The sequence below is a fragment of the Pinus tabuliformis genome, chromosome 4_2 (assembly GCF_031772625.1).
Source record: "Pinus tabuliformis cultivar Carrire ecotype Pingquan chromosome 4_2, CPIR1, whole genome shotgun sequence".
In the NCBI taxonomy this organism is placed as follows: domain Eukaryota; kingdom Viridiplantae; phylum Streptophyta; class Pinopsida; order Pinales; family Pinaceae; genus Pinus; species Pinus tabuliformis.
The window spans coordinates 987,646,167-987,718,255 of record NC_142304.1 but is presented as its reverse complement, the minus strand read 5'-3'; the positions used below and the strand labels follow the sequence as shown (position 1 = coordinate 987,718,255).

General features: G+C 38.3%; 2 protein-coding genes across 2 annotated transcripts; one reads left to right on the top strand and one right to left on the bottom strand.

Moving 5' to 3' along the window:
- Positions 1 to 20,365: 20,365 nt before the first annotated feature.
- On the bottom strand, positions 20,366 to 70,212 carry LOC149172986 (uncharacterized). The gene is made up of 10 exons (XM_089424476.1): positions 69,865 to 70,212; positions 69,482 to 69,566; positions 66,948 to 67,478; positions 66,426 to 66,665; positions 65,989 to 66,170; positions 65,532 to 65,706; positions 65,232 to 65,434; positions 21,223 to 21,348; positions 21,003 to 21,127; positions 20,366 to 20,902 (listed from the first exon to the last, which is right to left on the bottom strand). Exons 3-10 carry the CDS (start codon positions 67,280 to 67,282, stop codon positions 20,729 to 20,731), a joined length of 1,560 nt encoding a protein of 519 aa, XP_089280602.1. The 5' UTR covers positions 67,283 to 67,478; positions 69,482 to 69,566; positions 69,865 to 70,212; the 3' UTR covers positions 20,366 to 20,728.
- On the top strand, positions 50,797 to 52,167 carry LOC149172987 (putative methyltransferase At1g29790). Its single transcript, XM_089428085.1, has one exon. It carries the CDS (start codon positions 50,797 to 50,799, stop codon positions 52,165 to 52,167), a length of 1,371 nt encoding a protein of 456 aa, XP_089284211.1.
- Positions 70,213 to 72,089: the final 1,877 nt, after the last annotated feature.

Below are 72,089 nucleotides of genomic sequence, written 5' to 3'. Positions count from 1 at the left end.
TTCTACAACAACTCCTAAATTTGCCTCTTAATTTCACTTTCTCCAGAACAGAACATCGATAGATAGATCCATTGGGTAGCGGTGCACCTGGGGTTAGATCGATGGAGTGCTTGACTTGACAGTGTAGAGGTACCATTGTGGGTGAGGTGAAAATATCCATGTACTCCTCCATGACCTTGTCCATCTGCTGTTGTCGCGTGGAGGAGCCCTGTTTGGAGGCTGTGGCCACAATCTTCTTCTTGCCCTGAGGGAGAATCATAAGGAAAACAAATTTCCTAGTCTGGGAAATGATCTTACTGCATTGCTTCGCAGTGATCAAAGATAGGGTGGTAGACGGTGCTACCTCCGATATCCTATACAACTTCTTGCCCAAAGTAATAGCAGTGTGAGGCCTAGACTCATACACATCATGTCGCTTCCACAATTATGGTTGTCATAATAATACATCATAAACTTCAATAGGAGAAACATCACACATTACCTCATCCACGAAGGGCTTAATGTTGTAGGGAAGGCAAAACTGATGGCTGACGCAGAGATCTTGTCCTTGGTGAAGCCACCTGATGGTGTATGGTTATGGGTGTATTGTGGTCGATAGGCCCAACCGCTTCACGACCTCTGCTGAAATGAGGTTCTTCTGGATCCCATTGTCGACAATGAATTGCAGTGGAGAACCCTTCACCCACATTTGTGATTGGAAGAGGCACTCCCCCTCCTCTAGATCTTCAAGCTCATTCTTCTAGATCTTGGTCGTGGCAACAGTGGCATTGGGTTGTGCATCAATAATCTACTTCCCTTTTTCATTCCCATTGTTAAGTTTTGACTCAAAGTCGGAAGATGCATTTGATTCGGAAGCCTTCAACTCAGCCACCAGTCACTACTTGGCCCGACGCTCACTTGTGTTATGAATGCGACTCTTATCGAACTCACACCATTTTCTTGTGTCCTTCTTTGTCTCTATGGTATTGTTCTTTGCTAGCGACTTCGAAGAGTTGTCTCAATCGCCTTACCTTGGCTTTGTCTTTTCTTCTGTGGTTTGGGGGCACCTTTCCCTTGCTTCTGATTCGCAGATCCAAAGTCCCGCTTCTTCTATTTAAATCTATGCTCGATCTTAACAGTGTATCGATAGGTCACACCAAGCGAGGAGATGTCTAGGAACACCATATTGTCCTAGATGTACTTGTGTAAGCAGCCATGATACTTGAGTACAAAATTTCGCTCAAAATTCTTGATACCCAACTTTGTGCGAAGAGTATGAAAAATATTTGTGAAATCCGGCATGTCTTGGTCCCTTCCTTGCCGCAGCGTGGTCCACTTTATGTATTTATCCTCACAGCTCCCAACTGGGTAATACTGCTCCTTGATGGCATCTCGAAAAGAATTCCAAGTGGGTGTGGCTGAAAATAGTGAGGGTGCACTCACATCCCTCTTCTCACAATAGGTTTCCCACTAGTGCTTGACGTGGGAGCGGCTTTGAGGAGTGCAAAAGTAATCTTTTTCCGGTTGGAAAAATCATGAATCGAAGAAAAATATCATTCTACAGATTTAACCATTTATCTACGGCATTCGCATCTATCTGACCTTCAATTATGGGGATTTCAAAGTTAACTTGTACCTTAAAGGATGTAGCACTTCCAAAGTGTTGAGAATGCAACAAGATGATGGAGCTTAGTGGAAATAATTCGCCTTCACTAAGTGGTCCCGCAGGCTATTTTTGGCGCAAAGTCTATTTTTAGACTATGTCTATTTTTAGACATATGGATCATGGTCTATGAGTTGCAGGGAGCTATTTGTGGATGATTGGTCATGTTGGTAAAAATAGATGGACTTCTATTTTTAGACATATGGGCGGTTTCCATTTTTAGACTGCCAGGCTAAAAATAGAACAGTCGAATATTATTGTCTCATAATAATATTTGGACTATAAAGATTATCGTATCCTCTTGGAGCACTTCAGTTTGAGCTACAGATGTGGCACATGCAACTGTCAGAAGGAAATACGCTTTCCTTGTGGGTCAGTTGAGCTATTGCATGTAGGACTTCAGTTAGAACTCATGTGGTTGAGTTTGGTGGAGTTGATTGTGGAGTTGATGGAGTTGTGTTCAGTTTGACTTGGTTGAACTAGTTGTATTTTAGTCTAACTCAATAATACACTGGTGATGAGTTGTTTGAATTAAATTATTAATTAATTGACTAATTATTAACTCATAAAGCAACTGAAGAATACATCAGTTAACTCAGTGCATGTACAGTTCAATGGAGACAGGTGTTAGAGGTTGAGATTGCTATCAGTTATGACTATAGTTGTGCATGAGATTTTCACATGCATGGATGGAGATTGCCCATGAGGCTTGCATATTATAACCAAAGGAATTCGATTTCACAGAGTGATTGATTCTCTTGCAGGATTGCGCAGTGGAGGCAGGCAAAGCAGTGGAGGAGATTTGAGCAGTGATTGATCAGATCTGAGCTAGTTTTGTGTGTAATAAGGGGAGATAGTACTGAGTACTTGTGAGGAGTATTGTACTATGTATTGTTACATGTTCTCTATCATTATAATATACAGATAGTGTGGGTTTTTCAGCTATATGCTTTCCCCGGGTTACATATTGTGTTAATGTGTGCATGTGATTGATGTTTCATTGTTTTTAATGCTGCTAAATTGATGATCAACATAGAGAAGGTTATGTATTGTGCATGTATTCCGCAATAGTGCATAATCGGGATAATCTCTGTGAATAAGTGATTAATTATTCAAAATTTCTACACAGAGTGGTTGCTGGAAGGAGATGTGTCGCTTGTGGGTAGTCATTGAAGGATCTGGGAAAAGTTGTCTGTCATTGTGTTATTTTGTCACTCAAGGGATTCTTCGAGCAATATTTTGAAAGGATCTCTTGCCCCCTCATCTTTTCTATTTTTCGGTCATGGAAGGCCAACAGGATTTGCCGGGTTGGTCTTGCAAAGGTTCAACCAGTTCGAGCCTTAACTCATTATACCCTGACCTTGTTGGGGACATGCAAAGAAAAATGGAGAAAGAGCAGACTGCTTTGATACCACTAATCTGAACTTAAACAAGAACAAAACAGAATACGTATATAACCATAAATACAAGTTGCAGCAAAAATAACACTTCATTTCATTAATATCAAAGAACTGAAATATGCTTACATACATAATGGAAATAAACTAGTTCGGGCAATAGTAGCTTATCTTTGAGAAGAGATGTGGCAACTACATGTCTCTAAATTGTGTTACAATGAGGTTCAAATGCCTATTTATTACTGAGAAATAATGGAAAACCATAAACATCCAAAAACCTAACCCTAGGAGATGAAGCGTCAAAATTATGGGCGTCATTTGGGTAAATTGGTACATCAACTTCCCAGAGTTGTAACTTTGGCATACGATCTTCGTTTGACTATCATAATATTTTGTTTAGAATATTTCGAAGAGGAGGCCAAAAACGAATAGTTAAACTAATTCGGGACTTTTTTGGTCCGTTTGTTTTCCCTAAAAATGTCGTTTAGTCCCTCAAAACGGCTCCGGAAGTTTAGGACCTGAAAAATTGCCAAAAATAGTAAGTTGTGCTACAATTCAAGAAACTGAAAAGAAACATTGGTGCGGGTCGAAGTGGAATAGGTGTGTGGCCACCAATATCCACCTGGATCATAATCATAGGTGTGATTGTACAAATTAAAAATTGAATTGTTGTAATAGAGGATTGGAGTCCTCACCATTTGTTAGTAATAAAATTATTTATTTCATGATTGTTGATTTTGTGTTTTGTCTAAGTGATCTTAACTGACATAAAATAACAATTGTAAAAGAAACATTGATTCATCCCCCGCTTAATTTTGTTATTATTGCACCGAGAGACACTCTACAATCCACTATAAGAGAGATGTGTAGGTGTAATGTATGAAAGTACGTAAACATTTTTATATGTCAACTCAATATGTTAAATTTATATTAACATATTCAATTTATAAGACCTAAACTATTTGTGAACATTTACATGTTGGGTCAATTAAATAATAATAAAAGGTCAAAAGTAATATAGACTCTAGTAAGTTAGAAGTAATAAAAATAATAAAATTCAATTTGTTATATTGTAATTTTGTTTTTCTTAATAAATTTACAAATAGCTTTTTATATAAAAGAAAATCATAATATACATATCACATTAAAATATATACGTATTAATAACTATAAGCTAATCCATTTTACCTTATAAATAAATAAAATGATTTTGTAACCATATTTAAATTTAATTAATAAGCACATAAAACTATGATACTTGCAATATAACAATATTTTTAACCATGGATATTCCCCTTCACCATAGATATCATTAACTTGTAAAGATACGTTGTTACAATACCATGGCTCAATACCTTAGTTCATCAATACCACATGTCCAAAAACCATCTCTCATTTTGCAATCAAAATATTTTACAGATATTAAATTTTATAACTTTTAATCTAAAGCCAAAATATTATCATTACTTTTGAGATATATCTAAACCCTTTATCACATTAAAATATATAAGGTACTATGAAGTAAGATCCATTTTACCATCTAAATCAAAATAATCAAGTTGTAAGCTTATTTAAATCTCATTAGTAATCACATAAAAACTTATACTTACAATATAACAAGATTTTTAACCATAGATATTCACCCCACTTTACCATACATGTTGGGTGTTCTACAACAATATAGGGTAATGTGTAGATGTAATGTAAAAAAGTTTGTAAATGTTTTTACATGTTGGCTTAATATGTTGAATTTATATTATTATGTCCAATTTATAATACGTAAATTGGTAAACATTGTTGGTTAAAACTAATATAGAGCCCAAGGGAGATGTTGTAGTGTCGTAAAAAGTTAAAAGTAATCAAAATAATAAAATTCAAATTTTTTACATTGTAATTTTGTTTTTATTAATAAAATTACAAATAGCTTTTTAGATTAAAAAAAATCATAATATACATATTACATTAAAATATATAAGTAGCAACAATAAGTTAAGATCCATTTTACCCCTTATAAAATAGAATAATGATTATGTAACCATATTTAACTTTCATTAATAAGCGCAAAAAAAACTTAACACTTACAATATAACAAGATTTTTAATCATGGATATTCACCACCACTTTACCATGGATATTATTAACCATACCATACCATGGGCCAATACAATGGCTCTTCAATACCACATGCCCAAAAACCCTCTTTCATTTCACAATCAAAATAATACTTACAATTAACCATGGATTCTCACCCCACTTTATTATGGTTATTAATAACCATACCATACCATGGGCCAATACCATGGCTCATCAATACCACATTCCCAAAATCCATTCTCATTTCACAATCAAAATATTTTATGCTTTTTTTTTAATTTAAATTTATTACATTTTTGCGCCAAGAGACACTCTCCATCCATGGAATCCAGTGATATTATGTTATTTAAACATTTTGACCCAATCAAATTACATAAAAATAAAAAATAAAATTATTAATTAAAACATTTTGACTCAGTGAAATTATATAAAAATAAAAATTAAACTAAAAAATAAAATTAATAATTAAATCAGTCTACATCCATCTTAACTCCAGATCTATCAAGCTTCGAGAGGGATCAAATTTGTTTTGCACTCAGAAAAGAGGTTTACACCTTGAAAGATTTGATCTTCTTCAAGTTTTGCACTTTGAGAGATCTGATCTTTGAGGTTTGCACCTTGAGAGATTTGATCCCTCTCAAGAACTCCAGATCTATCAAGCTTCGAGAGGGATCAAATTTGTTTTGCACTCAGAAAAGAGGTTTACACCTTGAAAGATTTGATCTTCTTCAAGTTTTGCACTTTGAGAGATCTGATCTTTGAGGTTTGCACCTTGAGAGATTTGATCCCTCTCAAGGCTTGATAGATACGGGGTTAAGATGGATCTAGGTTAACTTGTAAATAGGCTTTGTTACAATATCATGGCTCATCAATACCACATGCTCAGAAAACATCTCTCATTTCAAAATCAAACTATTTATACCAAAAAAAAAAAAAAATCTAATTTTATTACATGTTTGCATCTATAAACTTGGCCCAATATGGAATAGATGTTGTAATGTCCTATTATGTCATGTTATCTAAACATTTTGATTCAATCAAATTACATAAAAATAGAAAATAGAAAATAAAACTATTAATTAAAACATTTTGACTCGGAGTGATTAAAGGATAGTTAAATTTTCTGTCTATAGAGATTCTTAGATCGTTGATGGTAATCTCAAGGCCATTTTTGAAGCCCAAGGTGTATTCAAACAAGGAGTATCACGTCACCAACGGAGGGTCACAACTCTGAAGCCCTCGTTGGTAACAAAATGGAGGATCATCTTCTCAGCCAAAGGTATGGTTCGGAGCAAAAAGACCCTCAACCTTTTTGGGTTAGGCTTTGGACAATGTCGTTCGTAGTCAGATCTTTGTGAAGTAAATCAATGGTGGAGAAAGCATTGAAATTGAAAGATGCCACAAGGGTTTGTTAATTTGTAGAGATTCAAAGGTATGGATCAGCCCATATGAGTCGTGTTTGGATGACCATGACTTCTTGGGTGCAACTCAATGACATAGCTCTACATATTTGGCTAAGGAATACTGGAAAACACCAAATCCATATAATATTCTAATGGATCTGGTAGATCATCCTACAGACCTGGTAGATTTTTCTCATACCCCTGCTAAAGTGCGAAAACTGGGAGTGGTATCTATTAACACCCAGGTTGTTCCCTATGACTCCCAAGGGAATACGGCCGGGGTAACCACTAACCAATCTTTGGATCACAGCTTCTAGCCAAACTGTGATCAGAGAGGGCTCTCTCTTTATGATTTGTCTCCGTTATGATGGTGTTTTAGGCTAGCTATTGTGCTCAGGTTTTGGTTTGTGTTTTTTGGTTGAAGGATTTCCTTTAGGTCTTATGATATAGTGTGTAGATAGTATAATACCATTGGGCAATGGAGTCTGGAGTTGTGAAGTGATCTGATACGCTGGTTTGGTGGTGCTCAAACTGTAGGGCCTATTGTGTATTTTAAGCAGACAAACTAGATCAAATGGTGATGTGTGTCAACCAACAGAAAGCAATTAAGGATTTTCTATTAAGTTGGTGGGATGAAAGTGAGCGCACTGCACAGGAGCAAAAGTCGAATTCCTGAGACAAAGGGCACTATGAAAGATGTATTCCGTAAGCGCAGCATTTAAGAATTACACTTAACTAGATTACAGCTGAAGAAAACATTGATAAACAACGCAGATTGAACTCAGGTTACTCAATGAATAAATCCTGAAAGCTATTCTTTTTCCTTGTTGCTTAGTATTGAAAATGGATAACATATATGGATTTTAACAAACAACTAGATAACAAAGAGAGATACGGAGACTTATTGTATGATGAAATACACAGGGATCCAGTAGTTATCAACAGACACCAGAACGCATCCAACACCTCAGAAATCCGAGAAATTCCATTGCTTTGCTCTATTAACTTCCAAAAAGGATTACAGCATAAGAACTTCTTCAGGAGAAATCAACAACAACCCTTGCAAACTCATGCGAAGGGGATTTTATAGTAGTGCTTATACAAAATATCTCAGGCATTGAGTCATCTGAGAGAGAAAATATCTTCATAAATGCGTACAGAAAGTAGGAAAAGAAGTTATTGCAACTTTGAATGCAGCATAAATGCTCTTTATGCCTGTCAGAGGATGATTTGACCTTTGGAGGTCACTGAGTCGGTTGAGCAGCTCTGTTTTAATGCTGAATAGTGTGTCTTCATTTCTTGCTGCGCTGTATCTTTTCGGCCTTGCTACCTGTGGTTTGCAATTTCTGCTTTGTTGGCCGATATCTTTGCTGAGTTGGCTCAGCCCTTCCATCTTTGCTCTGTATGCTTATCTATCAAAATTCTGCCTGTGTATGATTTTTTGTAAACTGAAAATTAATATTACAGGTTTTGGCTTGACAATATTATGTGTGTCAAGTTCTTCCAGACTTCTGGTGGGGGCAATTGGTGCTTCACAATTGCCTCTATGGTTTCATCTGCTTCTGTATACTTGAAAAAATTTGGAGGTGCATCAAACAGATGGTTGATCTCATTCATAATGAAAAACAGGTTATCCACCCTGTCATATAAAGTTTGCCCTGATGCTGGTCCTGTTTCTGTTGAAGTACTGGGCTGTCTTGCAATTTGTGCTGCAGCATAGGCATCAACCCTCTTGGTGTAGTTTTCGAGGGTAAGCAGTCTACCTACACTGCTTAATATGCTGGGGAGGCCTCTGTTCTCTAATGCCTGAAATCTGTCCATGAACTTGTTGATTTCAGTCTGCATATCCTGGGTTCTTCTTTCCAATGTTCCAATCAGGTTTCGCAGTGTCAGGACCCTTTTAACCATTGAAATGGTCTCAGTTCTGTGAACAATCCCCATTGTAGCCAGCTGAGAGCTTGTCTTGTTATTTAAAATATTTATCATCCTAGTAGCAGCATCAGGAATGTTGCCAAGGCTAGCTCTAGCTCTGTGTATTTCCTTGTTTGCCTTTACAATGAGTACTGATTGTTCATCCATAGTCTCAATAAACTGCCACTGATTTGTGATGGACCGGCCAATATTGCCCCAAAGGACTGCTTTTAGCTCTGTTGTCACCTTTTCTAATGTGAGCTCCTTCTCAAGCTCAGTTATCCTCTTCTTTAGAGCTTTTATTTCTCGTTCCTTTGCAGCTTCATTCTGCTTGCTCTTATCATATCTCTCATTTACTTTAGTCAAGGATTCTTTGGCTGAATTGAGCTCTAACATTTGAGCTTCTAGGACTTGGATTTCATTTCGGAGCTTCTGCATATCCAGACTATGAGTCTCCTCTGTTGTTGGTGCAGTTGTCGATGTAGTTGGTGCTGTAGGCCCTGTTTGCAGAGGAGGAGGGACAGTTGTCGGAGGAGTTTCCTCAAGATTGATGATTTCAGGAGGAGGCTGGGAGGTTTGCCCTTCTTCTCTTTGCTTCAATGCTGCCTGTAGTGCTGCCTTTGCAGCCTCTGACTCTCCTAGTTGTTCTTGCGTTTGGATAAGCTGCTTATAGAGAGATATCATCAGATCTGTGGCATCTTTTTCAAGCCTTTGTTGAGCAATCTCATCTGTTTGAGGGTGGATTGTGGCTGGGAGTTTGATTTTCCTCCTCAATGCTGTCAGGTCTGCATCTCTCAACTTCAATATTTGTTGGATACCCTTAATATCCTTGGGATCATGTCCCATCTCAATAATGATATCTTCTAAGGACCTGATTCTGTTGTCCTTTGCCTGGGATGATGCCCTTTCCAACTCCAGTTGAGAGGCTGTATTATTAAGGCTGCTTTTTAGTTTGTAATTTTCTAACGTTTCATCTGCCAAGGAGGCATACACCATCTCACCAGTCTGTTTGTGCAGTTCAATTTTGTCCATTGGGTGTATGTCTTTGGCCATGACCTCCAGGTTGGTCCTGAGGTAATCTGAGGAAGATTGAGGCTGCAGTGTTGTGGGCATAAAGTGACTCATTATCATTTTGCCTTCACTTACATCAAAGGCAGACATGAGTCTTTGCTGATTGGAAGGAGCCATATTTAACAGATGATTGTACAGCTGTACTTTGATGGGGTCACTCCTCCTTTTGATGTCTATAAATTGTTGTTTGATGCTTACTTGTCCTTCTCTTTGCTGGCTGGAGGAGCTAACCTCTCCTCCTATAGCTCTGTCCTGTTCATGCTGGAAGGAACTAGCTGAAACTTCTCTGCTGGGTGGGCCCATGCCCATTGCTTGCCTTATTGCTATGTCATCCTCTGGAAAGTCATTCAATCTTTGTCTTTTCTCTCCCTGGTCGATGGATGAAGTCAGGGGAGTATCTCTGTCCCTTTTTCTGGTTAAGTCCTCTTTTTGTGGGGTTTGGAGGACCGAGGCATCAAAGGTGGTCTCTGGCCTAGGAGGCACTATATTTTGAGCCTGTTGCTCAGTGGAACTTGGAGCATCAATCCCTTTTTCTTGCTGCAAGGGCTGCTGTTTGTTTTGTTGCTCCTCTTCTTGCTGCTGCCCTTCTCCCTGCTGCTCCATCTCTTCTTGTTGCTGCAGCAATGTTTCCACTTGCTCTTCTGTCAAAGGAGGTGGTTGTTCCACCTGCTTTTCTTTGCCTTTGTTGGCTGTCTGTACCGTGTTCCCGGCAGCTTGCTGCTGTGTTGTTGATGATGAAGTGACTGCTCCTGGGTGCTTTCTATATGCGGAGGGAACTTGTACACAAGTTTCCAAGTCAGCTTCCTTCTGTATATTTCTAGCCTCTCTTTCTAGCAGTTCTTCCTCAGTAAATTCCTCTTCTAATGTGCCCTCTTTCCAGCTCAGTGTGTTGGCATACTGCTCAATTTCAGGTTGCCTCACATGTGAATAGCTACCCAATTTGTACCTTATTCTTCTGAAGGAAACAAAGTGATTGGGGTCATATGGTGTCCACTCAAAGCTAGTTTGCAGCCAGAGTGTCTGTAGGATCTGATTTGCTTCTTTCCATCCCTCTTTTGTGTTATATAAGAATGGGCCCAGCTGGTTCCTTATCTTCAATTGAGACCTCTTGTTGTTACTCTAGAAGTGAAGATAGTCGGCATTCCCAAATTGCCTGAAGTATTCTAGGGCAAACAGTCTCATAGGGACATACCTTGGCAGCCTATAAGGTCTCAACTGACAGCCATAAACTCTGATCACTGTGTGGTGTTGGTAAAAGTACCAATCACCAATGCTGTAGGATTTGCTCAAATGGAGAATTCTCCTCATGTCATCAGTTAGTCTTGGAGGAGGAACACCATATAATACTGTCATAGCTGGATGAATGAACATGTCTATGAACTCACAGTATGTGTATGGTGACACTGAGACATGATGGAACACAGGTGTCCAGAACACAACTGACCTTGGATTTCCCTGGGCATTGACTTGTTTCAAAGGAATGGAGAAGCTGCCTGGTTGATAAAACAGAAAGAGATGGTAGATGTATGAAGTATATCTGAACAATCTCTCCCTTTGCAGATCCATTAGCTGCTCATGGATCTTGTCTGCAATATATGTGGCATAGTCATAATGCACGGTTGGAGGCTTTCCAGGAGAGAATATGGACAGCACTGCCATTATAGTTTCATCCACATCCTCAACTCCCTTGAAGCCCAGGACATCGCTGATCAAGTCCACCAGCATTTTGCCCAAGTCATTTAAGTATGGGTATCCAATAGGAGGAGCTCTGATGGCTTCAGACCCTGATTTTATAAACAGCTGGTTGATTTTGACAATCTGATCATTTGTCAAGTTTCTTCCCTTCTTTATCAAGTTCTGCATATAGAGGGGAGTCAATGGCTTTGCTGTGTGGAAATGCAGCATCTCATTTATGCTTTCTGGGGTGATATGGAATAGAACTGAGCCTGTAGGGCTGAGAACAGCTCTTTGGCCTGGATCATAGCACTCTTGGCATCTGAAGATCAACTCTGGCATAGGATTTACCTGAGGGAGGTTATAAATAGGTAAGTTTGAGTCCCAAATCCCCAGGATGTCAGCTCCACTAAGGTGCTGGGCTTTCAACTCCTTCAGCATCTGAATATTATATTTGGAGCCCAATGGAAACCAGTCTAACATCTAGTATTCCATATCTCCCAGGGCTTTCCATTCCAATTCCTGGTGAGGGGCATTGAGTGGCTTGACGTTTAGTGCAGTTGGAGCATCCATTGTAATTGAACTGTTTGCAGCAGGCAAACCAGTTCAGGAGTGATTTGCCACAATGCAAGTGGGTTACAGGTATCAGAGGGGAATTAGCCCAAAAGTAAGTGAAATATGGTATGAATTGGGGACTGTAACACTGTCAGGCCTTAGTTTGTCTCCCTTAGTAGATGAATTCAATGTAAATGAGTTTTTCGCGAGAGCGCGAACAGAATACTGCTTATTTGTGATAATGAGGGCAAACAAGGCTCAGCTGGTGTTTTTCAAGGTGTTGATTGAAAACAGAGGTCTGTAGAGGAAATTCACTGGTGAATTATGAGTTTTGATGTCCTTTTAAGCTTCTTGTGCGATTTTATAGACAACTGCAGGGGTACAGAGGAAAATGATGAAGAATACCTGGTAAACAGCGAGCGAAAGACGCGTATGCGTGCCGGACAGGTACTCTGGAGGTCTCCTTGGCCGATTGAGCAGGTTGGCGGAGTTCAGAACGAAAATAGCATGCAACGGAAATAGTAGCAGAATGAGCGAAAAGTACAAAAAATTGCGTTTTTTGGCTAAATATGGTCTTTTTGCAAATTCGGCGCTATTTTGTGATGACGTCAGCGTGACGTCATTGGCGGGGTCAAGGTCGGATGACGTCAGCTGACGTCATCAGGTGACGTGGCGGGATACTGTTGGTCCATGGGGGATGGTGCGGTGGCAGCCACGTCGGCGGAGGGGCGGACAAAGGACTGATGCGATGGCGGGGTGGAAGTGACGTGGACATGACGTGGGACAATAACTTGGCGGTTAGGGCCGTGACCGTTACGGTTGTGGATAGCCGCCACGGTCTCTCGGGGCGGTTAGGGTACGGCCCCGCTATTGTCAGAGCTTGCTCCGAGAGTCCTCAACGAGCGACGCGTGGCCGCGCCGTGACGTGACGCAACGTCACTTTCTCGGGCGCTAAAAGTCCGCCGCGGGGGCTGCTCCGATATTGATATGGACCGTCGGATCTCTTGGATCTGATCCGACGATGGGCGGGGTATTGATATGCTCGGGGGATATGCGTACGGGCGGAAACCTTCGATTGTGGGTTTTTACAAGGTTTTCAATGTATTTTAACCAATCAAAATCGCGCGCTGACACTTAGGATAAATGCCAACGGTGGGTTTTGGACTTTGGTAATTTGCGAAGGGGTTTATGGATAAAGGGGATTAAAACAAAGGTTTTCCATGCGCAGCAATGCAAGCCCGATACTTTGGATAAGAACAAAGTGGGTATTTAGGGGTTAGCTTTGCAAATGAAGGGGTATAGGTAAAACAAGGTGAGTTATGAGGCTTCTTTTGGCAGATGAAGTTTTCCAAGGGGCTAAATGACTTCAGAAGAGGGGAGGGGTTTAGGGCTAGGTTCATCAAAGTGGCCAGATGCCATTTGATTCCTGACACAGAATTTATTGGCTATAATACCAAGGGGAGGGATATTTATACAAAATTTGGGGTTTATACACCATGGTGTTAGATACTAGTAGGGGAAAGGTAATATAGGGGATTTACATAGTAGAATTAGAGTTAATATGGATGAGAGGGTAAGTGGAGGGAAAACCATTAAGTTTATGTGAAACAAACTTGGTTTTAAGAGTAGATCAAAATGAAAAGATTTTTAGACAAGAAATGTGGCTTCTAAAGATTAAGAACCACCATGAAACCATAGTTCTTAGCTGATGAGGGGATGTTAGAAATGAAATTGAAGGGGAAATGAGGGAAATTAGTCATGGTCCTTGCTGCCACTTGATGAGTATGCACACCTTGTCACTTGATAGACTGTACCTTGGTAATCATAGTCACCATGCCTGCAATGGTGAAGGAAGCCTTTTTCTGCAACCACCACTACCTACCCAACTATTTTGCCTAGCATTTTTTATTTCTTCTTGGAGGGTGCATTTGGACTTGCAGACCCTTACTTTGCCTTTTCTTTTCTTTGGCTTTTTTTCTTTGTTATTTCTATCTACTTCTACCCTTATTTCTTCCAAGGTCCCAGATTAAGCTGTTGGGAGCCTTTTCTTCTCTACCTGAACTACTTGTCTGCCAAGATTGAACAGTTTGGACAGACTCCTTTCTCTATTCTACAACTGCAAATTTAAACCATGGAATGATCCAGATTAAACTGTTGAATCATCCATCAAAATTTTGAGTCCATACCAAGCTATTAGCACCGATCAAAAATTCCTAGGAAATATGTGATCTTTGAATCATCAAAGCAGAGCATATTTGGACCTTCCATAGCCAATCATGAAATATGAAACCTATTGGTATAGGTAGCTAACAGTGGCTCCACATGGGGATGGTTTTTCTCCTGAAAGACCAAGAACAGCAGGTCAGATTGCCTTGCTCCTTGACTGCTCTTGCCAGTCTTGAAATTAGCTGCTTTGAGATGCCAAAATTGTGTGCTTTCGCTTCTTAATATACCTTTGATTCTAGGTGCCTTTTGCTGATAGTCAATAACCTTCAAAAACTGCCTTTTTACACTCTAAGCAGAAAAACAATATATACATCCTCATATATACAAGGGAACCTCGGGCTCCACTCATGGGTGATATTCAAAATAGTGTTTCAGCATCCTGCCATTGACAGGACCTTCATCCAAATCAGTTTCATTGAGGCTCTTAAGGAAATAAGTGTTGTTTCCTTGTACTGCTTGGACAGCATATGGTCCTCTCCATAGAGAATCAAATTTTCCATGTTTCCCTTTATCCTCTCTCCTTGCATCCCACTTAAGGACTTTGTCTCCTATGTTGAAATCTTCTGCTTTGGTTCTCCTGTCAAAAGCCTTCTTTAATTTTTCTTGCAAGATCTGAACTCTGCTGAAAACTTGATCTCTGGTTTGCTGTAGACATATGATCTGATTAATCCTTCTTTGCATATCATTTGGTTCAGCTTGGCTTTCTTGAAGAAGCTTCATGACAGGCACCCCTAGAGATGAGGGGAATTTGGCTTCTAGTCCATAAACCAACTCATAAGGGCTGGTCCCAATTGATCTTTTGGTTGTTAGTCTGTCTGCCCATAAGGCATTGACTAGTTTCTTATGCCAATTCTTTTTGTTTTCTTCTAGCACTTTCTTTATGATGTTTACCAAACTTTTGTTTGATGACTCAGCAAGACCATTTCCTTGGGGATAGTATGCAGTAGAATGGCCCAAAGTAATATGAAATTTATGACAGAAGTTCACCATTTTCTTGGATTTGAAAGCTGCAGCATTGTCTGTGATTATTTTGTCTGGACAGCCAAACCTAGCCAGTATGTTATTTTCCAAAAACTGAATGATTACTGAGTCATTTGCTTGTCTGCATGGGGCAGCTTCGATCCATTTGGTGAAGTAGTCTGTGGCTGTCAAAATCCATCTATGTTGGCCTGAAGATGAGGGATGAATTTCCCCAATGAAGTCCAAGCCCCATTGTTGAAAAGGTCTCTCTGTTGCAATAGGTCTTAGGGGGAGTGGCAGCAACTGTCTTTTGCCCTCAAACAGTTGGCATTTGTGACATGAGATGGTGAATCTCTTGATGTCAGAGAACATGGTGGGCCAGTAATAGCCAGCCCTCAGTATTTTGTCCACAGTGGACTTCCAGTACAAATGTCCGCCGCAATGACCTGCATGAAATTCTTCCATGATTTTGTTAGTTTCATTTTCAATTAAACAATGCAGCAATATACCTTCATGGTTTTTCCAAAGCAGATTTCCATCCATCACACAAAATCTTGATGTTTTCATTTTTAAGAACCTACACTTAGTCCTGGACAGTCCTGGGGGAGCACACAGGTTTTGTAATACATAACAGATGTCAGAGTACCAAGGAGATTGTTCAAAGGCTACATTGATCTTTGGAGTCGCCAGCTCTATTTCACTGTCCAGCTGATTGATATCTAGGGCTTGGAAATTTGTTTATGTCATTAATTTGGCCAAGCCTTGCCCTTTTATTAGCTTTGTAGGTTTTATTTCAATGTCAAATTCTAGTATGTCGGCAATCCATTTTCCTCTTCTGCCCTCTAAGTTTTCTTGGGTGAGAATGTCTTTGACAATAGGGCTTGGTACATAAGCCACAACATGGGAATAAAGGATGTAAATCCTAAAGTCTTTAATGGCCTTAACCAAAGCATATGCTTGTTTCTCCATAATTTGATATTTTAGAGGTGCATCTCTAAGAGCCCTGCTGAAGAAGGCAATAGGCTTCTCATTTCCTTGGTCATCTTTCTGTAATAAAACAGCAGCAATAGTATGCTGGGAGGCAAAAGAGAAGATAATGAACTCTCTGTCAAACTGAGGATTGGTTAACACCGGGGTTTGAGTGAGGGCCAGCTTTATGCCTTCAAAGGCTTGCTTTGCTTCAACTGTCCATTTCACCTTTGAATCTTTCTTTAACATATTGTTAAGTAATCTGATCAACTCAGCCAAATTTGGGATAAATCTCCTTAAAAAATTGATTTTTCCCAAAAACCCTTGTAATTCTTTTATATTTCTTGGGTGGGGCATTTGTAGGATAGCTTGTATCCTATCTGGATCAATTCTTATGCCATCTTTAGAGATGATGTGGCCCAATAGTTTACCTTCCTCTAGGCCAAACAGGGATTTTTTGGGATTCAACGAAATTCCATATTTCCTACATGTAAGGAAGATCTGTCTCAAATGTCTCAAATGTTCTTGGTCAGACTTGGAAAAAGGTGTGAGGTCATCCAAATAAATGACAAGGAAATCATGAATCTCCTTCGCAAAAGCAATGTCCATTGCTCTTTGAAATGTTGCCCCAGCATTCTTCAACCCAAAAGGCATTTTAACATACTTGAAAGTTCCCCATGGGGTTGTAAATGCCGTTTTGTCTTGATCATCAGGGTGTACTAGGATTTGATTGAAACCCGAGAATCCATCAAGTAATGAGATCCTTGAGGCCCCTACCACTCTTTCGAGAATATGATCCATCTTAGGTAAGGGATAATTGTCTTTGAGGGATACTTGGTTCAGATTTCTTAAGTCCACACACAGCCTAATTTCACCGGTCTTCTTTCTTGTGGGGACTAAATTGGATATCCATTCAGAGAATCTAATTGGTGCTATGATGCCTGCCTTAAACATTTTTTGTACTTCTTGTTCCATTGCTGGGAGAAGCATAGGATTGATTCTCCTCAATTTTTGTTTAAAGGGCTTTTGATCAGGTTTGAGAGGGATGGTATGCTGGATAACAGAGGTGTCATAGGACTTTAGGTCCTCATAACTCCATGCGAAGACATCTTGGAACTCTTTAAAGAGATCAATGTATTTAGGCTTTTGGTGAGGGGGTAGAGATGCAGATAATTTGATTATTTTGGGTTTGTCAGATGTACCTATGTTGCATTCTTCAATGGCTGCATTCAAGGGCTGCATTTTTGGTTTTCTGGGGATATCATTTGAATCAAAGATGTCTTCTAATGGAGTAAGGCCTGTTGGGAGAAAATTGTCTTTTAATTCAATGATTTCCTCTTCAACATTAGTTACCTCTTCACCACTGATTTGGTGAATTCGCTGAATGGTTTCCTTGTTGAAGATAGTTGGATTTAACATTTGCTTTGCTGTTCTAGGTGATATTGGATGATTGGTTTCCTGAAACAGTATTTGTGATTGACTTGCTGTTTCAAGTATTTGTGATTGACTTGCTGTTTCAATGTCAATATTTAATCCTGCAAATTCATGTTGCAGGGTCAAGAAATGGTTTATTTGCTTGTCATTCTCAAATACTTGCCAATCCTTAACATTGTTTGGAATGGAGGGTCTGTGTTTCACCTCAGCTGTAAAACAATGATGAGCCTCAAAAGGCAGTTTACAGGTACTTGCAAAGGTGGCCAGACTGTGAGCATGCAGATTCTGGGATCTAGGAATCTTAGTGATTTGAAATTCGGAAAAAAGGTTTAGCTCCTCAGCTACAGCAGACCTATAAGTCCTTAGTCTTTTGTCATTTGTAACAAAGTTTCCCTTTACTTGTTGAATAACTAAATCTGAATCACCCATGACTGAGACTTTCATGGCTTGTAGGGATTTTATTAACTTGAGGCCTAGTAGAAGAGCCTCATATTCAGCCACGTTATTAGTACATCTGAAATTCAATCTGTAGGCTCTGCCTTCTGCATAGCTATTTCCTTTATTGTGTACCCAAACTCCAGCTCCTGCCCCTAATTTGTTGACTGAGCCATCAAATTCTAGGAACCACAGTATGTCTTCTTGTGGGGGAGGTTTGGTGATCTGTTCATGGGCTGGTAGTGTGAGTAGCAATTGTGGTTTTTTCTTTATCTTGTCTTCCGGGACTATCTTTGCTTCTGATTGGTTGATCTTCGCAGTTAGGGCAGCAGCAACATCTTGTGTTTGCTTGACTTTTGTTTCATGGGTGGTAAGGCTTTTATTTGAGTCTTCCTCTTGTATGAACATCTTGGTTTCAACTTCATGCTCTGAGGGGATTGTAGTGTCGTTGAAGAGAATGTATGAGTCTATGTCTGAGTGGATAGCATATATGGGAAAGTTTTGAGGCTTTTCCTCACTACTGACCATGTATTTCATCAATGTTTCTCTATATAGTCTTTTTGGTTGCCCAAAAACAGAGATGGTGGCATATGACATGTCTAATTGTAAGGAACCTTGGAGTTTAGCTCCCCATGATCTTGATAACAGCATCCCATACTTGGGTGGGATGTCAGCGACTACCACATCCATTAGGATTGTCTTGTTTGGGTATTGAACTAAAGACACACATAAATCTTTAATGAGACCTAGACATTTGACTTGGCTGGAGTCAAAGGAAAATAGGTCCTTATATGGTCTTGTTATGTCTAGGTTCAGTCTTTCCATGACAGCCTTTGGCATAAGATTGTGAGATGCACCTGAGTCAAACATTTCTCACATGGATCGACTTGTACTTAGAGTGAATATCGGACGAGATTGAAGACCCCGGATCTAGTTTCATCCATCCGGGCTGCGATATATATTCAGGAAAAATAAAGACATTGACATGTACAGCATTGCAGCACAGATAATCATCCTACCAAAAGGATGATGATTTCTTCAAAATCATCAGTCTACCATCAGACGATTGTCTGTTCTATGTACAGAAAAACGAATTTATAAAGCTGAGCATGGGAATGCCTGCCTCAGCTAGATCATGAAAACAGTATGAAAAATAATGTATTGTATTGTATCTTATTACAGGTCTCCTCCCAGCATTGGAAGAACTTCGGATCCTCCTAATAAAACATTTCACCCGATAAACGGCCTCATACTTTAGGGGGCAACTGTTATAGACATTTTTGTGCCTTACAGCATTGAGCATGAAATGTCCATAATCCAAGGGATCCAAAGTCCCTAAAAGAGTTGTTCCTGCCCCTAAAGGAACAAGGTCAACCAATGACAGCTTCTCCCAGAAGTTCTCCACCAAAAACCACTCAGAAACAGTCAATTCAGGATCAATTCAGAAGCTCTTCTAGCTGGTGGTATAGGAACCAGTTTTTTTGGTCTAACATGACCAAATGCCTTTGGGCATATACAAAATGTAATTTTGTTTTTATAAACATTTTGACTCAGTGAAATTATATAAAAATGAAAATTAAATTAAAAATAAAATTATTAATTATTCATAATTATAATTATTAAACCAACCTAGATTCATCTTGACTCTGATTTTATCAAACTCATAAATCAAATCTCTTGGGATGCAAACTTTTTTTCAAATTATTCTTCTCTACGCTTGATAACTTTGGAGTTAAGATGAATCTAGACCAGTTTATAGTAATTATGATTAGAACCCACTTAAAACAATGATCTTATAAAAATTACTTAAACACAACCTTTTATATATATATATATATATATATATATATAATACCCTTTATGTCCCCTGGCTATTTTTCAGCCTAGTTAAAGGAAGCAATATACAGACAAATAAATTAAAAAACACTGTAAATAAATATACCCGTTTTTCTAATTCTTGAAGGAAGCAGTTTAATCATATATAAATAAAAAAAATCAACTAGATTTTGTAACGCGAGTGCTAAAAATAACCTGGTGCGAAAAGAGTCTAATAAAAACAGGCGAAGTTTATCTAGATGGCGAAGTTTACACATCTAGATATTATAAACAGTTGAGTACCGCCGTTATTAGAGCTCAAAACTCAAAAATCAGATAGGCGAAATCAATTGATTTCAAAAATGGGATCATTCCTATTAAAAGTTCAACAGAAAATCTCAGTATTAAAGCATTTTGCGCTTTATGTCAGCTTCGGTGACCACTTAAAAAACAAATGCAATTTGCTCATAAGTAATTTCAATTGAAGCAGAACTTTCCTCTTATCTGCTATATGAGAGAACTTTCCTCTTATCTGTTATGTGGGAGAAGGGCGAGAGTCAAATAATTTTTAGGTTTATTTTATTAACAAGTAAACTAGCAATGCCTAAACCCAAGGACAATTTTTAGGATATTTACTTCATTAACAAGCAAACTAGCAAGGCCTAAGGCCTAAATCTAAGGACATCAAGAAGATTTGATCACGTGACCTCCCAATAAACAAGTACTCAACAACAAAAAATCAACAACAAAAAATCAACCAACGTAGCTATAAACATCAGTTACTTAAAATAAGTTCAAACAATAATATTGAAATCTTTAATCCAACCCTTTTTACATAATATGTTAGAACTTACATATATTTGTTTTTGTATATACATCATTGCAAATTTGCATAACAAACATCAAATAAAATAAAATGTATTTGACATATGGCCGCTCCCTGCATGCTTGGGAGCATGATTATTCAATCTTTGTCCTTTTTGGCTCAGATTGTTTTTGTGTTTCGAACAGCAACCTCACTATAATTTCTGATCAAATGTTCATATAAGATACCAATCTTATGCCAGGAAAAGAAAATATTCTTACCCGAAATGTCTATAGTGTTTAGAGATCTCCACATGCGAAAAAAAACCATGCATGATTCAGCCAAGCCATAAATGGCGGATACGATGCCAATCAAATTTATCTTGTTTTCGATGATTTAAGGTTCTGAAGTGAAGCCACACTAGGATGGCTAGCACCACTAGAATCACAAAAGACACGACCTCCTCCAATTTGACATTCTTTAAGGTCCATTTGGCAGCTGTGCTGAGTTCCTGTCATGTTAACCAACTTACACATGTAATGTAGTCTGTCAAAATAAATGTACATTTACAAGAGTACAAGCCAAAATAATAAATCCAGACAAAAGCCAACCTTTAGTATGAAATCAAAATGATCTGCCATGCCCCTTTTCCTGTATGGAAGATTTTTTTCTGATCGCTGCAAGGAATGCTCTAGCATATCTAGCAGCGCAATGTCTTCTGCTGGGTTCCCGACATCTGTATAGAACAATGCCCCTTTGGTAAGAATACAGAAAATCAGATTACATAGACAAGGACGACCACTTTCCTTGAGATGCTTCCTTCAAACTAACCTGAAATGTCGAAAATTTGATCGACGGCTGACACACCTAATAACTCTCCAAGAAAAACATGGGCTCTGATACGATCAGAATCATCAAGTTCATCACCATGTGTCATGACAACCACAGGTTTATCATCTGCACAATAACATCTATCCCAATTATTTTTTACATCAAATATCAATCAATTCTGATTGGATTCCTCTAGCATTTCAAAGTTATTATCCAATAAAAATGAACAACATATCGTATCAGTATGTATGAACATAAGAACACAATCTTCATGTAAGGAAATTTATCATTTTATACTCTTTTCACTCATTGACCAACAATGTTAGACCAGGATTCAGTGCACAATGAATACAATTAATAATGAGAAGCAACTAAAATTGTGTTAAGAGTTTAAATGAGGTTTATTTTGAAGAAACGTATTATCAGTTCGAAGTTAGTGCTCATTAACTTCAGGGGTTATCCCTAAGTGATCCAAGGAGTCAAATATAAATCGCAAAATGATTAATACCAGCTCAAATTGAAATAAAAGCTCACTGTTATGTTTGAAATCTGAAATAAAACAGAGAAAACAGCAAGCTGGAAACTGCCTAACGGAAAATGACGCAGAATTTGTAGTACATCTTGGGCACTGTTATCCTCCAGATTTGCCCCTTGCAAACTGGAGGGTTGAGAGCCAGCCAATCTTCATCAGGCTGGTGTTTGGAGTTAGCTTTCAGGGTCTACTATCAGAGTCAGCTTCCATGTAGGTCAGAAATGGTTCTCCTGGAGGTCAGATACAGTATTTTTCAGTGATTTGAATCCATTTCAGAGTCAGACATTTCACAGGCATTTTCATCTGTTTTGAGGAGATTACTAATTTTAATAGTCTTCCTACTTTTTAGAAGGAAGATTTGGAGGCTTGCCTGTCAGAGGTGATTACATATTTGGGATCCTTGTGTGCTCATGATTCCGATGACCTTTTTCTAGGCAACATGTGAGACACTGGCTTTTTGCAGTCAGGGTTCTGGGGCTTGCATGGTGATTCTAAGCACATACTCAGATTCCTCGCAGAAAATCAAATCCAATAAGCCTGATTTAATTAACATGCCAGAAATTGCTATTTTAGCAGTGCATATTTTTAGGGGTGCTATATTTAGCAGGGTTCTCTTAGCAGTGTTCGATATTTTTCTCCTTTTCCTATTTTCATGGGGGACTACTATTTTTGGCATGCCTATTTATGGTAGGTCTAGTTAACAAGTGTGGTTGCCATGCAGGATGGCTAGTGACAGCAACCAAAGGCACCATGTCGCAGTGATGTGGTAGTAGGCATCACTTCATCTTAGGGCACCTTCTTGGACTTGAGTTCACTTGACCTCTATTGTGTCAATTCATCTCTGGTTCACTCGTCTTCAGTTCAGCCAGACTAGGCAACCTCACTAGTGTTCACTCGTCTTCAGTTGAGTCAGACAAGGCAACCTCTCTAGAGTTCTTGTCTTTAGTTGAGTCATCATCAAAAGTCATCTTTAGTTCACTTAAAGCTGCAGAAGCTTGCATGAGGAGGGTGCCTTGTTGGACTTGAGTGAGTTATCCTTAATTGAGTGGAGAGGGTGCATGGCTCTTATTCACTTCATTTCACTCAAGGCACACGAGTTAACTAGAACCCCACATGGCCTTTCCTTTCTCTTCACTCCACTCCACTAGAGAGAGCGAATGAAGAACTTGAGGAGAATGCATGGGTTTAGCTCCATATTACCTCTCTCCATTACACTCCACTCAAGGCGCATAGGAGAGTTCAACTTGGACATGCTTGAGATCACTTCACTCTACATCACTCCTAATAGGTTGTATGGGTTGAGTGCATGGCATTTTCCTTCTCTTCTCTTCACTCCATCATAAGAAAAGGAAGGCACATCGCATGAAAGTAGCTCCTCCTTTACAAGGGATCAAAGTTTTCTGAACAAAGGTCAAATGGCATTTAAGGGCTTCATCTCAATCACTTTTCTTCTTCTTTCCTCATTATCTATATTGGGTATGTGTTATATATTATATTCTTTGCACAACTGCCACCACACATACATTGCATCGGGCACAGTGGGGGGCAGCCCCCCATTTGGAGGGATCGCCCCCTACTCAAGGGGTTTGAGGGTAGCACCTCTGAAAAAAAAATTGGGCTGTTTTTTGCATCCGTTTTTGGTGGTTTTCAGCACATGGCTTTCACCATTAGCAGTTTTGCAGTTAGGGTGGTTTAGCCCATGGTGTTATTGTTTCAGTTAAGGAACTGTGGTTGTATTCTAATCCAAGGTAAATAGATTGGCAGTTTATGGATGTTGTGGGATATATATATATATATATATATATATATTGTATGCAACACTGTAAAGCAGAATATATTGAAAAATCTTTCTGGTTTTCCTGGTTTGGGCTTCTAGGGTAAAATATATTTGTTAATGTGTGTGTTTGCCATTGCATTTTTTCTGTTTTATTAAGAATTTGTTTGTCACAATCAATTGTACAGGGTTAAAACCTACAATCTATACTCTATGCAAGGCATATTATTGCGATCTATCTTGTATATCATCTCCATAACACAGCCGGTCTCTTGACCAAACGAAGACAAAGTTTGACCATGCTCTTCTCATAGCTTCTCAACTTCTGGATGTGATATTTCATGTTCATTGTGGTGATATAGATAGTTTTGCCTCTATTTTAAATTTTTTATTTTATCAATCACTTAGAGAGCATATTTTGTTCTCTCTTTCTTTCATATTTTGCTGATTACAGATTGAAATTCTTGCATTTATTCCCAATTATCAATCATCTTTTAGGTGTCTAATTGCATGCCAAGGATCCATATTATGTGCTGATTCCTTGTACTAACATGCAGACTTTTAGATGATTTTCAGCACATGATAAACTAGGGACACCCTCCTCAGATTGGAAAAGCACTAATCTGAATGGAGAGGCAATTAGCTAGTGACCTTTGAACTGATTGCTTATTAGTTATCACTTCACTTGTGTGCTACAGGTCTTAAGTCAGCACTTTCCTGTGGTGGATATTTGTGTGCTAACAAGCACGGAACCCGATGCAACTCTAAGCTCAAATATGCCTAAATAAAGTGCCGAAAACAAGTACAGCACTGTAATGGTAGTTTTGAAGGCTGTAAATGCTAATTAAAATTGTTGTCTTTGTAGTTTTTATGTTCTGTATACATTTGAAATGCATGTAAATCAGGAAATATGTATGGTTCATCCTGCATAAAAGTCAATAAAAATCAAGCTAATTTTGCTGTTTTATGACAGAAAATTTAACTAATAGAAAACTGAAATGCCTAATCTATGTGCCGTGTGTGCCTAGGATGCATGAAAACCAAGGAAATCAAATAGTTTTGGTTTTTTGTAAATGATTAAATACTAAATAGCTTTAGTAAATTAACCAATTCCTGATGGAGCTGCACTGTGAATGAAAACAAAAGGAATAGGGTAAATGAAATTACTCAAGTCCAACTACTTAGATCCTGTCAAGAACGTTAACAACAGCAGGTGAAAGTTTAAGAAGTTATCATGCACAAAACACAAGTATAGTCACCAAGAAAATTGTTGAATGTCTTTATTACCAAGTGTATTCTGAAGAACAAAATCCTTGACAAGTAGGAACATACCAACGAATATGCAAGATCTTTGGGAAAGCAGAATTTTACAACTCTTTCACTTCAGTATGGATAGGTACAATCACGATGTTGCAATGAAGAAGTCCAACCGCCACAATGTGCTCTATCCCATCTCTCAACCATACACTCTCAAGAAAGAATAGTAGAAGCAATGAAAGAAAGAGGAACACACCAGTTAACCCCTTTTCAACTGCTTGTACAATGATATATAGAATGCAAGAGATTAAGAATGGATAAGAATAGGATAGATGAGGTCTAAAGCTAGATCAAGCTCTCTCAGTAGAGAACTCCAAAAATGGCAATCTTCTGTCCCAAAAACTGCTCAAACCCATTGTCATAAGGCTGCCCTATCTGCTGCAGTAGAGCTTCCCTCTTCCAAGAAAGTAGTTTCCTTCCAAACCCACAAAGAAAATGCCAAAAGTAGCTTAAACTATAGTGCACCCTCCATCAAATCGTAGTCTCTCTTGCAAATAATAACCACCGTACAAAACATAAGGTCCAAATAGCGTAGGCTTGGATTGAGGTGATAATAAATCCCTACCCTATGTATATCACCTCAACTCAAGCCCAAGCTATCTAGACCCAACGCCCCCTACATAGTCAAGGGAGGAGTCTCTAAATATCCCCCAACAACACCGATTTATGTCCAGTGCCTTATATGGAGTCAATGGAGTGGAGGTGTTCTTGATCTGTCTATTGTCCTATGTAAAACAGTGCAAAAAGTAGTGCATAGTTTTAACAGTAGATGTTGGTAGTCAAAATAACTCAAAGATATGGGTCCCCACATTGTGTATATCACCTCAACCCAAGTCCCCGCTATTTAGGCCCAACGCCCCCTAAATAGTCAAGGGAGGAGTCTCTAAATATCCCCCAACAACTCCTATTTATGTCCAGTGCCTTATATGGAGTCAATGGAGTGAAGGTGTTCTCGGTCTGTCTATTGTCCTATGCAAAAACAGTGCAAAATGTAGTGCATAGTTTTAACAGTAGATACTAGTAGTCAAAATAACTTAAAGATATGGCATGTGACCTATGAATTTTGCTCTACTAAATGTATCCTATCAAAATATATAATTATTTATTAGTTCGGGATGTCTGGTTAAAGATCTATGGGTGAAAACAACTCCATGTCATGTATGACAGACTGTAAAGTCTGGGTAAAAACACAGGGATAGCAACCTATTTTACTTTATTAGCCAATCCACTGTGTAAAAAATCTCTAAGGAATTACCCTAAAATGTGGAATGGTTAAAGGGTGATTATAGGCTTTAGAACCTCCCTTCTACTGAATTTTGACTTAAAATACAATTTCCAGCTAAATGGAAATTGATTTCCAGATTTCTAGGTTATGTTTATTTACCCATAAAGTTCCAGAAAATTATTTAATGATTTTAATAGCTGGAAAATGAAAGAAAATCAACTCAATCTGAGAAAAATAACAATAAATCAATATGGACCTGATGATATCAAGTTCTAGTATAAAATACTAAACTTAAGACCTCTAGAACTTGTTTCTTGTGGCTGGAAAATGCAGGTCCAGCAACGAAAACCCCCTCTTAACCTGCAGATCTGCAATCAAATGGCTAAATACAAGTGCAAAATGGAGGAAATAAGAACTTGTATCAATATGGGGTTCAGATCTAACAATTTTGCTAATCTTCCCCAATAAATAACTTCTTGTAAATTGATATGAAGATAAGAACTTGTCAGTAAATCCTACCCTAACTATAGAAAATAAAAAAGAGATTTTGAGAATTTTTGGACTTTTTGGTTGTTGAAATTATCCCTGTGCCTTGGAGTCTCACCTCTTGCACAAGTGTAAAGTAGATATCCCTCTAAATTGCTATGCCTATAGTTCTCGTCAAGGGAGTGGGCTTGGTCTTTCCGGAAATTGCCCCCACTATTGCTTAATTCACCCTGCAAACTTTCAACCTTCCCTAGGAGTGACCTTCTCTTTGTGGCGTCTCCAACCTTTTTCTTCTATGTGACAAAATACAAAACCTTCGAAGCAGTAAAACCCCCTTTCAAAGTGGCTTAAAACCCTTGGATCAGCTCACTTACAAAAACAAAACAAACAAGTGGGAAGGCTACATAGCGTATTAGCTCGTCAATGGTAGAAAACATTAGTCTTGAATGAATTTAATTATTGGAATTAGATTTAACAAATAATGATCAATAACAATAGCAATAAAAGAAACATTTTTTTTGCAGATGAAAGAAATCAACCTCCATCTCAACCCAAGGGCTAGAGTGAGGTTGTTGGTACTAGGCTAGCCCATAGGTATCACAGGCATACTCACTTAAGAGTTCACAAGGTTAGAAGCCAATACAACAATATTCATAGGCATGAAGTCATTATGACAATATTTATCAAGGCAATATAGCTCATCATGTCACTAGCAGGGATTTGAAGCAGGTTGGGGAAGATAATGGCCATTCCGCCCAACCACCCAAGATAACCCGAATTAACAACATGAAAAGAAACATTACCAATAACCACTCTGCGATTATACAAGAGAGTATAAGGGTTTGCAAATAAATGAGCTCTTTATTAATAGATAACACTTGTCTCAAGTGAACAACAACGATTTACAAATGATGAGAGGCTAGCCTTTTATACAAAAAAATTTAACTAGTAGTTTGATTCTTCCTCAATAAAATATTTATTAGTCATCCACATGTTCGAAACTTAGTAAATTAATTCATGAAATACTGCAATATATTTTTAATTCACCCACTAGGGTGTCGATTTGGACAAATTTCCACAATTTAGCTCAAAATTCCCGTTGCTCATGATCCATTGCTCAACTAAATGGTCCATTGGATCTCCAACAGCTAGTTAGACTCTCTAACAGCCTAAGAAACCAGATTCGTCCCCCCCCCCCTCATGTCCCGATTCCCGCATGTCGGACATGATTCTCGAGGGAAATGTGTCTGATTCGTGGGTCGTGTTGTAGCTTATAATGGGCTTGAGGTTTCTTTATCCGTTATATCACTATTGGAGTTATAAAGCTCCTTTATATCCTTTATCCTTACTGAAAAGTCCAAAAGAAAAGAAATATTTTATTTATTATATATTGGCATCGCTAAAGGAAGAGATGCAAAATAATCGGATATAGAGGGTTATATGAAATTATTTGTATATATGTATAGTGCAAAGCATAATTGTAATGGATTTACAAAGAAAACATGTGTTAAAGTGATTAACATTGGACCTGGAAAATATATATTATATTTTAAAATTCGGCGGGTCCGTAAAGTGGCCAACACATATGCGTTGGTTCATTACCTATTGCCGATTGCGATTCAAAGAGACGGACCCGAAAGGTATATACGGCATGGTTTAAAGTCCCGTCGGGTCCGCCACACCGTAGAGCTTTGAATGTTAAGAACCGTCGATTGCGACTTGATATGGCAGACCCGAAATATTATATATCCTGTTGTAGAGTTCCGGTGGGTCCACTATATCGAAAACTTTTTCATATACATTATAATTACGCTTTTTTTATATATTTTTATTATAAGGGGAATTATAATCGAAATGAGCGCCAATTGTGATATGGTAAGCTGGACCCGATATTACATGCATTATGGTTAATTATTCCGTCGGGTTCGTGATATATATGGTTTCTGGGCCGATTGCGATAAGTGGAAAAAACATATCCTACGGTATATTTTCGTTATAAAGTATATAATGGAAAAGGGCAGCTTTGAAGAATTAATACGTAAGTCTAACATTACGTCGATATATATATATATATATATATGGAAAATGATGACTATGTGATGGGTTTTCGGATCTAATGGATTTATGAAATATATTTAATACTTTTGAGTTTCACGGTAAACAAAAGGTTTGCATTATTTTCATTAGAATCAGTGATATGGCTAGATTGGAAGAAAAGGCAGTTGGTTGAATCTGATACATGCGTAACCAGGTTTTGCACAAGTTAAACACAATTTATCATGATTAAAACAGATTAAGGCATTTACTAAGGAATTTAACAGCAGATTAAGCAAAGTGAGCCAGCAGTTATCACCTCCTTCTAGATTCAATTTTGTTCTGTTATTTCACATTCTCTGAGGTGTTTTACCCTCTGTAAATTTTGTAATATTTTTACCTCATATAGCTAGAAAACAGTTAGATAGGTTTCAGAAATCGATAATTGTTCCACAAATGTATAAAGGTGGAAAATTTTACTAAGAAAAGGGGGTTGGAATTTTGGAGAACCGAGGCCATTATATTCCTAATAACATCATTGATTGATGAAATAACCAGAAGTTTCCAGGAGTTGTTACATATAATTTGTAAGCTTTACTATCATGTGTCATGCAATGTTTTCTTCTTTTTAAGTGTAGTAATGAAGCTATAGGGTAAAATCCCTTAAAGAGCGCTCCTATACTTAAAGTCCTCACTTCCTTTCTAAGTTATAGATAGTAGTTTCTGTGAAAGACCAGCATATTGTCTATGATTTATTTCTCATGATCATAATTCCTCTAAGTTATAGATAATAGTTCCTGTGAGAGATCAGCATATTGTCTTTAACTTCCCTTTCAAACTTTCCTCATTCATCATTTATATTTAGCAACAAATGGCATTCTGAGATGTTCTGGTCATACATGTATTAAGAGTCTAAGGCCAAGTTTTCCAAGTCCTTCATTTGGGAATATAATAAACAATAAGTGACAGTAAATAATCTTTATTAATGTCTTAAGCACAATTTCCCTACAGCCAGGAAATTGGTTTCTTAAGGAACAACATTAATTGGCGTTGTTTCCGAGGAGAGAAGACAAGAAGGTTTTTCCCTGGGTTTCAATATTTTCCTCTGGTTGTTTGGTGAGGAGGAAATATTTCGCTATTTGAATAAAAGCAATAAAAGGCGACTCCATTGTAACAAAGACCACAATCTGTAAACTAACTGAATAAGAACACTTTTCCATAGGTTTATTAAGTTTGAAGTTGATTCTTGAGAGTGACAAGTTTCAGCAGTTGGTCGTACATTCACACCTATGATTTTCACTTACAATATTGATTGGCGACTCCACTGTATTTTGAAGCTTTCTTTTCGGGATTTTGATGGCTCTCCCTGCATTCTTAGTCCATAAATTTGATCCATTTGATTTTACTGGGATCACTGGCTATCCCCATGATATGCCTGCATTTTCTGTGTGGAATGAGTTTCTTCCAAGATTCAGTAGAAAGGAATATGAAGATCCAACTCAGCACCTCCAAGAGTTTCATGAATGCATGGAGCAACAGGGCATCATTCATGAAGATGTTAAGATGAAACTGTTTATGTTTTCTTTGGATCAAGAAGCTAGGGCTTGGTTCAGGTCTCTGCCTCTTTCAAGCATTTCATCTTTGAAAGATTTCCATTCAGTGTTCAATTCTTCTTGTAAAACTTATTATCCACACAAGTTTCTTTTTGAAGGTTGTTGTGAATATTATGATGCTAAGGAAACTTCAAAGGCTCAAGGTAATCTTGTCGATGAAACTAATGATTTTGTTGATAGTATATCAAGCATTCAAAGCTATGAGTAGGTCTCTGAAAGTGAGGAACTATCACTTTCTCAAAATGATGTGGAGAGGGTTATAGAGCAGTTTTCTTCAATAATCTCCCAAGTAGAGAATCAGTTGACTTTGTTTCAAGCAAATCAAGAGAGTATTCAGATAGAGAAAAGTTCAAACATGCATCAAGAATCTCTGCTCAGCAGTCAAAGAAAGGAAGAAACAATTAAGTTGCAAATAAATCCCCAGGGATCTTATTTTGATGAGTTTGATGAGCCTCATATTTATAATGAAAATGATTTAAATGGGGAACAGGACACAACCCTTCAAGTTCATCAGTTGGATGTTGCACCTACAGGAAGAAACCAGCGAGTGGAATATGTTAGACAGCAATATATTAAGCCATTTATCATATCAAAAGAGGCTATCTCATGTAAAAAGGAAGTTGATAAAGAGATTGTATATCAGTGCATTGAAGAACACAATGATGCTCATGGATTAGAGGTAAACAATCTATTTGAAGTTGATTGTATGTCATATAGCAATGTAAAAAAATTCATTTTTCTTCCTGAGGTTACAATTACAAGTTATTTTCAATCAAAGCTTAGAGATGAAGAGTGGAAACATGGAAGTGACATAGATCATTTTCTTAAAGATGTGGCTGATTATTCTGCTGAATATATTATCCCAACAGAAGGTTCAATTGAGCAGGGACCTTCATATATAGAGAATTTCTTTGTTGGAATTGATCAAGAACATGTTTTTTCTCATACTTTTGAAGATCCTGTGGCAGACTACATGGAGGAATTTATCAACAGTCTACACATATCTTTTGGTGGATATACTTCTAATTTTTGTTGTGAGCTGCTTTTATGCATAATTTATTTTTTGTTCAGGATGAATGGTATTTTCTAGATTCACTGGCAGAATGGTTCTAGATTAAGCACTCAAATGTTAATTTGATATCATTGGAAGATTGACTTCACTTGATTGAGGTCAGTCATGTACATGTGTAGGAACTTGTACATAAATAAGCTTATGTGTTGAGCATTTGGTTTCAAGTTGCAGTTCTTCAATTAAATCATTAGTGGATGAATAAGGGTGACCTTCCCAGTTGGAAACTGGTTTGCAGAGGTGTCAAACTTCAAGATTGCCATGTTTTCAATTGCCAAATTTCAGGGTTTTTACAGTTTTGGACTCCATGCCCAACTAAGGCTACTGATCTATGATTCTTAATATTTTGTTATCAGAGCACAAGCATCTAATCTCTGCAGGTATTGATGTGGGTTCACTGTACAGATCTTCACACAGTTAAGAGTTCAGAGAAGCAATATATGACTCCATGCCCAATGGATATGGCATTGATCTGCGGTTCTTGGTGCATCTGGGGCAAAAGCACTATCCCCAGTTGGAGCCAGATTTTGCAGCTTATATTGGGCTTGAGGTTTCTTTATCCATTATATCACTATCAGGAGTTATAAAGCTCCTTTATATCCTTTATCCTTACCGAAAAGTCCAAAAGAAAAGAAATATTTTATTTATTATATATTGGCATCGCTAAAGGAAGAGATGCAAAATAATCGGATATAGAGGGTTATATGAAATTATATGTATATATGTATAGCGCAAAGCATAATTGTAATGGATTTACAAAGAAAACATGTGTTAAAGTGATTAACATCAGACCTGGAAAATATATATTATATTTTAAAATTCGGTGGGTCCGTAAAGTGGCCAACACATATGCGTTGGTTCATTACCTATTGTCAATTGCGATTCGAAGAGACGGACCCGAAATATTATATATCTAGTTGTAGAGTTCTGGTGGGTCCACTATATCGAAAACTTTTTCATATACATTATAATTACGAGTTTTTTATATATTTTTATTATAAGGGGAATTATAATGGAAATGAGCGCCGATTGTGATATGGTAAGCCGGACCCAATATTACATGCATTATGGTTAATTATTTCGTCGGATCCGTGATATATATGGTTTCTAGGCCGATTATGAAAGTGGAAAAAGCATATCCTACTGTATATTTTCGTTATAAATTATATAATGGAAAAGGGCAGTGTTGAAGAATTAATACGTATGTCGATATATATATATATATATATATATGGAAAATGTCGACTATGCGATGGGTTTTTGGATCTAATGGATTTATGAAATATATTTAATACTTTTGAGTTTCACGGTAAACAAAAGGTTTGCATTATTTTCATTAGAATCAGTGATATGGCCAGATTGGAAGAAAAGGCAGTTGGTCGAATCTGATACATGCGTAACCAGGTTTCGCACAAATTAAACACAGTTTATCATGATTAAAATAGATTAAGGCATTTACTGAGGAATTTAACAGCGGATTAAGCAGAGCGAGCCAGCAGTTATCATCTCCTTCTAGATTCAGTTTTGTTCTTGCTATTTCATGTTCTCTGAGGTGTTTTACCCTCTGTAAATTATGTAGTATTTTTACTTCATATAGTTAGAAAACAGTTAGATAGGTTTCAGAAATCGATAACTGTTCCACAAATGTATAAAGGTGGAAAATTTTACTAAGAAAGGGGTGTTGGAATTTTGGAGAATCGGGGCCACTGTATTCCTGATAACATCATTGATTAATGAAACAACCAGAAGTTTCCAGGAGTTGTTACATATAATTTGTAAGTTTCACTATCATGTGTCATGCAATGTTTTCTTCTTTTTAAGTGTAGTAATGAAGCTGCAGGGTAAAATCCCTTAAAGAGCGCTCCTATACTTAAAGTCCTCATTTCCTTTCTAAGTTATAGATAGTAGTTTCTGTGAAAGACCAGCATATTGTCTATGATTTATTTCTCATGATCATAATTCCTCTAAGTTACAGATAATAGTTCCTATGAGAGATCAGCATATTGTCTTTAACTTTCCTTTCAAACTTTCCTCATTCATCATTTATATTTAGCAACAAATGGCATTCTGAGATGTTCTGGTCATACATGTATTAAGAGTCTAAGGCCAAGTTTTCCAAGTCCTTCATTTGGGAATATAATAAACAATAAGTGATAGTAAATAATCTTTATTAATGTCTTAAGCACAATTTCCCTACAGCCAGGAAATTGGTTTCTTAAGGAACAACAAGTCGAGCATGTCCAAACACGAGGGATTCATGGACCTAGTGAATCTGATTCTCTTGAGCAGCGCGTCACGATTTTGGGACACGTGTCCCTCTCGAAAATCTTGTCACGACTCTTTAAAAGCCTGATTTGCATTGCTTTCTCTTCACTGTAATGCATCTCTCTTGCTGTGGGTGTGCGGGAGCGAGTAGCAAAGGGTTTAGGAGAATGTTTCGTGATGATATGGGTTTGGATAGCAGTGTTGAGTTTGCATTGGCCAGCTTGGCTATTAATGAGCCAGTGCTAGAGCCTGTCAATTTTTATGATGGTGGTACTCTTGAGGGGTCATCCTCCACACCAACAGACGCTGAGATTACATTGGATACAGAGGAGGATGCAGTGGAGAGTAGTGGTGACTGCGACAGTGATGCTAATTTTGATGATGATGATTGATGAGCTACCTACTACCTTGTAGTTGTTTTGTATTTGCTATTTCTATTTGTCATTGGCATTCGTGTAAGGAGTCCTCAAGAGTCAGTACCTATTGCCCAAAAGCCTCTCAGAAAAATTTTGCTAGAAAAAACCACCACAGATCTACATGGTGGGAAGGAGCACAAAAAGAACACTACACTGTCATCAAAGAAGAAGAATATTCTAGAGAAAATGAGTCACAAGAAATCAAGGAAGAAGGAAACAACTCTCAAAACAAGCAAGGAGAAAGCCCGCCCCAACAAATCAACAGTTATGAGGATTTGAATACCGCAGAAAATAAATCTTCATTTAACAGCAAAGCAGATCTCCTAAACCAAACTTCTTCTCCGACTATTTTCAAAAGAACGAACACAATAGATCGCGAAGATAAGACACCAATGTCCCAAGAACCAGAAGAGATGAAGGAGATGCAAGACAAAGGAAGTTGGAAGACCGTAGAGAAAAGAAAGAAAGCTACAACACCAATCTCGCCAAGAAAGACGAGGAGCCAGACAAGTAAAAATTAAGAAAATTGTAGGTCCGATAGACCAATTTGGTCTAAGTGGACGTTAACCATCATCATCATCATCATCATCAATGTGAAAATTTGGAAGACCCAAATTTCCACTGCAGCAACTGATTAAGTTCCTTCTATTTGTTAATTACTAAACAAATTATTTACTGCATCCTACAGCAAATACCAAAACCAATACACTGCAGCCTCCACTAATTAAATTAATATGTGGAAACAAGAATCTGAGCAAGAAAGAAATAACACACAAGTGACACCGTTATTTTTGGAAAAATATCCTTGGAAAAACCCAATGCAGGAAAACTGGTGCAACAGCTGAGGGTTTGCATTATTATGCAGTAATTTATGAGTACAATTCTTCGGATGCCCAAACTGGCAATCCTATACAGAGATCTAACTGGACAAAAAGATAGTGAGATGATCTCACCATGTCACTAGGAACTCTGACACTAATCTACGTTGTCAATGAGCCTTTGCGCAGTACTGCGTCACTGTTGCTGGGACTGCGTTGCACCTCCTCTCTATCCTCTGCTCGCTAGAAACTTCAACCCTCTGGCCTCTTGGTCTCACACCCCGACTCCAACACTAGATCCCGACTATTCCCCAGCAGAAATACGGACTCCCTCTGAAGCTCTGCACTGCCACAGCATAGCTCTACGCTGCCTCTACGTGGCCCAGCACTGCCTCTCTGGACTACTCTCTACCCTCTCTGCCTTGCACTCTCTGGATCAAGAAAACTTCCTCCGGAAAATTATCCCTACCCCTCACTGCAAGAAATCTCCTCGATCACCTTCTCTAGCAACTGTTGTGCTGCTCTCTTGAGAAAATCAATCTCTGATCTCTCACCCTGATGTGTCTTCCAAATGCCCATCAAGCCTCCTCTTATAATCTTCCACTTGAGTAATCAATGACCCAGATTAGATTCTAATCAATGGCTCAAATCATTTTGGCTTGATCCTCGTCTTTTTCTAGAAGTTTCACCCTCAATTTGATTAATACCCTTTAATTATTTTAATTTCCTAAGTTTAGACTTAGGCCTCCATTGAAAATAATTAATTATTTTAATAAAATTGTCTCCGGGTGGAATTTCCCAAAACTATTTCTCAGTATTGTGGAATAGATGTGTCCAAGCCTCCCTGCAAATTTTGAGGCTTAGAGCACATCCGGTGCTACCATAAATCAACACTCCCTCTTAGCGAGGAATGTGCTCTAGTAATGCAACTTTCTAAAGCATCACCCTTCTCTGTAACATCTCCCTCTGTGTTGCTGATGTCTGACATCATTGCTAACGAGGATCCATGATAGCCAAAACAAGAGAACAATCTAGACAACCAATGAGAGAAGCGCGACCAACAAAACAAGCAAAAGGACAAACCACCACTCCTTCAAAACCCGACCAAAATACAACAATGTCATCCCCTAAATTCCACAACAAGGGATAAAATTCAAGGACAATATTCAATTATTCACACACTAAAGGCATAAGACACAAAAAACCACACCAACAAGACACCACTTCACAACTGATGAAAACCCAATAAGCTACAAGCCCAAACCCAATTCGCAAGACAAATGACTGCATAAAATTTGTAACGCCAAACTTGAGGAAACAATTGAGGTCCATAAATGGAGAAAAATAACCCTAATTCACCAACACAGGTATAGGTAGAGTCTTACTCAAGAAATAGTTTCTCAAAACCCAAATTACGTAATGAAACTCCAAATAGGCATATAGAACATTCCCCGCTTTAAAGCCCCACGGTTAGAAGAATTGCATTGAGAGACTATCTTTTGGATTGATGAAGTGATTCTTGATTGAATGATATAAGTTTAATGCTATCTTCTTCCATTTTGCATGTTATTTTCTAAAATTATGATTTCACTTGTGCCATATTAAAAAGTGCAATATCTTTCATGAAATCTCATTTCTATGTTATTATGCAAAATTTTTCGTTCAACAATCCATCAAAAAAACTTAGTTACATGCATCCTTTGATCTTAAATCTCCTATTGAAAGGAGTCGTCAGGGTTTCTAAGAGAAACAATTTAGTCTTCCACCCTCTTCATCCAAATCCTTCAATCATTGACCTCACCTTAATTTACTCCATTGCCCAACTAAATAAAGACACTAGTCTACTTGTGGAGATCTCTTTTTATTTCTCTCTTTTATTATTTCTTGGTAACTAGGGTTAGGTTTAAGTCTAAATCTACATTTCATAGCAATTTTACACCTATATGTTATAGTCCTATTGGTAGGAATTGCATCTAATAAATTTAAAAGGCATTTAGCATTAATTGCAGGTTTTAAACATCAAAATAGGGTTGATGTCTAGATGTTATTTGTTGTCATATGCATTTTTAGCCATTAAAACTTCATAGTTAACCTTTCCCTTCCTTACCTTTTTAGTAGCCTTTAGTCCATTTTTTTCATCTTAGCATTTTAGAGGCTATTTCTTAGTTGTTATATGTCTTTTCATGTTGTAAATCTGCATATCGTAAAACCCTAGCTTATAACAACTTTCCATTTGTTTGTTGGGGTTGGTTTAAAGTGTACTTGGGCATTTGTAACTCTTATATTATTGGCCTTCAAGGTTTTGTCAGTACCTTCTCCCATGACCATTAAACCTCCTTCACCCTTAATCCATCCTTTATTGAAGATCTTTTGGGTGATTTATCTGCAAGCTCCTTAGATAGCCATTTGGCTTGGAACCCTAGTCATCTAACCTATAAGACTTGCCAAGGAAGCCTCCCTTAAGGGGATAACATCCAACCACTAAATAATGAGAGAAAGACCATTGAGGTGATAGTGGTGGCTAATCTCATTGTTGCCATAAGACCTAGGTTTCCTAGTGAGCCTTTCCAAGTTTCCACTAAGCTTACTAGATTTTGTGGTGACAGTCGTGAATAGGTCTTATCAAATTTCGATAATAATGATCTTTTAAACTTTTCCTCTGCATCTTTTGCCTTTCATATTGCATCTTCCATAGTTGTAATATCATGTAGCCATACCTCATTCTTGATGTGTGGTTTCAATCTAGTGATGTAAGATTGAACTTAACGTCCTGTTGACAATCCAAGTACTCTTACATCTAGTGCTTCCCATCCACGCGTAAAATCATCCAATCTCCTTTTTGTTGAAACATGGAGTTCTATGAATAAAATCTTGCCCGGTGAGTTCTATGTGAAAATATTCTTATTTGATACCTTGGAATCATTTAAAGAATTTACCTTTAAACTTAAACCAATTTATTGAATATATTAATTTTTCCACCACATGTACTAGATATATGCATCTAGAGTCCCCCTACAATAGCATATATTTGATTTTTTTCATCATCATTAGAGATACCATAGATTTCAAAATATTCTTCTACTTTGCCAAACCAAGCCACACCTTGTTTTCCATTCCTATCAAATTTTGACAATTCAAGTTTTGCTCTTGGTGGGTATGAAAAAGTTGGTTGGCTATATGATGGGAACTGGTTAATAATTATCATGACATGAGGAGGTTTGTTTATGTTGGAAATACTAAGAGGGACGTGAATCAGTATTTCTTAGCAATTAGCACTTTATTGATCTTTTTCAGAGCATTAGTTAATCTTCAGCAGTGTTATTATTATTTAGTATTAGATAGAAAAACCAGTAAACACCATACAACAATGCAAAAAGATAGAGATAGTAGACACAGATTTTTAGGTGGAAAACCCCCTCCGGGTCAAAAACCACCAAATGCTTCTTAGTAATTGTCTTCTTCTTTTTAAAAGAAATAATTACATCAAATTTTCAGCTCCAACAAAAGGAGGATCCAACCCCCTGATTTACAAGCTCCAACCTATAGGATGCTCCCACTGTTGGAAAATGTAAATAGGTTCGGTATTCATTTAATGTATTTGAGTAATCTTGTCAAAAGAAATAAGAAAATAATTTTTATTATTATTATTATGACTTATTAAAGCATGGGTTTCATGCTTGGGTCATCATGTTTTAGGTCAAACTCCCCATTGAGGACTTATAGGATTTATTCTGAGTCAATAAAGTCATTGTACTTTTAAAGAGACCCTTCTTGGGCTTTTGAATTGTTGGACACCTAATCCTCTAAGGGTTGGTGTGGAAGCTGAACAACCAAAGGGAGTCCAAGGGACCACTTGGAATATGAAACCAAGGGTCATTCCTATGTATTATAAATATGTATCATTGTGAATAAGATGGGCAATCTAATGTCTATCTTTCATATTACCTCCGCCATGTATGTGTTTAACATGGTACCAGAGCTGCAGGCGAATTTCTGCCTTGCTCAAATTTGAGCCACTAATTGTGGCCTCTCTGTGCATGTCAATTCTGCATTCTTGTTGGTAGAACTGCCATTATTGTGTGCATGCCTATTTCATGCTACACACTGTCCGGCTGACCTCTCTCAGCTAGATTTGTGTTGGGTTCTCTATCCACTGTCTCAAATAGAAAAAACGCACCTGCACTCCTGCCTATGTTCTGCCTATTCTGACACCAATCCCACGTACCTAAGTCCCTATGTGTCTGACATTGTATTTGCAAAATAGGATCAGCTAGCAGAGAATACTAACTCGAACATCCAAAGTGTTGAAAGGCCTAAACTTCTCTCCGATCCAGAGGTAAAGGTATAGCAACAAGAAAATACGATGCAGAGGAATTTGGAGAGCATCCACGCCCTCTAGTCGTCGTGAGTTGCCATACCACAATATTCTACTATGCCATAGTATACAACACTCCTAGTTTTGAACGCTCCCTCACACCCCTCAGTGGTATATACCCACTCCGGCCTCGTTGTGGGTGCCAACAGTCGCACCCTTCGCTCTGAATGCCAACAGTGGCACCATACATCCGCTCTCCCCTTCGCGGCCATACCATAAATTCATTCAACTCCCCTACATGATATATCCATACACTTGGAGGTCCCACTGCTACCATACGCTGCCATACCCACCTCGACATCCATACCTCCTTGGACCATACCATTCAACTCCTCTCCTGACCTTCGCAGCCATACCATAAATTCGTTCAACTCCCCTACATGATATCTCCATACACTTGGAGGTCCCACTGCTACCATACACTGCCATACCCACCTTGGCATCTATACCTCCTTGGACCATACCATTCAACTCCTCTCCCGGTGCTACCACTGCGTTCCTCCATGCTACGCCATACAGCTCCCGCTCCAACTCACATCGGTCCTCCATACCTCCCATCCAAAATGCTCACATCGGTTTCCATATACCACCTCTCAGTTTCCTTATACCACTATTTATACCCTCCGTTGGCTCACCAGTGATGCGTATCAATGTTGTTTTTGAAGGCCGTAAACATGAGTCTAAATGGTGAAGTCGAAGCCCACGAAATATGGATGGTTACTCGTCCCCGTTGAGTTGGAGCAATATGGTATGTTTCTTTCAATGTAATGGCATATGGTGAGCCCATGGTGTGTTGAACCTCTCCATGGATGGATGTTCTGTTGTGCATCACTCCGACAAAACAACGTGCTAGTTATGATATAAGAGTGTTGAATTGATACATAAAATTTGTGCGTTGATTGGTATGTATGTTGCCTTGGAATTGTTTTATCCTGCGTCAATTTAAAATCAATGATGTACATGAGGGATATGTATTGAAGTTTATATGCCTAGGGTCATTATAATGCATTGGAGCTATGGTGTATGGTATGAATTATATGCATTGAATTTGTTTCTTGAAGACGGTGCTGGTGTATATGTGAAGATGGGCATAATATTGAAATCTTATATATATTGAAGCCATGATGCATGCTTTGTGTTGGGAATATGTGTATTGAGTTCTCCTTATGAGAACCATCAAATCTTTCACAAGAGAGTTTGAATAGTTGGACGAAGGACTCAACATTATTTCTTGAACAAAATTAAGTGCCTCCACAAAAGTTCAGTTCACTGGGAGGTTTGTGCAGCATTGTGAAGTCAACCAAGAAGGCCCATCTAGTGATTTAGTGCACCCCGACACTGTTGTTGTATTGTTGGAGCACCGTGAACATGTTCTGTTTACCCTCATTCCAGTCAGCTTATTTAAACATGATAGTCATGTTGTATACAACATGAGTTGATGCCGTGAGAAGTAGAAAGAGTTTTATTTCTCTCGAGGGTCTGTTCATCGCTTCATCTATTGAAATTTCCTAGCAAGAAAGTGACAGGGTTTGCACAGGGACAAGATGGGTGATTATCTTTCAAGAGAAAACACCATGGAAGCCTTTTCGAAATTCTAAGTTTCTCTATATTTTCTAAATTATGGGCAACAACCTTTGAACATTTCACTTTGAACAAGGGAGGAACATTGATCTATTCAAGATTGTTTCTAAATATGACTTCTATCTAGTATCCAAGCAAGATAATGGTAGATATTTCAAAGAAATATCCCGAATTTGTTACTCATTTATTTCATTGATTATTTTATTGTTGGCACATTTTCTGCACAAGTTCACACTTTCATTTGTTGAGTTTGAGTTAGTGAGAAAATGACGGAAATTGAAAAATTATTAGAGTTTTTGAAGACATTGATACATTCTACTATTCATAATACAGTAAAAATCAGCAAAACCACTCTTGCTGATATTCAAATATGCCTACAAGATGCACATGAAAAGATTGAATTTTTGCAGCTAGAATCTCAGTTCCAGCGAGATGAATTAAAACAGCTCAGTTGTCATTCTGAACCTGTTTTTGTTCAGAACATTGAGACAAACTCCCATCAACAACAAGTCAATAATGTTGAAGTTGATTCAAATCTAGAGCCCAATGAAGGAGCAAATTTGCAGAAGGAAGTAGAAATTCAGCATACACTTCCCAAGTCCATCATCAGACCTTGGGAAGAGCTTTTCCATAACAAGCATAGAACAGGTCTTGGATATGATAAGGAGATTTCCTTTCATATTCCAGATTACTCAAAGCCCATCAAATTTCAGAGTGTTGGATTTCTTTATGACAGTTCACCTTCACCTCTTCCAGATTTTGCTCTTCTTCCATAGCAACAACAACAGATTGTGAAATGCCAAATTGTGAAAGAGTTGGCCATATGAAAGATCACCGTTTTGATCTTCATCCATGTGAACATTGTCATAAAACCACTCATTCTTCACACAGATGCTTCAGAAACAAGCCTCCTTCACAAACAGAGATTCATCTTGGATGGATCGCTTCTTGACAATGGGTCGCTTCTTGGCAATGGGCATCAATAGCCAAGAAGATATTTCAATCATATGTCTAAACTTGTTCTAGAGTATTGAACACTCTTGCAGTTGAGTTTTCTCCATCATCTCACCTTGTATCTGACAGGGGGAGAAGTGATAGTCATCTACAAGCTTCAAAGCCACATCAAGCGAGCCTGAGCCACAACCTGCCATACCAGATTCAGAGTTATAGCTAGAGACAAAGATGCCCCTAAGCATGCCTTTGGTTGATGATCAACCTTAAACCATCTATGCGGGGTTGAGACATCTCTTCAAACTTTAAAGAACTGGCAGTGGAAGTCTTCAGCGTCCTACCAGTTTTTGAAGAGTTCCAGGAATTACATTAAGCATTCCAGAGTTGTTGGTCATCCTTAAACCATCATAGGTTGAGACCTCCCTTTTCAGGTTGAAGTTCTCCCTTTTTATGCGGGGTGAGACCTCCCTTTCAAGGTTGAAGGTTTCCCTCTTCAAAACATGAGGAGCACTTCCTCTAGTAGAAGACCTCAGCTTCATGCCAGATTTGGAAGAGTTCTGAGAACTGCACTAAGCATTCCAGTGTTGGTGGTCATCCTTAAACCACCCCCCTTTATACCAACATTTCAGAGAGCACATTCAGCCTAGTGCTGCCATGCATTTTTGCACGTTTTGTATTACAACTCTCTTCTTGGACTAATACATAACCCTTCGGATTAAGGGGGGGAATGTTGGACACCTAATCCTCTAAGGGTTGGTGTGGAAGCTGAACAACCAAAGGGAGTCCAAGGGACCACTTGGAATATGAAACCAAGGGTCATTCCTATGTATTATAAATATGTATCATTGTGAATAAGATAGGCAATCTAATGTTTATCTTTCATATTGCCTCCGCCATGTATGTGTTTAACATGAATAATGTAAAAAGGTTAACTATTGAGTCAAATATGAATTATGTTATCTCCACACCAAGTCGGCCTTAAGATGATCAAGTTGGCCTCAAGAAGGCTATTTGACTTCACCAAAGGACTATAAAAGAAGCAGTTTGAACTCCATTTGAAACACACTCTCTCACAAGCAAGTTCGATATCTCTTGAAGCTAGAAAAAGTGTGAATTGGAAGGAGGAGGAAAAGGAAGTGTGAGTTTGGTCTAGGAGAAGGAAAGGAAGAAAATCGAAATTTTGGTACAACTATCTCTCTCTCTCTCGTGCCTTGGTTCTCTTGTTGATGTCGTAGCCAAATGTCGTATGATGTTACTGCCAAATCAAAGTATAGGTCGAAGTTGTTATTGTTGGGTGTTGTTGCCTACAGAAGTTGTATTGGGACAAGATCGAAGTTTCTAAGAGAAGATCTAAGTCTTCCAGTGAAGATCGAAGTCTCCAAGGCAAGATAGAAGTTGTTGGGTCGAAGAAAGTGTTCCCATTGTTGTTGCCACTGCCAGCTCAAGAAGGATCATCTGCAAGATAAGAGGAAGGTTGACATGGTGTGGATGAAAGTTTGTGTCAAGGTCTAGAGTCTTGGAATATCTCCAAAAACTATTGAAGGAAGAATTATTGAATGGATTTTCCCCTAGAGAGGGGTTTTCCCCTCGTTGTGAGCCTACATCTGGTGTTCATTGTTTTTGTGCTTTTGCTTTGGTAATTGCTTGATGAACTAAAAGAAAGCAGATATAAATAAAACTAATAAGAAGTCAAGAACATCACAAGTAATTATCAAGTATAAGAAAATATTTCTGCCTTTCTAATTTTCTAACATCAACACCCTGTTTTACCAACTGCAACAGGGAGGACACTCCAACGCCCTAGATCTCTGGCTCCAACTTGACGGATGCTCCAACACTCTATATACTAGCTACAATCGGATGGACACTCCAACGCCCTGTGCTTTATCAGCTCCCACTGAAAGGACGCTCCAATGCCCTGTGCTTTATCAGCTCCCACTGAAAGGACACTCCAATGCCCTACTGCTAGCTACAACCTGCCCTAGCACCACCTTGCCACCTTAAAGTATTCTCAAGCTCCAACCTATAGGTGACTCCAATCACCTGCCTTACAACACCTTTCCACCCTAAAGAGCAGGTGGACCACGTTTCACAATTTTCAAAATGGATCCTCTAAGTCAATATAAGAAAACTGTAAAGAAGATATTGTTTCTCTGCTCGGTAAGGATATCACTGACAAGTCCTGGTAACCACACTACTAAACACTACTCTAATTGATTACTGCACAACACTGCTCAAAATAATCATTGCACAACACTGCTCAAATTGATCACTGCATAACAGTGCTCAAACTAATCACTGCACGACACTGCTCTAACTGATCACATCACAACATTGTTGCATTGTACTACACTGCTCACATATGAATATGCGGTCAATAGCTCATGACGCAGTCAAACCACATCATTGCACCAAACTGCTTATATTGTTACAAGTGACAGGCACAAATGTCTGATGATCGCACAATCCTAGATGCCTTAGGTCATCCATATGCCCTGCTTGCAGCACTCTCAAACTTGGCCCAAGGAGGGCTTCCAGCATATGTCTTATCACAGCTACTATTGATCACAAGTCATACACTGTTGTCCATGTCTTATGTCAATAAATTATGATCATTGTTAATGTGTGTTAAGTCTATGTGCCAAATCACTAAACATGTCAAGTCACTAATAGGTATATTGGTCTATGTCAAGTACAAGATCGTTGTAATCTATAGGTCATGTCTTGTATATTAAGTTAGTATGTCAATGTGTCAAATCACAGTCATAATAGTTTTATTGATATAGTCAACTATATGTCATAGACAATCAATTCAAATCACTACTAAGAGTCCCTATCTGAGGTCATTGTAGATACACAATATCACTTTTCAAACCTATATGTCAAGTCAAAAACACTATATCACACAAGAGTCATTGATCATCAAGCCTTTAATAAATCAATGTCACTGCCACACACTCTCTCACTGTAGGTACAATCAATAGCACTTGTCAACAAAGTATAACTATAATCTTCATTGAGAATGTTCTACTACTGTATAACAAAGTTCTTGTCACTGTCAGGAGTTATGTCAATGTTCTTATGTGCATTAATGTCAAATCTGTGTCAAGTCACTTTACAGCTTGTATAGTAAATGTGTTGTTCTCCTTATTAGTTTAGAAAGCTCTTAGTCATGAAGTGTCTCTCTACTACTAAATGATGTATAGTAGTATAGTCTTCTAGGTCTTTGCACTCAGCCTAATGTATGTAACTTTTAAATATGTCAATGATGTCTACAAGTATAATAATCACAACATACCTCAACAAAATTCGAAGTGAATGATTGGCTTAGTGCTTTTGATCCTTGAAGTTACGCACTGATATAAAAAGAGATTACTACCACTGTCTTATGGTCAACATCATATATTGACAAGGGGGACCACGAAACAAAATCAATTTAGCTTTATGTGTGCACTAATAGTTCCATCCTAATCACTATAATTAGGCCTACTCTAATTACCCAACGAATCCCAATTGACCCAAAGGAAAATTTGCAACACAAACCCACAAACAAATTAAGGTTTGCAATCATTCATCTACCACAGGTCCAAGTGTTCTCTAGGACTAGGGATAATTTTGGGTTTGTAAGATGAGCCCTAATGAGGGCCGAAAAGGAGCGATCGATGGCCCAAACTTAATTGAATCCTCACTCACACAAAAAAAAATAACCTCACCCTAAACCATGACGTTGTGCTTTTTGGATGAAGGTCAAAGGTCTGCAATAAGACCTACACCAGCACACAAGCAGATCCAAGAAAAGGAAATTGTAACAAAATTCATATAATAAAATTAACTTGAATCCTTTGCTCTTCCTTTATCAAGACATCCTGTAATGAAAACGGACCTCAAAAGCTCCCAACATTGAACATTAATTTGCTGAAATTTCTTTGTTGGTTACTTTTGTAATCTCTGCGTTATTTTTACCTCAAAATGTCTGAATATTTCAGAGGTTTCTCACAAATCGTTGTTGAGTTTTTTATGTGTGAGGTAAGGTATAAGGTCTTCTTTTATAGACCTTCAAGGGGCTTAAGAAGGGTTCATAAAGTGAATGTTGGAGAGTCAATAGAAGGGGCTTCACAATTAAACATTGGAGGACTTTGATTAAATAATCATAATTAAAAAATAACTAAGCCTTAAAGAAGAAGGTCGTTAGCCTTATGGAGCCTTCTTCCTCTTTAAAGTGATGACGGACATTTTCGATGGTAGATAAATAATTTAACACCTTACTATAAGATGATATATCACTAAATAACCCTCAAGTTTAGTATTAATGACCATTAACCAATGAATGTGTGTCATGACACCACCCCTTAGGGTTTTAGCCCAAAAACTTGGGTCTTCATCTTCAATTGGGAATATCTCTCAAACCAGGAGGAACTACGTGGTGCTCCACATACCACCAGAAACATCTCGACGAGGAGAATCCCGTGACATGGATCTTCAAGCCAAAATCAAATATTTGCCACTTCAAAAACCCTTGACAAAGTCAAGGTATGTCCTTAGTCCAGGGAACCCAAACCCTAGGACTTCTGTTTTCAACCATCCAACTGTGGAGCTGCCAACTTGATGTAAGCTAGACAATTATTAAGAAGCGTTCATTAACTGTTTGACATCAATGGCTGGTGTTTTTGGTCAAAGTCAAACCCATATACACTCCAGGGTTGACATCAATGACAAAACCATCCAACAATCTCCCCCTTTGTCATTGATGGCAGCACACGTACTCCTGCGAGTACAACTCCCCCTGAATTCATGCTTCCATCTCCTTCTCGTGATTTCGATCTCCTCATAATTTCTCCCCCCCTTTGACATCAATGGTAAGGGTGACTTCCCCTAACAATCTACCTGCTTCCTGTGGACTTGTAATTTGCTTGTGCTCCCCTTTCATGTTATGCTTCATACGAATTGCCACTATTGACTCTACCTGTCAATATGGATCAACTTTACCTGCCAAAACTATTATTCCACTAAAACTACCATGACACTTCTTCATATCTGCCAATTGTCAACTTACCAATGATTGAACTTCAAACGTGCAACTATTGCTACTTAGACTCCCCCCCTTATTCCACTGAAACTGCCATGACACTTCTTCATATCTGCCAACTGTCAACTTATCAATGATTGAACTTCAAACGTGCAACTATTGCTACTTAGACTCCCCCTCTTCAATATTCAAGGAGTCATCATGCTGGATTCTTCAAAATAATGTATCACCCAGCTCTTCGGTTAGATCATCTTGAACCTTGTCATCATCCAATGTACCTATTGATTCCTCATTATCTTTTTCCTTTACAAAACCTGAAAGCATTATTGTGGAGACTTTCTTATTTGCTTGGTCTTCTTGCATCTATTGTCTTATCCTGTACCTGATATTTGGGTTGTCATTCATGGAAGATTCCATCTTGTACCTGCAATCTCAAGCTATGTGCCCATATTTATGGCATTTGTAACATTCAATGTTTGGCCTAAGTGATGGAGCATATGACACATACTTTTTGTTGTCAAAGTCATCGTGAAACCTGTGTCGTGATGTTGCAAACTTGCTTCTAGGGTTTTGATTCCATTGATAATGTCCTTCATAATTGTACCTGTCATAAGCTTTACAATTCCTAACCATATGTCCAAAGTTAGTACATGAGAAACAATAACCACTAAACAAATTAGCAAAACCTAAATGGATTATCTCGTCTGGATGATCTTCTTGATGATCCTTGTCCTTCATTTTGATTTGGCCTTTGGTTGTTGATGAGCTCATCCAATGCTCTAGAGTTGCTTGCAAAGTTCTGCTGGATATTTTCTTTTTGTGCTTTTGTCCGTAGGTAGACTATCTCTGCTTCTAAATCTTCCCTTTGTTGTTTTCTTCAAGTTCTCTTTTCAGAAACTCTTTAATTTTTCTGACTTTTCTAAGTGTACTTAAACACTAATAATGACTTCATTTAATTCTTCATTCTTCTTATTTATGCTCCTGGCATGATCTTTTGCTATCTTCAATTCAGCTTCAAGGGATTTGACATTTTCCTTTTCAACCTTAAGATCCTTTATAACTCTGACTATCTTGTTTTGAAATTGAATTTCATCCATTTCTTCTTTTTCAAGTGCTTTGTTGTCCTTAGCCATGAATAATATTGTTCCCGTGTTGTTTTCTTCATCACTATTGCTTTCTTCATCAGATGAGACGTTGTCTTCTTTAGAGAAAAAAACTTTTCTTAAATCCTTTCCTTTTACCTTGCTTATTGAATCTTCTTTGACCCTTCTTCCCTTGCTAGGGTGCTTCATCTTTGTTACCCAAGTCCTTTTAAGGACATCTAGCTGCAAAGTGACCAATCTCACCACAATTGAAACAAACTAATGGAAGTTTACCTTTGAACTTACCTGTTCCTCTTTTCATCTTTCTTGTAAAGTTTGCAATTTCTTCATCTGAAAATTCATCTTCCTCGTAGCAACTGGAGCTAGGTCTTGATTCCTGTTTGCCTTTTCCGGTCTTCTTGGATGTTGTGAATGTTGCTTCTTGGTTGGATGAACCGTCTTCCTCTTCAATCCTCATTTCATAAGCTGTAAGAATCTCGTGTAGCTCATCCATGCTAAGGTTGTTCAAGTCAGATCTATCTTCTAAGACAAAAACTTTAGGATTAAATCTTGCTGGAAGAGATCTTAGGACCTTTTGTACAATAGTATTTTTATCAATTGGTTCTCCCAGTCCTTCCAAGGCATTTGTTACTTCATCCACTCATTGAAAGAAAGTTGCAATGTTCTCGTCTTCTTTCATCTTCAGTTGTTCAAATTGAGCTCTGCTAATTTGAAGTTTTGCTTCTTTGACCTTTGAGTCTCCTTCATATATGTTTTGAAGCTTGCCCCAAAGTTCCTTAGTTGTTTTACAACCCAATACCTTAACATAGACAAATTGAGTGAGTCCACTCATAATGGCATTCTTGGCTTTGGCATCATATTCAGCAAGTTTCCTTCCCTTTTCATTTGTTGGAGAGGCTTTTGCATCATATCCTTGTTCAACTGATTCCCAAATATCATATCCTTGTGCAAGGATGTATACCTGCATCCTTCCATTCCATAGTGCATAATTTTTCCCATCAAACAGAGGAACTCCATTCTTGGTGTACTCCATGATCTCCCTTCAATGGTTAGACTAATTTTACAGGGACATGCTCTGATACCAATTGTTGGAAATACTAAGAAGGGGGTGAATCAGTGTTTCTTAGCAATTAGCACTTTATTAATCTTTTTCAGAGCATTAGTTAATCTTCAGCAGTGTTATTATTATTCAGTATCAGATAATGAAACCAGTAAACACCATAAAACAATGTAGAAAAATTGTTAATTTTAGGTATGTTCTATGCTTAGAGCAATTTATTTCAATTTTCACAGTTAGCTCCATATCTTTTCCAGATTAGCAATCACATCAGCATTAAAGTAAACTGCAGATAGAACATAAACATAAATCGCAGAAGACAAGAGGACACAAGATGTGGTGCTAGCCAGGGACAAACCCCAATGTGGGGAAACCCTTGATCAATTCTTCTTATATGTTCTTCAATAGTTCAGCAGAGAGAGAGAGAGATAGTACGTTTACAATAGAAGTCAACACTTTGACTTATCTAGATAAGAGCATAGATCATCTCTAAGAAGATGATATATGAGATCAGTTGAAGACATGCTACTTCAATTAATTCTCCAAGGTGACTCCTTCACCTATCATTGTGTTGCATTTCGTCATCATGCTGCACCTCACCGCGCTGCACCATGCTGCACCCATCATCACTATGTTGCATCTCATCACGCTTCATTAATCATGACTGTACCCATCACTGTACTGCATTATGTGCCATTGCTGCACCATGTTGCCATCCTGACCTATGTGTTGGTTGCACCTTGCTTGCTTGTTGTCCCTTGCTTGCTTGTTGTCCCTAGCATGCTTGTTGTCCTTAGCATGCTTGTTGTTGCATGCTAGTTGTCCCTTGCATGCTAGCTGTAACATTGCATGCTTGGTGTATTTGCTGCTAAGTACCATACAACTGTCCCAATGTTAGTTAGTTGTCCCTTGCATGTTGCTCTCCTTCGGAGACAGATGCTCTGGTTGTTTCAGCAGTTCCCGACAGTTCTGGCAGTTCCAGTTGTTCCCGACAGTTCCGGCAGTTCCAGTTGTTCCCAGCAATTTCGACAGTCCCGGCAGTTCTGGCTTTTCTGGCTTTTCTAGCATTTCCGACTTTTCCGACATTTCCAGCTTTTCTGCTTTTCCGACAGTTCCGTCTTTTCCAGCAGTGCCGGCTTTTCCGACTTTTCTGGCAGTTCCAGCTTTTCCGGCTATTCTGGCTTTTTCAGTAGTTCTAGCTTTTCAGGCTTTTCCCACAGTTCCGGCTTTTCCGGCAGTTCCAGCTATTCTGACTTTTCCAGCAGTTCCGACTTTTCCGGCTTTGCTGGCAATTCCGGCGTTTCTGGCATTTCCGGCTTTTCCGGCTTTCTGCCCTCTGGATCAGGGCAACGTTATTCCTTAGGATCTCTCCTCCTACTAAAACCCAAAGACAAGTAGAGAGAGGAAGATATCCCAAGTGTGTTGAAATCAGTGTTTTAAAAACCGTTCTTAAAAACCGGTTACCGGTCTAACCGGCCGGTTAGCAAGCCTGCCGGTCTAAACCGGCCAAAAAACCCGGTTTGAATGCTGATTTATCCATTTTTGTGCCCTAACCGGTGAAAACCGGCCGGTTTAGGACGGAACCGGCCGGTTTGTAACAAACCGGCCGGTTTCGTCCTAAACCGGCCGGTTTTAGGCCACCTGCTTGTTTGTTCCCTATTTCTACAGTAAGTTTTGGTCCTACTTCATGCAAAGTCCTTCCATGACAATGTCTACAGTGGGGTTTTGAAGAATTGCTGCAAAATGGATTGTTATATTCCAACCAGCATGATGTTCTGCTATGTGGATAAAAGATTTGTTCGGTGCCTCTACGGTAGAAAAGGCCTCATTAATCTTTCTGCAGACGTTTAATTGACAGCAATATCATAAGGAGAATTGAGAAGGTCCACTGAATTCCTCTGTGTGTGGATCAATATTTAACCCGGAGAAAAAATGCAGAGATTAACTTGTTTTCAAAGAGGGAAATTGACCAAGGTGGTATCTGGTCTTCAATTGCTATTAGGAGTGCTAGTAGTTCTCAGTTTGACGAGCTTAGTGAAACTCTACTCTTCAGGTTTCTTTGTGAATGATGCAAACAACTGCAAACACTTTTACATCCATAAAGAATATCCAAATGTTACATCTGCAGAACTCTTTTCCAAACTCCAAGACATGAAGATAAAAGTAGAGGGAATTCAGAATATGATAGAAAAATCCTTAGAGGAGATGCATGGCGAAGGATCCGAAGGCCCAAAGACAGTTGAATCAGAGCGTTTGAAATTCAGCACAGTTCTTGCAGAAATTCTTGTCCCTATGGATTTTATTAAAATTTTCCTAGATCAAATAAGACTTCCTGGGGTGCATTTGGTAACTGAAAACGCAGATATCAATACTCAGCTTAAAGATCCAATGGAAGTAGCTGGAACTTCCACTGATGAGAAAGCCAATCCACTGGCAGATTTCTTCTTTATAGAAGAAGTTCGCAAGTATATTACAGTAAAGGAAAACAGATTGGGTAAGAAGAATTTTCTTGGAGCAAATGGAACGTTCCCAAGCATTGGTCATGCTTGCTTTTCCATGAAAGAAGAACTTGAAGAATACATGGGCTATGATATTGGTGACTACTGTAAAGATGACTGGAATATAGCTCAAAAATTAATGGTTCATGGATGTGATCCTTTACCAAGAATAAGATGTTTTGCAAGAGCTCCTAAGTATTACCAGAAACCATTTCCCATCAATGAATCCCTTTGGAAGCTCCCGGATGATAGGAATGTTCGTTGGAGTCATTACCAGTGCAAGAATTTCACATGTTTAGCAAACAATAGGTCTCGCAAAGGATTTTTCAAATGTTCTGAATGCTTTAACCTTACTAGTCATGAATTTCCCAGATGGATGCAAGTTCAAAACTCTTCCAACAATCCAGATTTTCTTATTGCTGATGTTCTGAGCATTAAACTTGGGGAGATACGTATTGGGTTGGATTTCAGTATCGGAACTGGGACATTTGCAGCTAGAATGAGAGAGTTTAATGTAACAATTGTTTTAGCTACTATCAATCTTGGTGCTCCTTTCAGTGAGACAATTGCTCTTAGAGGACTTGTTCCTCTTTATCTAGCAATCAATCAGAGGTTACCCTTCTTTGACAACACATTGGATCTCATCCATACTACGCGGTTTCTGGATGGTTGGATAGATCTACAATTCTTGGACTATGTCATCTTCGACTGGGATAGAGTTTTGAGGCCTGGAGGATTTCTATGGATCGACAGCTTTTTCTGCACCAGAAGTGATTTGGATGGTTATCATGGTTTTACATCTTAAAAATAGTTTTGTTTCATTAAAAATTAATTATTTAATGTATTTTTTAAAAACCGGTTCGTTTAGACCAAACCAGTCCCGGTTAGACCGGTTCCGGTCGGTAAACCGGTTCATTAGGTGGACTGGTCCGATCACCGGTTCCGGTTTTAAAAACATTGGTTGAAATGACTTGAAGGCCACCTCTATTTATACTAAAACATTGAGCACATGTGGGGTTTATTTGGTTGTTGGCCAACCTTGACGAATTGTCTTATAACGCAAATAAATTCATAACTCCATGAATACTTATCAGAATCAGATGATCTTTAGAACAATCCTACACCTCTCGATGAGAAGGATCCAAGACAAATATCAGTTGCCATAAATACGATGACACACATGGAGTTTGGCCCTAGTTGCCAATTTTAACACTCCCTCTCAGGTAGGGAGAACTCCATCCGTTGATCCATATGTCCGACTGTACTATCTCTGCCATCAGTGCCCTGCACTGCTTTGCTCTACTCTGATCTATTGAGTGCTGCTCTGCTTTGATTTGCTGAGCTCTGCTCTGCTTTGATTTGCTGAGCTCTGCTCTGCTCTGCTCTACAGAACCATGAAGAAGAAGAACTAATTGAGAATGTTTCATACCATTCTCTACTGACCCGAAGTCAGTGTCATCTGAAGAGAGTGTCATATCAATCTTACTGACTCGAAGTCAGTTTTATTGATCTCAGATCAATATCACAAGAGAGTGTCTCAAACCACTCATACTGATCCCAGATCAGTTTCATTGATCCTAGATCAATGTCACAAGAGAGTGTCTCAAACCACTCATACTGATCCCAGATCAGTTTCATTGATCCCAGATCAATGGAGGTCATCCTAGCATAGGGAGTACGGTAGATACAGCGATGCGTCCATCGATAGTACTATTATGGTCCCTATCCTCATTTCCCTGCTCATTGATCAGATGAGAGGTACTTCCCATGAGTCCCAGACTGCATGGGTAGGATGCCTCGATAGGATAACTAATCATCCTGTCCACAGGAGAACAAAGCATCCTGTCAATAGATGCCACAGAGAACTAATCATCCTGTCCCACAGTCGCCACGGAAAACAAATCATCCTGGCCCACAGGAGAACTAATCATCATATTCCATAGTCGCCACAGAGAACAAATCATCCTGGCCCACAAGAGAACTAATCATCCCGTTTCACAGTTGCCACGTGAGAACTAATCATCCTGGCCCAAAGAAGAACTAATCATCCTGTTCATAGCGCACCACCAGGGCAGGGTGAGTCGCCCTCTGGTCGTATGTTGCTCCAGTAAGTACCCCAAGCCCCCCAGAGCTCCCAGAGCTCAATGCATGCAACATGCAGGACCCTTATAAGAAGGTCTCTCAATGACTCTTAAGTTTTTCGAGAAAGTCACAGATTTGACCTTTCCCCGGGGCTTTGACAAAATGTCTGTGACCTATAGATCAGTCTCAATGCGATGGAGCCTCCTCGCTCATCGACTTACCATATCGCAGATAAGGCAGTATCGAATGTCTATCTGCTGGAGCAATCATCAAATACGGGATTCCTCAATAATCGAATCCCCCCTCCGGTTGTCACAAAGAATCACAGTGGTATTCATCATGTGTACAAACAGCTCACTTAAGAGCTTCTGCAACCATGCAGCTTCACACGAGATCATACTCGTAGCTATGTATTCGGTCTTGGCGGTGCTTATAGCAACCGACTTCTGCTTCCTACTCATCCATGATATCGAAGCAGAATCCAAAGAGAACCAACACTGAGAAGTGCTCTAATGATCCTCCACACTGCCTACCCAGTCAGCATTCAAATAATCATGCAGTGTCATATTTCCGGCAGTGTACCTCAATCCATGAGAGATTGTGCCCTGAAGATATCTCGGAAGATTCTCGACACCAATCCAGTGAAGCTCAACCAAATATGAGCTCACCATGCTAACTGCAAAACATATGTCCAGACGGAATTTCACCAAGAACATCAACGTGAATGAGTTTATGAAACTCAAAGGCATTTCCCAAATCTGGTTCGACATCACTACCATATAACTTCTGAAAGTTAAGATCCTCAAGGTAGTCACAGGCTTGCAGTTTATCATTTCACATCCGGAATCCAACTCCCTCTTACTTCTGCAAATGAGAGGCTCTGCACCTGTTGGAAATAGGTTGTCCTCATAAGATGTTGGTATGAGAAGTATATCATCCACAACCTTCGGGTAATGGTTTGGATCAGTTTCACTCCTAGTGAATCTCAGCATCATCAGACAGTTATCAATCCTCTCATACTAGGCCCGGTGTGTTTTGCTTCAAGCCATAAAGGGCTTTCTTCCACCTGTATACATGAGATTCCCAATCATGAATCTCAAACTCCTCGGGTTGTTCCAAACCTGTGGACCTGCTGCATGAGGGGAATGGTCCCCTTATAAGATTTTCCTTCGGTACATCACACATGTACCTTCATGCTCTACTTGAGTTCAGACATCCCTATCACCATTTGACTCACATCAGGTAGGGCCCCATAGGTAGACCTTTGGTGTTATAGATGCAATATGTCAATTGACATGATCCCCAATGGACCATCCTGCAACTTGATACAAATTTCCAACCCTAAACCCATGAGAAAAAGCATCTTTGAAAACTATATTTTTTAACACATACCTTTCCATCGATGAATGCCACCCTGAAACCTTTGACTTCCATTTCCGAGATGGACACCAGGTTCTTCTTGCGATCAGGTACATAAAAGAGATTATGTAAAGGACTCGAGTTACCCTTATTCAATTGAGAGTTAACATTCCCTAAACCCTTTCCAGGATAGGTGGCATCGGCTCCAAGTATAATCCCACGATTGTTTCCATCTCTACCAAATTAGAGAGTGCACCCATCTATCTGATGAAGTGCCTTGAAGCACTATAATCTATAAGCCAGATTCCCAAAGAACCTGAAGGAGAGGGCCAATACAAGATAACGCTTCTTTATCTTATCAAAAACAACATTTGATTCTTCATACTTGGGGTTCCTTGCTTTCTATGAAGAGTCGGTCATTTCCTTGATGACCTGCATTACCTGTCATTCCTTTGATCATTGAAGATGTCCCTGGAATGATTGTTATCATCATCAAGTGATGTGTCCCTGCCATTCGGACACTCCTTCGCATAATGGTCGAACTAGTTATCTGCCTTTCCTTCCACCATGAGATCCGGTCTTCCAATGAAGTGATCTTTAGGTAGGCCATATTCCACTGCGCCATTCTGATAATATTCTCTGCTTTGACTTCACCCTTGATGAATTTGAAGAGGGATGAGGAATCCACTGATCCTTTTGTCCTTTCCCAACTGTCTTCGGTGATTGCTCTTTCACTCTTGCTTGGGTATTGTCTTCACCTCAGCTTTGATACCATGTTAATTTTAGGTATGTTCTATGCTTAGAGCAATTTATTTCAATTCTCACAGTTAGCTCCATATCTTTTCCAGATTAGCAATCACATCAGCATTAAAGTAAACAGCAGATAGAACATAAACATAAATCGCAGAAGACAAGCCAAAACAAGAGGACACGAGATGTGGCGCTAGCCAGGGACAAACCCCAACGTGGGGAAAGCCTTGATCAATTCTTCTTATATGTTCTTCAATAGTTCAGCACAGATAGAGAAAGAGAGAGATAGTATGTTTCCAACAGAAGTCAACAGTTTCACTTATCTAGATAAGAGCATAGATCATCTCTAAGAAGATGATACATGAAATCAGTTGAAGACATGTTGCTTCAACTAATTCTCCAAGGTGACTCCTTCACCTATCGTTGTGCTGCATTTCGTCATCATGCTGCACCTCACCGCACTGCACCATGCTGCACCCATCATCACTATGCTGCATCTCATCGCTCTTCATTAATCATGACTATACCCATCACTGTACTGCATTATGTGCCATCGCTGCACCATGTTGCCATCCTGACCTATGTGTTGGCTGCACCTTGCTTGCTTGTTGTCCCTAGCATGCTTGTTGTCCTTAGCATGCTTGTTGTTGCATGCTAGTTGTCCCTTGCATGCTAGCTGTAACATTGCATGCTTGGTGTATTTGTTGCTAAGTACCATACAATTGTCCCAATGTTAGTTAGTTGTCCCTTGCATGCTGCTCTCCTTCGGAGACAAATGCTCCAGCTGTTTCGGCAGTTCCCAGCAGTTCTGGCAATTCCGGTTGTTCCCAACAGTTCTGGCAATTCTGGTTGTTCTCGACAGTTCCGGCAGTTCCGACTTTTCTGGCAGTTCCAACATTTCCAGCTTTTCTGACTTTTCTGGCAGTCCCGGCTTTTCTGGCATTTCCAGCTTTTCCGGCAGTTTTGTCTTTTCTGGCTTTTCCGACAACTCCGTCTTTTCCGGCTTTTCCAACTTTTTCGGCTTTTCTAGCATTCCGGCTTTTCCGGCTTTTCTGGCATTCCGGCTTTTCCGGCTTTTCCGGCTTTTCTGGCATTTCTCGCAATTCTGGATTTTCCGGTTTTTCTGGTAGTTCTGGCTTTTCCGGCTTTTCTGGCAGTTCCGGCTTTTCCTGCAATTCTGGCTTTTCCAGCTTTTCTAACAGTTCCAGCTTTTCCAGCAGTTCCGGCTTTTCCGTCAATTCCAGCTTTCTGCCCTCTAGATCAGGGCAACGTTATTCCTTAGGATCTCTCCTCCTACTAAAACCCAATGACAAGTAGAGAGAGAAAGAGATCCTAAGTGTGTTGAAATGACTTGAAAGCCACCTCTATTTATACTAAAATGTTGAGCACATGTGGGGTTTATTTGGTTGTTGGCCGACTTTGACGAATTGTCTAATAACGCAAATAAATTCATAACTCCATGAACACTTATTGGAATCGGATGATCTTTAGATCAATCCTACACCTCTCGATGAGAGGGATCCAAGAAAAATATTAGTGGCCATAAATAAGATGACTCACATAGAGTTTGGCCCTAGTTGCCAATTTTAACAAAAATAGAGACAATAGACACAAATTTTTTGGTGGGAAACCCCCTCTGAGTCGAAAACCATCAAACGCTTCTTAGTAATTGTCTTTTTCTTTTTAAAATAAATAATTCCATCAAGTTTTCAGCTCCAACTAAAGGAGGCTCCAATCTGTAGGATGCTCCAACACCCTATTTAAATTTTTACCAACTGCAATTGTAAAGACACGCTCCAATGCCCTAGATCTCAGGCTCCAACATGACGGATGCTCCAACACCCTATATACCAATTGTAACCGGATGGATGCTCCAATGCCCTGTGCTTTATCAGCTCCCATTGAAAGGATGCTCCAACGCCCTGTTGCAAGCTACAACCTGCCCTACCACCACCTTGCCACCCTAAAGTATTCTCAGGATCCAACCTGTTGGTGACTCCAATCACTTGCCTTGCACCACCTTGCCACCCTAAAGAGTAGGTGGACAACATTTCACAATTTCAGACTGGATCCTCCTGTGCTCTAAGTCAATATAAGAAAACTGTAAAGAAGATATTGTTGCTCTGCTCGGCAAGGATATCACTAACAAATCCTAGCAGCCACAATTGTCAACACTGCTCTAACTGATCACTGCACAACATTCTTGCACTGTACTGCACTGCTCACGTATGAATATGTGATCAATAGCTCATGAAGTTGCCAAACCACATCATTGTATCAAACTGCTTATATTGCTGCAAGTGTCAAGCACAAATGTCTGATGATGGCACAATCCTAGATGCCTCAGGTCATCCCTATTCCCTGCTTACAACACTCTCAAACTTGGCCCAAAGAGGGCTACCAGCATATGTCTTATCACTGTTATTGTTGATCACAAGTCATACATTGTTGTCCATATCTTATGTCAATAAGCTGTACAACAAAGTTATTATCACTGTTAATGTGTGTTAATTCTATGTTCCAAATCACTAAACATGCCAAGTCACTAACAGGAATATTGGTCTATGTCAAGTACAAGATCACTGTAATCTGTAGGTCAGGTCTTGTATATTAAGTTAGAATGTCAATGTGTCGAATCATAGTCATAATAATTATATTGATATAGTCAACTATATGTCATAGATAGCCAATTCAAATCATTGCTAAGAGTCCCTATCTGAGGTCACTGTAGATACACACAATATCACTTGTCAAGCATGTATGTCAAGTCAAAAACACTATATCACACAAGAGTCGCTGATCATCAAGCCTGTTACAAATCAATGTCCCTGTCACACACTCTCTCACTGTAGGTACAGTCAATAGCACTTGTCAACAAAGTATAACTATAATCTTTAATGAGAATGTTCTACTGCAGTACCAAAAAGTTCTTGTCACTGTCAGGAGTTATGTCAATGTTCTTATGTGCATTAATGTCAAATCTGTGTGTCAAGTCACTTTACAGCTTGTATACTAGATGTGTTGTTCTCCTTATTAGTATATAAAGCTCTTAGTCATGAAGTGAATCTCTACTACTGAATGTTGTATGGTAGTATAGTCTTGTATGTCTTTGGACTCTTACAAACTCAACCCGATGTATGTAACTCTTAAATACATCAATGATTTTTGCAAGTATAATAATCATAACATACTTCACAAAAAAATTCGAAGTCAATGATTGGCTTAGTGTATTTCATCCTTGAAGTTACTCACTAATATACAAAGTGATTACTGCCACTGTCTTATGGTGAAATTCAATGTCATATATTAACAAGGGGATCAAGAAACAAAATCAATTTAGCTTTATGTGTGCACTAATAGTTCTGTCCTAATGACTGTAATTAAGCCTACTCTAATTTCCCAACGAATCCCAATTGACCCAAAGAAAAATTTGCAACACAAACCCACAAACAAATTAACCTTTGCAATCATTCATCTACCACAGTTCCGAGTGTTCTTCAGGACTAGGGCTAATTTTGGGTTTGTAAGATGAACCCTAATGAGGGCTGAAAAGGAGAGATTGACAGCCCAGAACTTAAGCGAATCCTCACACACACATCAAAAAGAAAGAATTAAAAAAAAAACCTCACCCTAAGCCATGACGTTGTGATTTTTGGATGAAGGTCGAAGGCCTGCAATAAGACCTGCACCAGCACTCAAGCGAATCCAAGAAAAGGAAACTGTAATAAAATTTATATAATAAAATTAGCCTGAATCCTTCGCTCTTCCTTTATCAAGACAACCTGTAATCAAAATGGACCTCAAAAGTTCCCAACATCAAACCTTAATTTACTGAAATTTCATCGCTGGTTACTTCTGTAATCTCTGTGTTATTTTTAACTCAAGACGTCCGAATATTTCAGAGGTTTCTCACAAATCGTTGTTGAGTTTTTGATGTGTGAGATAAGGTATAAGGTCTTCTTTTATAGACCTTCAAGGGGCTTAAGAAGGGTTCCTAAAGTGAATGTTGAAGAGTTATTAGAAGGGGCTTCACAATTAAACATTGGAGGACTTTGATTAAATAATCATAATTAAATAATAACTTAAGCCTTAAAGGAGAAGGCCGTTAGCCTTATGCAGTCTTCTTCCTCTTTAAAGTGATGAGGGACATTTTCAATGGTAGATAAATAATTTAACACCTTACTATAAGATGATATATCACTAAATAACCCTTAAGTTCAGTATTAATGACCATTAACCAATGAATGTATGTCATGGCACCACCCCTTGGGATTTTAGCCCAGAAACTGGGGTCCTCATCTTCAATTGGGAATATCTCACAAACCCGGATGAACTACGGGGTGTTCCACATACCATTGGAAACATCTCGACAAGGAAAATCCAATGATGTGTATCTCCAAGCCAAACTCAAAGATTTTCCACTTCAAAAACCCTCAACAAAGTCGGGGTATGTCCTCATTCCAAGGAATCCAAACCCTAGGACCTGGGTTTTCAACCATCCAACAGTGGAGCTGCCAACTTGATGTAATCCAGATAATTATTAAGAAGCGTTCATTAACTGTTTGACATAATGACTAGTGTTTTTGGTCAAAGTCAAACCCAGTCAAACTCCAAGGTTGACATCAATGACAACACCATCCAACAGTTTATTTGTGGGTTTGGTGTGTTAGACTAGCTTAGAAGTATATTTATTTGTGGGTTTGGCGTGCTAGACAAGCTCGAGGGGCTTGAAGCATTTGAAGAAGTATGCAGTAGAATGGCCAGATTTTGAGATTTGCCAAAATTTATTATGAGGTCCTTTAATTCAGTTTACTGGTCTTTTAATTTAACATGATTTTTATCAACCTTGGCATTTAATTTTGCATGCTCCTTTGTAAGGTAATGTGCTTCTGATCGATCTGCATTTCTAACAAATCATGCTTCCCTATTTAACTCATTCTAAAGTGCCTCAAGAGCTTCTTCCCTGCTTTTGTTTTTGTTTCACTTTCTTCAAACATGTATTGAATTCATTTATAGTCATTTTCCTCGTTGCAAGTGGTGGGGTTTTTCAATCAGTTTTGATCGAATTTTAATTTACTACCGTAATGTTTTTGGGAATTTCCTTGTAATTAATTTACTAAGTACAGCTATTGTAATTAATGTAATTTCCTAAGTGACAAGACACATCCTCCAAGGTCCCGTGTCCCGTATTTAATGTGTCGGACACGAAAACGGCCCTAAAACGTGTCGAAAACGTTTTTTATTGTGTCCTATAAAACGTAAAACGTATTCGGGCATTTTAGTCGTGTCCTACTCCTGGAAAACGAGTATTCGGTGTCTAGAATACGTTGCCCTAACGTTTTTTCTCCGGTTGAATACGTACCCCACGAAATCACTAGTTTAAAGCCCACGCAATTATTTTTTCGGGGTTCTTTTCCTATTTTCCTCTGTCGTTTTCCTCAGTCGTCGCTCTCCGTTGCTGTATATTCGTCGTGTGGAGCCGAGTGTGGACCGAGTCATCTCCGTGGACTCGTGGAGCTGTTTGGTCGCAGCGTGTGTGAGGTTTGGCAACTTGGCAGGCTGCAGCATTCAGGTAAACCGTGGTCCGTCGCTGTATATTCATCGTGACGTGTTTGCTTACAGAAATTGTGTTAGTTGCTTTAGAAGCGATGCTGGCTCTCACGCAGGTTTTCTTTTAGGTAGCTTGATATCACTCTAGATGGTTCAGTTATTTCTCTATCTTTTTGGTGAATGTGAATGATTATTATTTCTAATGGATTGAATGTGCTATCACTAAAAGACATTTAAGCCTTAAAGAAATGTGCTTCGAAAACTTGTGTCAATCTATCAAACTATTCTTCAAGATGGGCAATTCATAAATGTGGTCTATAATTATAACTCTGTAATTGCTCAGTCGTAAAACAAAATACATCTTAGAATGGACAGAAGAAGAATTCTTTCCTAATGCTTGCAGCGTGTATGGAGTGTGAATTCAAGTAGTTGCCCATCTTGTCATCTTTTAAGATCTGGGAACTTCTATGGTAATTTTATTTTGCGAGTAATGTATGATTATAATATCATAAAATGCAAGCTTCTTGACTTTCTCACCTATAATTCGAGTAAAACAAATTTCTACTTGTGTACTCACCTGTTATGTTTCCAATTCAACCGTGTTTAGAGGCATGTTTCTGACTATATTTTGAATCTCTTTACTCTGAAGGGATAATCTAAGTTCTGATGTTCCATTAACTTTTTTTTTGTCTTCTTTTTATTACATTTGTCTAACTGTTCTTTCAGCGCTATGTAGCTCCCACCATACATGTGAGATTCATATTTTGAATGCATTCACTAATTGTGCATAACTTTAAAGTTTAAGCTTACAATGTGATTGAAGTTATCGAGAAAATCAGTAACAATTACTTTGAAGAGACTGGGCAATAAATATGTAGTGGCATCAATGACATATACCTTCTTTCACAAAAGTATTGAACTATAATTGCAAGTTGTATAACCTTCAATTTATTGCGCACGAAGGATATCTTGCCATATAGATGGCAAATTTTTTACCCATTCCCATGCCTCCAGACCACAGAAAATTGTCTCTTTCATAGTCTTATAAATACTATTACAAAAATAAATGGACCTTAATTCCTCAAAGGAAGAAGGATCATCAGATTTAAGATTAGGGCTATAAAAGTGGCATTGAAGGCGGCAGTCATCTTCCCAGTTCTCCCAGATTCATCAAATCTTCCTCAATGAACATTGAATATTCAAGAATCAAGACCAAGCATATCACATTCTAATTTCTAAATAGTAAATTTTGATTCTATTTATTTTTTTTAAAATGAACTATGAACTTTGAAGTAATTATATTTTAATTTGATTAGATAAGCTGCAGCCTGCAATTTAATATGGATCAAAAACTATATTTCAGTATATATATATATATATATATAAAATAAAACGTGTCCCTAGTGTCCTGTTTCCGGGTCGCTGCGTTTCATATTGAATACTCGTATTTATGTGTCCTCCGTGTCTCGTGTCCTCGTGTCATGTGACTTAGGTAATTTCATACCAATATGGAAGGCACAATTAATTCGTGTATGCCAAACAGATGTGATCGTATATCACACAGACACAAATGCATGGCTGCACGGGCACGATTGTACAAGTCAATGAAAACTCATACTATACAAATGTTGTAATTGCAGTTTCTGTACAGCGGATGAAAGAATTTGTGTGCTGGTATGACTTGGTATGGTAGCTGAAGGAATTTGAAGTTGTAATTCGTACAGCGGATAGTGGTGTGTGGTAATGTAGCAGTTGTACAACAATTGTGCAGAAAATGGCAGTTGAGTGTACAGAAATGTACAGCATGTGCAGATTCGACTGCTCTGATACTAGATGGTACAAGAATATTTGTAATTGCTTGAAGGTAAATAATACATAATATATAGAAATGAATATGAATGAGATGATTTTTACAATGAGTGTGGGACACAGCTTAAATATAGACCAAGTTGCCCTTTGACAAAGACATGACTTCTTATAATTATTATTTATTATAATTAATCTATAACTTTTAATTTTATTATTAATTCTTTTATACATAACACAGAAGAACACTTCATCTTTAAGTGCCCAATCTATTATGGGATTAGAGGATGATTTTACTGCCTTTTTAGGGAGTCTCAAGACTCCCTATCTAGGCTCTTTCATTTCCAAGACCATAGATGGTTGACCTTGTACATGAGGGAGGCCCTTGGGTTTAGATCCCACTCTCTCAACCCTCTCCAGCACAAACCAGACCGAGTTCTGATTACATATTTCTCTTCGATGCCTCCATCAAATAGAGGCACCAAATGCAGGTAGACATCAGTACATCATACATCAGATCTATGAGATGCTAGGAGGCCACCAACACTTGATCAACTAGACCCTTGCAATCATGTCACCTCAAATCCCAAGACAACTCACACCACACGAGTAGTCAAGGTACTTCCTTCAAGTCTAGGTTGCAGGCTTCAGCATCCAAAGAACGAAATATCTCGTACCATATCTTCCAACTCCTCCAAATCATCTGAGCAATTATCTATTAGGAATGTTATCTCCCCTCATCCTTGGATGTTAAGCGAGAGAGCAACAGAGGATGTTAATTTCCCCCCATGCGAGACATGCAACCTGGAGGTCCGATGGTTCTTGGCCTTCAATTCTCCATAGTTTTTGTGTGTACTTGTATCTGCATCATTGCTTTGTTTAAACACTCCATGTTGTTAGGTCTTAGACTTTGGAACTTTCTCAACGTAGACCAGATTTGTTTTTATTATGATTTTCTAAGAAGCACTTTCATGCTCCCACTTTGTATTTCACTGATGTACTTAGCAGTCCCATTGACCTATTTATAGTCATTTGTTGGACATTAATAAAACCAGCTTAGATCCATTTTAAACCTGGATCTATCAAGCATCAAGAGAGATTGAATTTCTTAATTTGTAAATTTTTTCATCATTTAATTCCATGTCATGTTTTAATTCCTTCATATTAAAAAATTTACACAATAATAAATTTGATCGCACTCACTGCCTGGTAAATCTGGGTTTAAGATGAATCTAAGCTGGTTTAAATTATTTTTTTTATGTTGTTACATGCATATGTACATAGTTCTTTATTTTTTGTTTTATTTAATCTTTTGTTGTTTAAACTGGAGCCGACTTGTATTTTTGCTTTTTAATGTAACATTATGTTCATTCATTCGTATGTTCCTAACAACTTCTCCCCCATACTGGATTGTCAAGCACCTCGCTACTCTCAGTGCAATTAGCTTATCTTATCTTACCTACCTTCAAAAAAAACTAAACCCTCTCACCCACAGCTAATAAACTCTTCTACAGGCACCTGCAACACAAAAGAATGCTCAAATCTGCTAACTTTGCCCATGTAGACTGTTCTGCTCTCCAAACTTCTCAAACTTGTTCTCCAACATGAAAGAAGAAAATGATGTGAGTCAGGCTTCCAAATGCCCTTGTGGTGAGTGCGAGAAATAAAAAATTGAAAAAAGGCCAGCCAAACTTAAATTTCACTTTTTTACAATATCTGCTTCCTGCTGCAGGAAGAAAACAGGTCCTGCAAACAGTTTGGCTGCCAGAAACCGATCCGGCAGCAGAACATGTATCCCCCAGCAAAGGCTGCTAGATCCTACAGAATCCAGTGCAGATCAAGGAATCCAATCTGTACCATAACCTAGATCTTCAGGATAGGGTGACAAATCTGATAATTCAGTTTTCAGCTTTAGTATGGGTTTCGTTATCTTTTTATAAAAACAGGAAATCTTAAATATGTAAAGAAATTTTGTATGGATCATGGTTCCAGAAGTTTGTCATTTATAAGGAACGGGACACCATCTGCTTGGAATTGTTTTTGTCTTACAGTGACGAATTTTAAAGCATTAATTTTGAATCTGTTATACTTGTCACTCAACATAGCAAAATTAGATAGCAGGAAGCTTGAATATCCTGCAGCATGTAGCCCTACGGGTATAGCCACAGCCATCATACTACTATTGTAATATAATAAAATTTCATTTTGAAAATCAACAAAAAAAAAGTCATTTAGCATGACCCCAGTCACAGCACAAGGATTGGACACAGGTATTGCCAATCAGGTGATTAAAAAGGCAAAGGAATTCATGAGAATTTGTACCTTTAAATGAAAGATATGGGCAGTTGAAAAGTTTCGCCAGGGTATCAGAAGCAAGTGTATCTGCATTTTCCATGATTTGAAGAACAGAAAATGCACTCACAACAAATATCACAAAATTGACTTTCCTTCTTTTACTGAAATTATCAAGTCTGTCACGTGCCTTGTGCTTCATAAACATCCTTATAGTGCTGTCATCAGACGACCTAGCCATAAAACAATTTAGAACTAATATGCATTAGACTAAAATAAGTGGTATAAAAACAGACAGAATATAAATACTTTGTAAACAATAAATCTAACCTTAGAACCATTTCTCCATGCTGTATGCCATTAGACATCCAATTTTCCAGGATAGGGAAATCCTCAGCAACATTTTCTAACAAGCCTCTACTGTCAAACATGCAGAATGCTTTCGAAGTTCCAGGAACCATATATTCCTGGAGAAAGAGGCTCCCACTTTCAGCAGATGATTTGTCTGAAAAAAAAGGAACCAACTTATTTCAATTTTAGTCAAATGTTCCCTGTGCAAATAGACCCTAAATCAAAGAAGTTCAATGAAAAAGGAGAAAAGTTGGATAACACAGTACAGGTCAAAGCAAATACACTGAACCATTTTTAGGGAAAGAAAATAAAAAACTGAGAGCATGTTACCATTAAAGTGCAAATAAATACCAAAAACGTAATCATAGCAGTTCTGATAAACTTGCAATGCTATCACCATATAGACAAAGAAAGCAATAAAAGAAGCAGAATTTACAAAAAACTTGAGCTTTGTCTAATCTTTCATTTCCATGGCTGAGCACCCGTAGTATATTATTAATGAGAGTGCTTTTCCCAGCTCCTTTAGGTCCAACTAGCAAAAGTGTTGTAATAGTTGGAATGTCATAATGATTTCTGTTTATACCGCCAGTCTCAATAAGCCAAGCCCCAGGTCTGTATCTGCAAGGTCATTAGACGTGAAGAACAAGTATATAATATTATAAAGTAGTCAAAAATTTGTGTGACAAGGAAAAACATTAAAACTAGCAATGAAGGACCTAACATTTTCAGTACACAGAACATGCTCTCCATGTTTTTGGACTTCTAAGCAAATTTGATGATTTCCATCAGCAATTCAAGCAAGGAAAGATAATAGGGAGCAAAGAATGCTCCAGATTAACCAAGTCTGATGAAAATGTCAGGGTTCAGAAAAACCTTAACAGCCTTTCCTTTTCATATTGAATTCTGTCATAACGCATTTCCCGCATGGCCTTCTTCTGAATGATCTTCTGACGCATCTCTGCTCTCCGGTGCTCCTCTCTTGAATGGCCTTCTAATCCACTGAGAAATGGTAGTTGGTTCAAAGTAATGTCTTCAAATGCAGACGTATTTTCTTGGTGATTTTCAAATTCCTGCTTCTCTGCTGCACCAGATTTCTTGTTGACTCTATCAGCCCTGGGATGGACAACAATGTAAATTCAGTCTCACTGATAAACCTGAGAAAATATATTTTTAAATAAAGCTGAATCCTTTCTAGATTCAAGATTGTTAAAAAGCAATTTTTCAGTTTAAGAGGCCATAACAAAGGTGGCATATTATGTTAAGGCACTCCCCCCTGCTTATGTCTATATCATTGTGAATTTTAATTTCTGGAATAACTTGAAAAAGGTTAAATCAATAAATCTATAAAATTAATCTACTAGAAATGTCATCTTTGAGTTCCTTCTGAAAATTTACCTGTCTCCGTTCTTCACTTCAGAATCCAATTCAGGACTGCCATCTGCATCCTTTAACTTCATTGTCCAATTGGAAACTTCAAGGTTCTTACGAATGCAATCTTTCGGTAATGTTTGGATTGAAGCTTGAATGGAATTTGGGCAGCTTTCTTCTGTGACAATTGTATTCTGAATTTCCAATTCCCCACTAACTTGTACCATATTTAACTGTCCTCTGGCTGGCATGCTCAGGAGTAGTTTTGCAGTTTCTGGGCAGCTTTCGTTGATGACAATTTCACTCTGAACTTCCAATTTTCCCCTAACTTGAACCTTATTCACTTGTCCAGTAACTGGCATAAACAAGAGGGCCTTGGGGCTTTCTGGTAGCTTACATCAATTTCACAGTTTTCATCAGTTTTATTCTGAACTTCCAATACACCACTAACTTGAACCTTAGACAAACTAAGCCATGGAAGTGAAGAACCCTGTTCAAAATGCGGATCTACTGATTCAACCCCAGTCTGATTGCTCTCTTCAGCAGACCATGATAGCTCTTCAAGTTAAAAGACAGTAGTATAAGTTCAGACTTCAATCCCAATCACAAAAGTAATTTCAAAAATTCAAAAATCACATGAAAAAAATCCAGGTTTTGCCATTGACATCCTAATCTTGTTAGAATTAACTTATATAAATCCCTTTGGTAGATTGCATACAAATGCACATTCTCAAGAGAGATGTTTTGTCTGTATAGGAACCTAATTCCATCCATTGAGCCCATGGGATCTGATACAGAGGACTGCCAAGGTACAATTCTCTAGCTCATGTGAATGGGAATAACACCAAGCATGATACAAGAGGGTAACATTTCTGTGAGAAATGGCCAAGAAATGGTTTTGGGCCAAAAATGGCATCCAAACCAGACAACATTCCATTTTGGATGGCTAGGAGAACGTGGAGAGAAAGCCAGATGGCTCAGTCCGTGCCCACTGGCCTGCGGATGAATGTAAACTAGTGTCTCTGGCTCAGTGACTACGTGCCTAGTGCATCAAATGAGGCAGAAGACAAGGACTTGGACACTGATTTCGATTATTAAATTATTGCCTGTTAGGCAGAAGACTCTAGCCCATTTGGATCTTATAAATTTACAATCAACATGGACTAGTCAATTTTGTCATTTGAAACTTTACATTATATATAATATAATATATCATTTTGGAGTTCAGGCCCTGAATTTTGAATCTTGATTGTTGTGTCTAAATCTAATGCACATTCACAATTTCACATTATGAAAAAAATCACAGACGGTCTTGCTTTGACAGACTAACTGGCCCACAAAGGGTGATGCTATGCAGTGTGCACATACCTCAAGGGGATAGAAACCTAGCGAGCAGCTTGAAATGCCACTGCCCCCGGCATTGAACCAAACGCTCGTTGGCAGATATCCTAATTTTTGTATTGGTACATGTCTGTTTTTTTCTAATTTTGTGTGCCTGGGGCAAAGTCACATGACCTAGACTCGACAATGACTTGGTAAACCCAAAGTGGAGACTCAGCAAAACTCCGCAATATCACAGCTTAATAAAAATACAGGGAACGTAAACTCAATCAAACTCAGCAAACTTATTGAACAAAAATGAATCTGACAGATTTTAATCAGGAATATTGACTCAGCTAGCCAGCTCTGAGAGCAGAATTAATTCAGGATTGCTCACAGACTTATAAAGAGTCTTGATTAGTATATGACCAAGGAGTAATGACTACGACCTAAGGACCCTAGGTTCTACAAAGCGCCATTTCTTATACCCGAAACCCTGCGAGTCACGTTTACTGTTCCGTTTCCTGTGTCCTGTTTCTAGTGACATAACTCCCAATTTTTGGAGCAGACAGGCCTACTCAGGCTGACTCCGATTAAAATTTTCAGCAGACAAAGATTGCTATACAATCTAAAAGACAATACCATGTGTTCACAGTACTATCCAACCGTGAAAGTGAATTCAAAAACTTACAAGGCCGGAATGACCTTTTGTGCTTTTCAGGCATGCAGATATAAATTAGAACATCAAATTATGTACAACACAAAGGCAATCTATGTACCGATCAGCTAATAAGGAAAATTAATGCACTGAGAGAAGTGAAGAGCATGCTACAGCTTGGGTGGGGATCAAGGTGTGATGCATCAACTCTTCATGTTTGTCTTTGTAAAAGTGCATTGGGTGCATTGAATTTGCACAATCCAACCCAAACCCATGTCTGATATTCACCTTCGAGGTTGTGAACCTTGAGGATATATCCATAGGCCTCAACTTATGAGCTTCATAGCCTCAAAGGTGCATGCCAGACCCGGGTTTTGATGAGCCTGTGCTAATTTATACAAATTTGGAGCTGGTGAAGCTCCAGGATGAAGCATTACTCCATGCTTATTAGGCACCCATGCTTTCACTAACAACCCAAAACCACCTCTCGGCAACCAAAGGATCAAAGTCGCTCACAGAAAGACAGTCGATAAATTAGAATTATTAAACATGAAATTAACTATTGAACGCAAGCACTACTTACTTGAAATTGTCTCGTCTGATGAATCAGAAATGCAATCCCTGTGGTCTCGACCACCACCCATCTTTGTAATTGGGTTTCTCTCCACCTAATGGACAACAAAGAATCAGAATTTTGATATAAAAGAGGACTAAACATACCAAGTAATCCTGCATGGAACAATCTGACCAAATTCTCAGCCAGGGCAGTAATCATTTCTCTGAAATTACATCTTATCCCAAGAAATTCCTTCAGAGTTTCAGCCCTCTCTATTCAAAATTCTAATATGGGTTCTTCCAAATTCACTACAGAATGCTTTAATTGACGTAAAACTAGTACTCACGAGTGGAGAAATGAGATGAAATTTCATGAAAATGGGCTAAATTTCAATGAAAATTATAACATACCTTATGAAATATGAATCCAAATGTGTCACGCTAGTTGAAGAGAGTAAAGGTTGATACTTCAGTGAAAACCAGACAGTATAAATTCAGTGTTTATTCATGGAAGAGGCTGAGGAATCATAAAAGTTTGTCCTAAAATTTAAAGCTAAAACGGCACATATCTTAAAGATGTGTCCGGTTTTCCAAAAGGTCTAGGCCATTTATTTGAGGAAAGGCTCTTTTTCACAGGATTCTCTTAAAACAGTATGGATATAGAAACTTCATGCCTAAGTTAAGAATAAACATAAAAGATGGAATTATTGACGAAGTCCATTGAAAACTGTTAATTAACGCAACTGCTGGGCAGGTCTACATTTGCGGAGGCCAGATATATATTTTATTGGGATGAGGTCATCAACTAAATGTTTGACATTTGAGTTTGTTTTATGAGCTTTGTTTGCACCAGTTAACTACAGTTTATTTAGTGGGGATTCTCATAGAGAGAGGTGTGTTTGATTTATTTTTTAAATAACATAATTATATGAAGAGGTGTCGTTTTACTCATTGTTATTTTTGTGATAATTGTATTTTTATTTATGTAAATTATAAATTTCATATATATATTTTAAATACGGGGTTTTTAATTTTGACAAAATTGATCTCTTTCCTATGTGTTATAAATTTGAAATTATAATAAGTTTGTGTGAATTTTATATTAAATATAAAAAATATATATATATTATATATATATATATATATTTATATATTTTGTTCATTCAAATATTTTAATTATAAAAAAAAATGGTTAATATATTTAGGTAAGAATAATCTAAAAAAAATTTGGCAGGGACTGCAACTAAGGAATAAGCAAATTGAAAATAATATTACAGTTAATCAGTGGTTTGACTATACAAGATAACTCTTTGAAAAAAATAGAGGTTGAGCCTCCTCCCACGATCAACACAACTACAAAGTTTTTCACATCACTGGAGGTGGAGGCAAGCATTAAAAAGTTGAAAATAGGGAAGGCAAAGGACTTGGTTGAGCTTCAAGCAGAATATCTAAAGTGTGGAATGAGCATTCTGGACCGCACATCATGGAAATATTCAACAACGTCATTTGGCAAGGATTCCCAAGGGATTGGACAACTAGTCTAGCAATACCTCTTTTTAAAAGTGGAGACATTAATAATCCTTCCAACTATAGAACCATCATGATCAATCCTTTGTTTGCAAATCTTTTCAGCGACATGGTAGAAAAAAGAATCAATAAGTCAGCAGAAGTAAAAGAAAAGAGGGCAAAAGGGCAAGTGGGTTTTAGGCCAAAGCATTCTACAGTGGATCATGGTATCACGTTGAGACACAATATTGAAAAGGTTTGGGGGGACAAAGTTGCTTTGTTGACTTCAAAAAGGCATTTGACACAGTCCCTAAAGACAAGTTGTGGCTTAGAATGGAAGAACTTGAAATTCCTTTGCAATATAGAGTTGTTGTCCATAGGTTTTATGAAGAGGTGAAAGTCAAAATTAGAACTTCAACGGGCATTTCAGAAAGTTTTAGGAGTGACATCAAAGTCAAGCAAGGTTGTCCTTTATCCCCTACCCTTTTTGGTTTATATATTGACAAATTGGAAGAGTGGCTAAATCTGCAAGGTGGGGATGGTGTTCGATTGGGGGAGTTTGTGATAAAACTTATTTTATATGTTGATGATCTTGTATTGATTGCTAAATCGGCCCATGGATTGCAGATGCACCTATATGCCCTTGAGCATTTTTGTAAAGCAGTGGGGATGCAAGTCAATACCAGTGAGACCAAAATAATGATTTTCTTTAATAAAAGGAAATAAAGCCAACATACGTTCTTCTTTGAAGGCAACATTCGTGAAGAAGTAAATGAATACAAATACCTCAATATCGATTTCGACAACAAGCTTAATTGGGAGGACTGAAGAAAGAAGAGAATTTTAGGAGGGTGGAAAGCATTATACGCACTTCAAAAGAGATGTAGAGAGACAGAGTTATGGGATTAGAAAATGATTAAAGTGTTTTTTGGACTCCTATTTTGTCTAGTGTTATTATATGGGTGTGAACTGTGGGCTAGCAGCATTCCTATTTCAAAATGGAAACAAATTGAGAAAATCCAAAAGCGCTTGATCATGAGCAAGTTCAAAATAAAAAGTTTGGTTCCTTATGAGATAACGTTTAGTGAAATAGGAGCAGCTCCCATAGAAGCAATTGTTATGGTTCATCT

Bases quoted from the DNA above. Each gene is read 5' to 3' on its own strand.
- LOC149172987 (XM_089428085.1), top strand. From the start codon at position 50,797: ATGCAGAGATTAACTTGTTTTCAAAGAGGGAAATTGACCAAGGTGGTA.
- LOC149172986 (XM_089424476.1), bottom strand. From the start codon at position 67,282: ATGCCAGTTACTGGACAAGTGAATAAGGTTCAAGTTAGGGGAAAATTG. The intron at 21,128-21,222 runs GTTAGTTTGAAG...TGTTCTATACAG, and splicing joins TCAAATTTTCGACATTTCAG to ATGTCGGGAACCCAGCAGAA. The intron at 20,903-21,002 runs GTTGGCTTTTGT...TTAACATGACAG, and splicing joins ATTTTGATTTCATACTAAAG to GAACTCAGCACAGCTGCCAA.